The 71,038-nt window shown below is 39.5% G+C and overlaps 5 protein-coding genes, 1 non-coding gene and 2 pseudogenes across 11 annotated transcripts; 6 read left to right on the top strand and 2 right to left on the bottom strand.

Moving 5' to 3' along the window:
- Positions 1 to 2,031: 2,031 nt before the first annotated feature.
- Positions 2,032 to 3,925, top strand: LOC121810963 (protein DETOXIFICATION 49-like). The gene has a single exon (XM_042211710.1). It carries the CDS (start codon positions 2,233 to 2,235, stop codon positions 3,679 to 3,681), a length of 1,449 nt encoding a protein of 482 aa, XP_042067644.1. The 5' UTR covers positions 2,032 to 2,232; the 3' UTR covers positions 3,682 to 3,925.
- Positions 3,926 to 17,639: 13,714 nt separating this feature from the next.
- Positions 17,640 to 17,738, bottom strand: LOC121742787. The gene has a single exon (XR_006038124.1). It is a non-coding gene; the product is annotated as a U6 spliceosomal RNA (small nuclear RNA).
- Positions 17,739 to 34,919: 17,181 nt separating this feature from the next.
- Positions 34,920 to 36,804, bottom strand: LOC121811417 (BAG family molecular chaperone regulator 3-like). Its single transcript, XM_042212274.1, has 4 exons — positions 36,046 to 36,804; positions 35,712 to 35,968; positions 35,489 to 35,635; positions 34,920 to 35,398 (listed from the first exon to the last, which is right to left on the bottom strand). Exons 1-4 carry the CDS (start codon positions 36,260 to 36,262, stop codon positions 35,198 to 35,200), a joined length of 822 nt encoding a protein of 273 aa, XP_042068208.1. The 5' UTR covers positions 36,263 to 36,804; the 3' UTR covers positions 34,920 to 35,197.
- Positions 36,805 to 41,451: 4,647 nt separating this feature from the next.
- On the top strand, positions 41,452 to 44,861 carry LOC121810654 (probable transcriptional regulator SLK1). The gene is made up of 8 exons (XM_042211408.1): positions 41,452 to 41,580; positions 42,705 to 42,727; positions 42,861 to 43,662; positions 43,808 to 43,975; positions 44,083 to 44,131; positions 44,233 to 44,444; positions 44,556 to 44,624; positions 44,763 to 44,861. The coding sequence occupies exons 1-8, from the start codon at positions 41,452 to 41,454 to the stop codon at positions 44,859 to 44,861; spliced, it is 1,551 nt and encodes a 516-aa protein (XP_042067342.1).
- Positions 44,862 to 46,728: 1,867 nt separating this feature from the next.
- On the top strand, positions 46,729 to 50,059 carry LOC121810870. 4 transcript variants are annotated; one of them, XR_006052461.1, is made up of 6 exons: positions 46,729 to 47,995; positions 48,113 to 48,218; positions 48,465 to 48,558; positions 48,633 to 48,702; positions 48,899 to 49,187; positions 50,045 to 50,059. XR_006052461.1 is itself a non-coding variant. In XM_042211593.1 (3 exons), the coding sequence occupies exons 1-3, from the start codon at positions 46,900 to 46,902 to the stop codon at positions 48,245 to 48,247; spliced, it is 570 nt and encodes a 189-aa protein (XP_042067527.1). In that variant the 5' UTR covers positions 46,730 to 46,899; the 3' UTR covers positions 48,248 to 48,406. The 4 variants fall into 4 exon arrangements, 1 of the variants encoding a protein (XP_042067527.1); XR_006052460.1 differs by lacking the exon at positions 50,045 to 50,059 and having other exon boundaries at positions 46,730 to 47,995; positions 48,899 to 49,305; XM_042211593.1 differs by lacking the exons at positions 48,465 to 48,558; positions 48,633 to 48,702; positions 48,899 to 49,187; positions 50,045 to 50,059 and having other exon boundaries at positions 46,730 to 47,207; positions 47,869 to 47,995; positions 48,113 to 48,406.
- Positions 50,060 to 54,660: 4,601 nt separating this feature from the next.
- Positions 54,661 to 64,136, top strand: LOC121740907. Of its 3 annotated transcripts, none has more exons than XR_006037698.1 (3): positions 54,661 to 54,767; positions 55,059 to 55,131; positions 63,780 to 64,136. XR_006037698.1 is itself a non-coding variant. In XM_042133561.1 (2 exons), the coding sequence occupies exons 1-2, from the start codon at positions 60,493 to 60,495 to the stop codon at positions 62,669 to 62,671; spliced, it is 1,917 nt and encodes a 638-aa protein (XP_041989495.1). In that variant the 5' UTR covers positions 59,540 to 60,492; the 3' UTR covers positions 62,672 to 63,388. The 3 variants fall into 3 exon arrangements, 1 of the variants encoding a protein (XP_041989495.1); XR_006037697.1 differs by lacking the exon at positions 63,780 to 64,136 and adding an exon at positions 62,651 to 62,771; XM_042133561.1 differs by lacking the exons at positions 54,661 to 54,767; positions 55,059 to 55,131; positions 63,780 to 64,136 and adding exons at positions 59,540 to 62,388; positions 62,651 to 63,388.
- A 746-nt stretch (positions 64,137 to 64,882) lies between these two features.
- LOC121810653 lies at positions 64,883 to 65,823 on the top strand (annotated as a pseudogene).
- Positions 65,824 to 65,901: 78 nt separating this feature from the next.
- LOC121811641 lies at positions 65,902 to 67,554 on the top strand (annotated as a pseudogene).
- Positions 67,555 to 71,038: the final 3,484 nt, after the last annotated feature.

The following is a 71,038-nucleotide window of genomic DNA, read 5'->3' as shown; positions in this document are numbered from 1 at the left end:
GTATTTTATAATAATTAAATCATTTAAGGGCAGATGCTAAATATCAAATTAAATCTAAACTATTACACTTGATTAATTATATCGTATTACCAAAAATATTATTTTAATTATGAACTATTAGTTTTACCTAGGTTTTATTTTCAGACTCTTAATATTATCTCTAGTACTAATTTAGGCGTGTCATAACTAAAGATGAAACAACTTCATCTTCTTTGTTGCAGCATCACTGACAGAACGTGCTCCAACAAAGTGTACTGGATGCTATGAGTTATCCAGTGTGTGGAATTCATAGAGTGACTACCTTATTTATAGGGATTGTCGACTGCACGAGGAGCTTGATGGAGTGAATGGAGATTCAAATTTATCATCATGGCTAGTGTACAATGGTGAGTTACATATGTGAGGAGCTTGATGTAGTGAATGGAGATTCAAATTTATCATCATGGCTAGTGTACAATGGTGAGTTACATATGTGAGGAGATTGATGAAGTGAATTGGAGATTCAAATTTATCATCATGGCTAGTGTACAATGGTGAGTTACATATGTCTCTCGTTATCTCCTTCTCTTACAACTTATTGTTGAAAACATTACAGGTGCTTCCTTGATGACGCCGATTCTTTTGACGCCGACTGATAGAGTCGAGGAGAAACATTCCACATCAAATATATAATCACTCCACTTTATTTTCTTCTTACTTTACTTTCTCTTATCTTTCTTATTTTATTTTCTCTCTTATTTTATTTATTTCATTTATTTCATTTAACTAAATTAATATCTTTACATCTATTTATAACTTTTTGGTATCTTTACATCTATTTATAATATATTACTATTACTATTACTATTTGAAGTTACAGAAAGTGAATTTTCTTGTATGCAATTGTTTATTAAAATGTAAATTTAACCTGATAAAAGTAGTAATATGGTATACAGTCAAAAAACATGCACTCCACCATTGTATCTTCTCGAAGGTAAGATTTTAGCCAGTTTCAAATAAAAAAAATCTCCTTAACACACACACAGAGGGTGTGTGTGAGTGGTTATCCATAATTGTTATTTAACTGTCGACACGTAGTAATGAAGATTAAATATATTCAACAAAGCAGTTTCCATTCCTCACTTTAACTCTCGAATTAAATTAAGCCACATAAAACCTTTAACTTTCGGTCAAAATTGACATATTTAAGTCAAACATTCTTTATTAGAAATCAGCCTATTTACGCCGTCTACCATCCTCAAATTAATTAATATAGTATGATTTTATTCAGAAATGGAAAAAAAATAATATGCTAAAGAAAAGCCGACCCATTTGGCTACTTTATGCCACATGGTGGAAAAGTTTGTTCCACTTAGAATGTCAAAATCATTTCATCATTAATGGAACCGTCCATACCACTTTTTTCTTCTAAAAAACCAATCAAGATCGACATAAAAATCATATCTTCTGCATACACGATGAATTATTTGTTTTAGGTTATCCCACTATCATTCTTATAAAATTAATTACATATGTGGATCAAGTAACTTTCACAACTAAGAATATCAGTTGTCGGCATTATTAGAAACGTTTCGTGTAATATACTAATAGTTGAATGAAAATAATAAATTTCTAAGCCTCTAAAAACGTTTTTTACGCCTGCAAGAAATCTTAACAAAGAATTGCAGGCTAAATAGTGTGACGATTAGGGTCGGTCACAAGCCAACAAAATCATTAAACCATACTCTTCTTAAATATTACTCCACCAAATTAAGTTTTATTTGTTGTTACTTTTTCTTCATAGAAGAATATTAAATTTTTTAATATTTTCTTGATGATCCCATCTCCTAACTGTGTCGAGCTCGTGTTGAATTGATGATATATGATGTGCATGTTACAACTATTTTTTCCGTGTTGTAATCAAATCAAATTCACACTGAGTCAAAGAGTCAACCAAAAACTAAAGGCACTTACCAATATTTATTTATTTAAATTATAAAAGCCGTCCTCTGTTGCAAGTCTGCAACCAACAACTCCATTGGTTTTACTTATTTCCTCCAAAAAAAAGACAAACCATTTCCCATATATATAAGTAGACGAGGCTGTTACAATAACATCAAAAACACCCTCTCCAACTTTGCTTATCTCAACCTTCAACTCGAACATTACATTACATTACATTAACACATTCTCTATCAAATCCAAATCCAAATCCAAATCCAAATCCAACCCAAAAAGGAAAAAAGAAGAAAAATGGAAGAAGCAATGTTGAATCCATTGGTGTCCGAGAAACCAACAACATCCAATTCCCATCTCACACAAGCTCTGAATGAAGTAAAATCAATCTCAAAAATCTCCCTCCCCATGATCCTAACCGGCCTAATCCTCTACTCCCGGTCCATGATCTCGATGCTCTTTCTCGGGCGCCTCGGCGGCCTCTCCCTAGCAGGGGGAGCCCTGGCCGTGGGGTTCGCCAACATCACCGGCTACTCCATCCTCTCGGGCCTGGCCGTGGGCATGGAGCCCATCTGCGGCCAGGCTTACGGAGCCCAACGCTTCAAGCTCCTCGGCCTCACTCTCCAACGCACAATCCTCCTCCTCCTCCTCACCTCCCTCCCCATCTCCCTCCTCTGGCTCAACATCCACAAAATCCTCCTCCTCTGCGGCCAGGATCCCGACATCGCCGCCACCGCCAACACTTACATCCTCTTCTCCCTCCCAGACCTCATCGCTCAATCCTTTCTCCACCCTCTCCGTATATACTTAAGAAGCCAATCCATCACAATGCCGCTAACATACTGCGCCGCGCTCTCCATCTTCCTCCATGTCCCAATCAACTACCTTCTCGTAACCGTCCTCGGCCTCGGCCTCAAGGGCGTCGCCATCGCGGCCGTCTGGACGAACATCAACCTCGTCGGCTCGCTCCTCGCCTACGTGGCAATGTCGGGGGTTTACACAAAAACATGGGGCGGGATTTCGACGGATTGCTTCAGGGAATGGGGATCGCTTCTGAATCTCGCGATCCCGAGCTGCATCAGCGTGTGTTTGGAATGGTGGTGGTATGAAATCATGATTTTACTATGCGGGATACTTGTGAACCCACGCGCCACCGTGGCCTCGATGGGGATTCTCATCCAGACCACTTCCTTCATCTATATATTCCCCTCTTCTTTAAGCTTCGGCGTGTCGACGAGGGTCGGCAACGAGCTCGGCGCGGGGAGGCCGCGGAGGGCGAGGATGGCCGCCATCGTCGGCCTCTCCGCTAGCTTCGTTATCGGACTCTTCGCGGTGGCGTTCGCGGTCTCGGTGAGGAATGTGTGGGCGGGGTTGTTCACTCTCGATAAGGAGATTGCGGCGCTGACGGCGGCGGTGCTTCCGATCATCGGGCTGTGCGAGCTCGGGAACTGCCCGCAGACGACGGGGTGCGGCGTGCTGAGGGGCACGGCGCGGCCCAAGATGGGGGCGAATATTAATCTCGGGTGTTTTTACTTGGTGGGGATGCCGGTGGCGCTGCTGCTTAGCTTCTACCTTGGGTATGACTTCAAGGGGCTGTGGATGGGGCTTCTCGCGGCGCAGGCCTCCTGTGCCGCGGCGATGCTCTTTGTGCTGTTCAGAACGGACTGGGAGGTCCAAGCCTCCCGGGCCAAGGAGTTGACCGCCAAAACCGACACGTCGGATTATACCAAAATGGAGGATAATTAATTAATTAAGTCACATTAATTACGTTACTTCATAAATTCATTCTTTATTTTGGGGTAGTGTAAATGAAAGGATAGGAATAGAAGAATTGTTTTTTTTTTACCTATTTGTTTGTATGTTTGTGTTTTAGATGTAAAAGTCAAGGGAGAAACAAAGATTTTGTTGTTGGAATAGTGAGAGTGAGAGCGAGAGCTAGCAAATTGACTGACACAAGATCAAAATACATTCCCCCCATCTCATGCCTTTACTCACACTTTTGGGTTTAATTATGTATTCAACTGCATTGATCATGCAAATTAAGGGTGTCGTAGATGCTACGTTTGGTAACCTATGCTAGATACTCAATTTATTATCTATGTGCATTTACAATTGCGGCCCACTGCATGTGTGTGATTCTGTATTTATGGTATACATGACAGATACGCATCCACTGTATATGCATTAATTCTTTATTTTATTTTTGTAGGATATATAGGGCTATGTGGGATGAGTTGTTATGGAATCACCTCTATATCAACCCAGTCCGATAAGACTTAATCCAAACTCAACACGAAATCAATTGGGTTTGTATTGAGTTGATCCAACAAGGATCCAAATCCATTAAAGCTTAACCCAAATCCATCAACTTCATGCATGGTTGACTCCGTGTCTAAACTTATCATTCTTAATTAAATAGTATATCCTCGTATGGAACGTTTTCAAGTAATGCTCCCTCCGTTCCATAAAAATAAAAATAGGAATTTTGGGACGACACGGGGTTTAATGTGAAAATGATAGAGTAAGAGAGATGAAGAAAGAAAAATCTATTGAATTATTGTTGGTAGAGAATGAGACTCACCTTATAAAAGAGGGAAAAATTGCCCAAAATAGAAAGAGACTATTTTTGTAGGGCAGATAAAAATGGAAAAAGAGGACTATTTTTATATGATGGGAGAGTACATAATTGGAGAAAGTCAAAACAATTTCATTATCCACATCAAAACTAATAGTGATTAATCTGTCATAATTAATGATCATCCGTTTACATGGAGTATGATTAGCAGTATTTATCTTGAAAATATCTCATTGGCAAATAGTACCATATTTGGAATGTCTTGAATTGATGAATAAGTTCATTATCCGGATGACAAAGAATGTGGGATCGATGCAAAGAATAGAAAGAGAGTCAAAATGTTAATTCGGTTGGGACAAGCTACAGATTTTCAACTTTCCAAGTATGGGATTGGAAAAATTTAAAGAAAAAGTGATGGACCATTCAATCTTCTCAACTGCCGGCTTACGTAGACGAGTAAACAACCATAGCTTTTCACACACAACACACATAGAGTTTGTGTTTGAATGAGAATGTTAAAGCATTCGTCTAAAACTTCCTACGTATGTTGAACTCTTTTTTATTTTATTCCATTTGGGTATCTGATTTGGACTTCCCCACCCACCAACTTGTTAATAGTTTCCAATTGCAAGTAACAATAATCTTTGATCCCCTAAGGCTAACACCCTTCTTATACGTCACGTGTTTATTAATAAAATCCGCCATCCGCATGTGTCCAAAGCGCCTGTTCGAGACTTTCCACGTATCTTAATTACCTACGCACTTAGTTCTACAATCTACATGAATTTAGACGTTTTCACCCCACGACTTGTCAGTAACCGGCGACTTTTTAGGATTTTACATATACTAAAAATAGTAATATCGTGTATTTTTGGGCATTATTTTATACCTGTCATGCTAAAATAGGCTTGTCATTTCTGGGCGGAGCCAGAATGCATTGCGAAAAATGGAATTGTTGGGTAGAATTAACCTTGTGTATAGTGTTAAAGACATGTGATATATTCATAACAAATGCCTTTGATATCAAAGGCAGTTGACGTTGGAATCGTGCTTGCTCAATAGACTTTGACCTATAATAAATATGACTAAATGTTTAATTTTGTGAAATTAAATATCATAGTGTTAATCTATGTCCGGAGTAGAATAAATATAACAAAACGTTTAATTTTGTGAAATTAAATGTCATAGTGTTAATCTATGTTCGGAGTAGGTATATTCATTTTCTCAAAGCCGATTCCCATTGAGGGAGAAATAATGAATTAAAATTGACCACAATAAAGCCAAAGAATTAATTAACTAAGTGTTAATTATGTAATTAATCCCGCATTGGAGATGATAATCTTATTAAAGAGGTATTTAATTAAATGAATTATTATGTGTAAGAATTATCTTGAACTAAGATGGGCGGTAGAACCCACACGCGCACCCCGCCCTGCCGAGGCCACGAGCCGCGTGGCTCGTGTGCCTTGAACTTGGACTTGTGGCGTGATGGCAGACATTATGCTTGTGTTGATTGCAGCGCCGCTGATGCACTATTTATTAGCACTACAAATACCTGCAAGTTTACAGGGTAGATCTAGTATAGCTAAATGTCAGTACCGGGATATCGAACACAAGGAATAAGATTGCAACTTACTATCATATACTCCCTCCGTCCGCGAATAGGAGTCTCGTTTTTTCATTTTGATTCGTCCTCGAATAGGAGTCCCGGTTCATAAGTACCATAAATAGTAAAGAGGCTCCACATTCCTCCAACTCATTCCACTCACATATCATTTAAAACTAATATATACAAGTGAGACCCATATTCCACTAACTTTTTCCACCCACTTTTCTTAACATCTATTAAAACCCGTGCTAAAAATGAATGGGACTCGTATTCGCGGACGGAGGGAGTACTAAGCATCGTATACTATCTAGAGACACAGAGTTTTTTGGTTTTGGCTTTATAAACTAGACATAAATAAACAAGTAAAAAAAATAAAATAATACTCCTATAAAGCAGGCTAAAGAATGTAGAGTTTTTAGGATCCAACTACTACGGCCTAGTGATGATTAATCTCACAGAACCTTTACATTTATGTGTCTCTAGGAATATTAGGAAAGTCGCAATTCTAGGATAAGCCTTCTCTCGAGTGGGCTTATCCAGTAGATTAGACTCTAACTATCAAAGTCTCATTCCAATAGATTAGATTCTAACTCCTTAAGTTCTTAGGACTCAAGCCCTCACAAAGGGTCTCCTCTCTCGAGTGCAGATAAACCTATGTGTTGTACTCGTTCCTTTTACCATGTAAAACTAGCTATCTCTCGATTAATCTAGTTAAATGAACATAGTTCTAAAGTTGGTCTGACAAAAGAATAATAAAAGCACAGGAACAAGCAAAACAATCACAAGAGGTAGGAAAAAGTTCAATTCAATAAATCAAAACATGTTCATAATAGTTCAATTCAATTTAAGAGGTATTTATAGAGTGGAAAAAGGTTTAGCTTTGATACTTTTCGTGCCCTACAATAAATGGGAGAGATTTGGGCAACAATTTATTTTATTCCTTAAATTCCGTCTAAATTTTCGTCAGCTTTGACTGCATTGCGCAATGTTCGTAGAATGGTCATAATTTTCTCTACAGAACTCAGATTGAGACATTCAAGGATCCACGCGAAGCTCTTTCGAAGATGAAGAGAGTGGAATAAACTAATAATTAATTGGATTTCATAAGCCCTGGGAAAATCGTCTTGAATTGAGGCTGCTACACCTTGGCCCTTTTGCACCTTTTTCTATCTTTTTCAATCATTTATCAACAAACACATCAAAAATACCAAATGCATAACATATGCAATTTAAGAACATAATTTTCATGATTGACATTTAAAACGGGTCAAATCTAGCCTTTAAAAACATGCAAAATCTGTGTTTGTCAACTCCCCCAAACTTAATTACTCCCTTCGTTCGCCATTAGGAGTCCCATTTGAGTTCGGCACGGGTTTTAAGAAATATAAAGAAAAGTGGGTGAGAAAAGATATTGGAATGTGAGGCCCATGTTTATATATTAGTTTTATAGTAGAATGTGATTGGAATGAGTTAGTGGAAAGTGAGGTGTACCTACGATCTATAGTAAAAGTGAACCGGGACTCCTAATGGCGGATGGACTAAATGGTAAACCGGGACTCCTAATGGCGGACATAGCTCCTTTGTTTGTCCTCAAACAAAACAAGAGAAAAACTAATAAAGTAACACGGATGTTAAGAACTAGACTTCATAGTTGCCTCAAAAAATGTAATAAGAAATAAAGAGTTTGACAAGAATGCAAATCAAATCAAGCAAAACTTATTATTGCATTTTTATTACTAGCTCGTTGATCACCTTGAAGTAAATTGAAAACTCGAATAACGAGTTAGAGATTTGTTAATGTTCACGCAAATTTAGCACAAGAGAATAGCACAGACTGATCAATAGACGTTGATAAACTGATTAAGAGACGTTGATCAACCGATCAAGACAACCCTAGCCAATCTTACTGTCATTGGGTGCGCGAACAGAACGAAACTCGCCTTTTCAAGACCTTAACCCACAATACTATTAACTAGTAAAGACAAGTAAGGGTCGAATCCCACATGGATTTAGGTGTTTTGACTATATTTGAGACCTTTGGGGTTAGCTGCTGCCACGCTTCAAAGGGGTTAAGATTACTCTTCTAAACTGATCAACTTAAACTAAACTAGACTCAGACTTACGACTCCAATTCTAATACAAACTGATCAACTAAATTCGACATCTTAACAGTACACTGCATAAAGTAAATCGGGACCTCTGACTCAAGCGTCGCACTACAGTAAAGCTGAAAAGCATGAAAAGGTGACAGAGACTACGATTTTAACTAGCTACGGTCTTCTTCTTCTCCAAACAGCCAAAATCAGCTAGCTAAGTAACTACGGTAGATCTGAACAGAGCATCTAACATAAAACAGGAAACAAAGTAAATCTAAATTAGATCCATGCAAATTTAACGGAATTAAAGCAGATCAACAGTACCTATTCTAATTTCATGCAATGAACATACGTAAAACTCAGGTCGACGTAAATCTAACTAAGATCGACCAAATCTGGAACAACAAACAACGATCAGAACATTACGACACTAGATCTAAGCAATCAACGACCATCAAACACGACCGAACATGACCAGATCAAAATCCAACTCCGAAAATTCCAGATCCAAACCAACATTCACCAACAACTCCATTTCAACCAACAAAAACTCCAACAATTCAACTCAAACAACAATCAAACTTTAGATGCAAGAGAAAATGTAAACAAACTTAAAAATTACTATCGAATTGAAAGGAAACTCAAAAGTAGCATGGATTCATCAAAACATCTCGAAATAAATGGAAGAAAACAGAGTAAACAAATGCATTAACCCCTCGGGACTTAAACAAAACATAAACGAACAAGTCTCTTCTTAAACTAAGCTCATTTTTTTCAAGGACGAGGAAAAAGAGTGTGTTGCTGCGGTAGAACTCTAACTCCGGCTACTGCTAACCTACTTGTTCCATGCTAATATAAGGAGAGTAATGGTGTGTGATTCTCCGTAGGAGATGGTGAGGATGGATATTAAGTGATCATTTCTTCTTCTAATTATAGGACGGCTTAGGGCACCAATCCTTAGGGAAAGACCCTCATGATTTGGCATTAATGCCCTTGCGTAGGAAGTCACTCCTCTTTGTCTCTCTTCTGACTCATCCTTTGCTGCTTTCTGATATCGACTTCTCTTGATCAACTCGCACAGCTGTCAGATCCAGTCGCTCCGTCTGCCTTCTCCTGATCAGTTTGCTCTTATTCTGGGCAAGTTTTCTGCTTCTATCCCCACTTGATCATTTCGCACCAACACTTAGCCATTTTGTTGCTTATCAGCTCCTGCACACTTAAGCATCCACTTTTTCTAAACTGGAACAACCTCCCTATGTACAACTCAAAAATTCTAAAAATTTGGAGATATTCCTTGGCCATTTTGGCCTTATTTCTTAGGGTCAGGTTACACTTTTTCCTGCCCTACTTTTTCTTTTTTTCCTCTTTTTTAATTTTTTTTCGGGCCAGGTTACATTTTTCTCTTGCCCTGTACTTTTCTTGTCTTTTTTAAGGCCATTATTTGGTCCGTTTTGAGTGTCAAAGTTGCAATACATGACCATTATTTGCATATTTTATTCATTTTGGTACTTTGACGTGTTTTGCGAGAAATGTGCAAAATAGAGCTAAAAAAGGGCATAAAAACGTTAAAGTTCGGAAGCTGGAGCAGAAGGCAACCCAGAAGACGCCTGGCGCATGCCAGCGGTCACTGAAAAAAACTTGAAAACATTCTGACTCTCTCCAGCGCCCACTGGGCCCATGCCAGCGCCCGCTGGGCCGGTTTGTGCACGTCAGCCTCTATTTAAACTCATTTTTCCGGCGATTATTAAGTCCTATCAGGGAGTGCTACATACCATTATCTTCATATTCAAAAGAGCTTCGCGTTGATATCTTGATCATCTCAATCGGAGTTTTATGGAGAAAGTTATGGTCATTCTACCAAAATTGTGCAAAGCTGCCAAGTGCAGAATTTTAGGCGGAAATTCAAAGAAGGAAATACGACATTACCTTGTGAAGCTAAATCTTTTCTTTAACCTATAGGGCACGAAAATTCCATATTTACTATTACTTGGAGGAAACTTTTTACCAAGTTTAAATCCTTTTCAAGCCTATAAATCCTACATAACCTAATTCATAATATTCACCATTCATAGCCCCCAAAAGGGGAGCCTTCATTGCTCCTCCCTCCATTCTCCAATCCTAATTCCTTCATCCATCATGTCATCACTATTCTTAGATATTGGAGCAAAGCAAGAGAAGACTAAAGATTGCACAACAATTCACCTTTGGGTTTTGTTTGCTTTTTCTTTATGTTTTGTACTTTAATTTCTAGTTTTTGCTATTTGTCCATGAGTAGCTAAACTATAAAACTTCTTTGGATGTGTTAGTAACTTTTATTGGTTTATACTCCATCCGTATTTAAAAAATAGAAACATTTGAAACAACACGAGTTTTAATGCACAATTGGTAAAGTAAGTGAGAAGAATTGGTAAAGTAAGAGAGAGGAAAAGAAAAATGAGTAAAGTAAGAGAGAGGAAGAGAAAAAGTAGTGAAAGTAGAGTTAGTGGATAGTGGGGTCCATGTTCTAAAATAGAAAGATTCTAAAGTTTCTATTTTTAAGGAACGACCCAAAATGAAAATAGTTGCTATTTTTAAAAAACGGAGGGAGTATAATTCCAGTTTTGGTATCCGTTATGTTCTTACTTCGTTTCTTCCCTAAGTGTTGGATAATTGCTTCACGTTTGAGTGACACATTCTGTGATGATTTAATATAACTTGCTGCATAATCGTGAGAATAGGTTGGCGAGTTAGATCTACTTAGTAGACACTACAATTAGTTTCCCTAAAAACGACACTGTTGAGGACTTTTTAAAGGTCTTAGGAGCTTTAGGGAGTTACAGATCTAGGATTGACGCCCCTAGTGTTAGTAATCCACGTTTGTACCGTATGAGCAAAACTTAGGCGACTCGTTCTACTGAAGTATGAACTGTGCTAGGATATCATAACTGTATTTTGTGTAACCATAATTGTGAAACCACTATTCTTGGAATTCCACTCTTTGCCTAATTTACTTGCTTTAATTTATTTTATTTATTTATTTAAACCCAAAACTATTGTTTCTCTAGATAGTATATGACACTTAGTACATGATAGCCAGTTGCAATTATATTCCCCGTGTTTGATATACTGGTACTGACATTTAGCTATACTAGATCTACCCTGTATACTTGCAGGTATTTTTAGTGCTAATAAAAAGTGCATCATACATATGTATATTTTTTCTATTTTTTTAGCTATTTACTATCTATACTATCCCATCTACCCCAGTTGGTGAGTTGATCCATTCTTTTCCCTTATTCACATGGTGTGAAGGCTCATGGTTTCAGAAGAAGGGAACTTCAGTGTAATCTCAATTGGGTTACTATGGGTTGCCCTTACAACGAAGCTTGTTCAGATAGTTCGAATTAATTTGGCTCAACTTGTTATTCCTATTGGCTTTAGTCCTCACTAGCCTATGTCATTTCCCTCTTAGCATCAAGTGGCAGCCACTCTGAAAACTCGATTTCTTTCAACTGTTCTCTCTTCATCTTCTTAGTTTATCATTGTGGCTTACTCAAGTTAGATTGTCAAACTGATCCAGTCAGCATATATACGCCTGCTACCTGCAAAATGTTGGTGAGTGGATCCAGTGGAAACTCAGGCTGATAAACTCGACTTAGATTCCACTTGAGTGAGATAAGTAGAAAAACTAAAAGTGTGTTTTCAAAACCTTAACCCACAATACTATTAACTAGTATAGGAAAGTAAGGATCGATACCACAGAGATGAGGCGTTTGATATTTGTTTGCTGACACGACTTAGGGATGGCTGCTGCCACGCTTTATAGGGGGTGGGTTAAGTTAAATTACTTGACTTGAAAAACTAAACTAACTAAACTGAAAAACTTATGAAAGCTTGACTAATCTACTTGATCAACTTAACTAAACTTTCCATAAATGGTCAAACAACATAAACGGGGGACTGTCAGTCCCCTGAAAAGTTTACGATAAAGTGAAAAAAATTTAACAACTTCATCTTCTTCACCAAATCAACATGGAAAATAGAACAAAGAACAGATCTGAAAATCTACGGAAGATGAAACATCATAACAACACATAAAATTAAATCTACTCCTAAGATCTAAGCTACGACTACGTAAACAAGAAACTAACCCATGATCATGCAGAAATGAAACATAAACTATTAGATCTAAATATCCTAAGAACTCTCGAACATAAAACATCAGATTTGGCGAAATCAAAACAAAACAAGACATTTTTGAGCTAAGACATGCAACATAAAAAGGAAACCGAAAGCAAATCAGAAACATCATGCATGAAACAGAACACATTAGCTGGAAACGAAAACATAGCTTCAAATTGACTAAATCAAAAACATCAGAATGTTGATAATACCAAAAGCAAACTGAAAATAAACTACTTAAGCAGTAAATTGTTTCATCACCTCTTCTCTAAGTGGAATGACAGAACCGAAAGCTAAAAGTGTAGGAAACTACCACCAAACTACCAACTAAACTAAACTAGAACAAGACCAAGTGTGTGTGTGATGAAAACAGGAAGATGAAGCGTTGAGAACTCCCAATCCCAGCTCTAGAAGATAGCTGAAAACTAATGAGCGTCACCGTTGGAAGCTGCCTCCTTCCTCCTTCTCTATGTCCATTTATAGGAAGGCGTGAGGTCTGGATCCCTAGGGCATTTGATCTCTGAAAAGTTTGTTCTACCCTTTTCTCTTAGGGATTTTTCTTGTACAGCACATCAAGCTTCGAATTAGTGCTCCCGCTGCATGTAATTTGTTCCAACTTGATCCGTTCGCGCAACAATTTGGCTCCTTCTCCTAATCCACTCATCCGCCCAGTTGATCAACTCAGTTCTCTGAAAATGGCGGATTTCACACACACCTAGCTCAAAAATGGCTGTTAGTTTATAGAATTTGATATAGTTTTACCATAGAACAGATGCATGAAACGAGCCTCATCGAACTACTCACACTTAACCCATACTTGTCCTCAAGTATGAAATAAAAGAAAAAGAAAAGAGGTAAGTTTCAAAGCATGGTTCTTATTCAGAAACAATAAACAAACACACATATGTAAAAGACCCAGAAAGGAAAAACACATAAGTAAACTAAACACATTGACAAGTAAAGAGAAAAGACAGAAAATAAAGAATTGATTTATGTTGTTTGGCAATCGTCCCCACAAGCTTAAGGTCAATCCAATCGTCTACAGTCTCAGATTCTTTTCCCTCCCCTCTTCTACCTGATCATGCTTGTCTGTTTGTCAAGATAGCTTCTATCTTCCCAACTGTTGGATTCACTCGGCCACTTAATTCTCACCAGAATTGTTAGGACCATTCTCTCATTCATTTTGCCATACCATTGATGCTAGAGTTCTATTGACAGAAGCTAACTCCTAAAGTCTTTATTTAGGTTGTAATGGGGCAAGGGTTGTAATGTATAAAGGTGAGGGGCCTATGGGTTCTAAGTTCATAATGTACATAGAAGTGTGAAGGACATGTGAACTTAGGGACAAAAGTAGAACAACCTCCCTATGTATAATCTAAAACTTTGGAACTACCCTTGGCCATTTTGGCCTTATTTTTCTAACTCTTTCATAGGGTCAGGTTACATCATTTTCTGCCCTCTTTTTTTTTATTTTCTCTTTTTTTGTGGGTCAGGTTATACATTCTTCCTGCCAATTTTCTAATTTTCTTATCTCTTTTTTTCATTTTTCTCTCTTTTTTTTCTGGGTCAAGTTACAATGCTTCCTGCCATTTTTCTTTCTAACTCTATGTTTTTATACTCCCCTGTTTCACAACCTATTTCCTATCCCCAAACGGTGAGTTGCCCAAGCCCATCCCCTTGTTCACATGACATGAAGGTTTAGGGTTTCCAAAGAAAGGGTGATCTTAGTTAAGGCTCAAAGGTGTAACTAGGGGGTGCCCTTACAGTGAGGCAGGTTCAATTGGTTATTCCTATTGCCTTTAGTCCTCACTAGCTTGTGTCATTTCCCTCTAAGCATCAATGGCATCCTCTCTAATTTTTTTATTTTAGTAGAAAGTGTTCTACTTTGGCTTCTAACTCACATTTTAGAGGGCTTCATAGAGGGATTAGATTAAAGCTACTTTTATCTTCCTTACATCTTCCAAGCAGATTTTGGTTTATTAAAGAAGGGAAACTCACAAATCAACATACATCCTTTCTTCAATCACTCTTACTAAGGGAATCTTGCCTTTATTTTCTTAAACCAGTTCTTATTTGAAAACACAATAGGCAAAACACCTAACAACAGACTCCTAGCTAATCAAAACGCAACTTTGACACTAACTACACCAACTGTTTCCCCCATCCCACTTCATTACAGCTTGTCCTCAAGTGACTTGATGAAGTAGAAAACAAGGTGGTTGCTGTTAAAAGCAAAGAAAACAAACTTCTCACACTTAGACCAAGCAGGGGGCTAAGTGTGAGATGATAAGACATAAAATCGAAACTGCTAAAACATATTCTCATCAAAACTTCTCACACTTAGACCATACAATGGGCTAAGTAAGGGAAAGACACAGAACATTCACAAACATATTATTAAGGAAAACAGATAAACTTCTCACACTTAGACCAAACACTGGGCTAAGTGGGACAAGTACACATGTAAGCAGATAGCAACAGATGAACATGTGGGTAGAAGCATAGTCAACATATATATACCGGCATAAAGTATCATGCTCAAGCTGAAGAGAATTAAATAATAACCAGAAACTAAAGTTTACTTGGTTCTACAAGTTAGTTCTTTTTCTGGCTCCCTTGGGAGTCAGATTGCTCCTCCAACTTGGTCCTCTTGGCCATGGAAGAGGTCGGTAAGTCAGATGGTGGTTGGTTGCTGGTGGTGGTGGTGGTCTTCTTTCTTCTTAGTGTCCTGGTGGAGGTTGTCTCTGGAGTGGTTTCCTGGGGTTGGCTTCCTTTTGAGGTGGAGGTGGCGGATAAGAGTTGGAGAGTCAATTGATTGTTCTGCTCCGCCAGATTAGTCATCCTCTCAATCAGAGAGAGTGCTTGAGTCATATTCTCCTTTTGGAGCTCAAGAAACGCTTGTTTCTTTTCATTGGTCTTGCTAAATTCTTGCATCATGAACTCAATTATCCTCTGCCATTTCTTCTCCGTGCCTTCTGACTTCTCCTCGGTTGATTTTGGTTACATCTCTGGGGTTGATGGCTTTGCCTCGGTTGGAGATGGTTTCTCTAAAGGGGTCTTCACTTCTGCAGCTTCCTCGGGCTCATTTTCCTCTTCGCTTGCCTCCTCCTTACTTTCTCCCTCCGATTGCTCACGCTTACAATATACCACTGCATCCCCTTTCTTCTCGACAACTCCGATGTTGATGAGATAAGAAACATCAAACCACTCTGGATTCACGCACATCTTGATAGAGGATCTTGGGATTCTCAGCCATGGCATAACATTCCTTATCAAATACGCTCCCAGCAGGTGGCAAGCGTATAGATGGCGAACAGGGTGATGAGCTCTCTTGTGACATGAATGGGCTAGCCAGTACCCTAGATGTACCTTGACCTTCTTGATTATGCACCACATAAAATACAATTCTATCATTGTGACCGTGGTGTTGATATGGCCTAGAAGGTTGCTTGCCAGGAAGAAATGTGCCATCCTCGGAACAGGATCCGCAATCTCCTCCCCTGTCGACTCACTTGTCTTGAAAGTTCTTTCACCCTTGGCCCCAATTAGATTCCACGTTTCCTTAGCGTTGAACTCCTCCGTGCATTTCGGTTGGCCAATCTCTCGCCGAGACCAATCTCCCATTTTGTCCTCCTCAGGGCTCAGCAACTCAGTCGCAATGACCACTCCCTAAGGCTCATCACCATCTTTTGGTTAAATACTCTGAAATGGATGGATTCTTCGTCCAAGTTGGCGGTGTACTCAAAATTGAAGGATGTAAAGAATTCCTTCACCAGATTCACCGGCACCTCACAAGGTGCGTGTTCCAATAACCATCCGAAACATATTCCTCTAATATAGCCCACAAATTGATCCTTGATGCCGATCATCTGCAAGGAGGGATAGTGAATCTTTCTTCTGGATTGCGCTGGCCTTGACTCTAATACTCTCCCTGCACAATTCCTCCTCAACTTTGGGTCTTCGAACTGGATCATAGCCTCCAGCAACTTTTGATCCAGATTTATCTCCTCTCTTTCGGATGCCCCGATATGCTGATCCTCCTCCTGATGGTGGAGTGGTTTGGTGGGGTTGGCAGCAGCATCCCGGATCACTACTCCTAGCGATACCGGTCTTGATTTCCTATTCTGGCTTGAGGTTGCCACCAACCTCCCCTTTTTCTTCCTATCTAGTGCTTCTCTTTTCGCGGCCGCTAAGACTGCAACCTCTTCCCGCATGCTTCTTAATTCCTCTCTGTCCAGCCCCCGTTGTGTACGGAAACTCCTTCTTCTCGCCCTCTAGCTCAGGGTTTCTCTCTCATCGTCTGACTCAATTTCTTCCACATTCACCACTTCCAACACCCTTCCTGCTAATTCTTTCCCAACTGGTTTCCGAATCTCTCATTCCTTTCCTCCATCGGTTTCTCCTTTTTCTTGGCTATGTCCTTCCTCGCCGGACTCCACCCTTTCTTCAATCTCCGCCATCTGTTGAAGATTAATGGTGGTTCTGGTTGTTTCCGATTTGAGGGTTTGAGACCGAAAGGCAATCGACGGGCTGAGGGATTGTGCCGTGGGTTCTGTCGGAACCAGTTCTCTGATTGGGGTTCCGATGGGAATGAGAGTACCTCGACTTTCTTCCTCCTTAAATTTATCGGCCAAATTGGAGAAAACTTCACTTATTTTGTCACTCAGAACGAACTTCCCCATTACGTCCCCAAGAATTTTAAGGTACGTACTGCTCATGGACGTCTCCGTTGGCTGGGACGTACCTGAATTTGGGGACACCATTGATTGGGTGGGTGGTGGCATCATGATTTCCGGAACCGGAGTTGTCGAAATCAACCGCGCTCATCGCCATGCTGAGTGTTTCTGAGAATGACTAGTGGATGATTTGTCCATGGGTGGTGGTGTGGGATGCCTACGCTTGAAACTGAGAGATAAGAAGTTAGTAATTTTTGGAGGTTTGAGAAAGCTAAGGGTTTGCTGAAATGTGAAAAGGTTAGAGAGATGTGTAAGTTTTATAAATAGAGGTGGAAGGGGAAGAGAGAACAGTTCCTATGATGTCAGCGACCGTCCAACTTTCGTACCAGATTTTGAATTTCAAATTTTTCCAGCTTCCCCTTCTTTTTACCTTTTCCGGTTAAAAACAAAATTCTGCAGTAATTCTCTCTCTCTTACACATTCAGTCAAATCCTCATTTGAAAATAAAGCGCTAGGGATAAAATAAAAAATTCTCTGGAGTATTGGCAGGAGATTTCAAGATTTGAAAGAGTATTGCATTGAAACTCAAATCTCCTCCGAATACGTCCAATATGTGTGTCATCCTTGTGCAGGGGCCATGCTAATCTCTGTATCGTTCCAATTTTATCGGATGTCCCCGAAGGGACGTGTCTTCCACCTTCTTACCAAGCACATGCACTTTTCTTGACTGGAGATAAAATAGGGCATTGTCGACTTCCACACCACGTTTCATGATCCCATCTTCTTTCTCTTGAGGCTCATCATTTGCCTTATCTGAAATTTCATGTAGTGCTTTATCATTAGGAGGTGTGGTAATCGAATCCTCTTCGGTTAGTGTCTCTTTCTCAGCTAATTCTATCTCAACAGTTTCCACTTCTTCTCGCTTTTCCAGTGACGGCTCAGACTTGTTCTCAGCACTAGATTTTTCCATTTCCTCGGCTTCTCTTATACCTTCTTCCTCTCCCTTCTTCTTATTCACCTCAGACTTTGCTCTGTCCTCTTGTATGATTTTCATCATATCAGCTAGTAGAGCAACCTGTTTGATCATTTCATCCATGTTGGATTTCTGCCCTTTCATGAGTACACTGCATTTCCAGAATCAGCTCATCATTCGGTTTCAAACAGTGCTGCATGTTTTGTTGGGATACAATCAACCCCTCACTCGCCTCCCCTTTGGGATTTGCATACTGATTCTCGTCCAAGGGTGGTTCAAAACTCTGTTGAGGTTGAGGTTGGTCTTGATGTTGATCAGGACAAGTTTGGTCATGGGAACAATGGATATTTTGAGTTCGCCAATCCTCATTCCACCATGTAGGGAAGTGATCCCCTGCCTCGGGAGGGTAGATCTGATAAGGATGATATGGGAATTAAGGGTAATGGCTGGAGTAGTCAGGTTGGTACGTTGGTGGGCTGAACTCATGGCTTTGAAATTTAAGGTAAGGTTGGTAGTGTGGATGTCCCATTTGCCAAGAGGATGTTTGGGTAGATATCGGATAGGGTTCTGTATGGTATGAGAAAGGTGGGTGCTCTTCTGCCCAGCTCCATTCTCCACAGTGCGGGTATTCCTGTTGGCACACCTCTACTTGACCTCCAGGGTTCCAACTCGTATTTGAACTCCAGGCCTCCCCTGTATTCTGGTGAAGACTCACTTGATCAATCTGGAAGTGGGTTAAGATTGGAAGGACTTGAGGTTGGCTTGACTCAATCATTGACCGACTCTTCAGTAGATTGTCATTGTCCTCTGTGGGAGTACTCTTTACTTTCTCTTGCAACGGAGTCACTAATGTATCATCGTACTCCCTTTTTGCATTTAGGAGCTTTTCCAGGACAATCTTGGCCTTACTTAGCCTCAGCTTGTAGATACTCCCCCCGCTTGATGAGTTCACCAAGTCTTTGCTCCTTGCGTCCATTCTATCATAGAACTTCGAGTAGACCTCCACTTCCATTAGGTTATGGTTTGGGCATGCATCCAGTAGACCTTGGTATCTGTGCCAGTACTTACTTAAGCTCTCACCATACCCTTGGGTAACTTTTCTGATTTTCCTTCGGAGTGCATTTGTTTTTGCAGCTGGAAATGAACTGGTTCAGGAACTCCATTTTGAAATCTGACCACGTCTTGATGCTGTTGGGTTCCAATCCTCTAAACCAGGCATCTGCTTCGCCTTTCAAAGAGAGAAGAATAGTTCTTAGCTTGAGATCTTCCTCACTTGATCCCTTTGGCCTTTTCTGCACTCTGCAAATTTTGTCGAACTCACGAAGGAATTCAATCAGGCTCTCAGCAATAGTTCCCGAAAAGATAGGTAAGATGGCTAACACTTCTGGGTCCACGTACACAGCTTCCTGCCCCTGAGTGATGGATATGGAAGATGTTGGCTCATTCACCGAGTGGGCATAGAGTGAACCTATCTCTAGATCTTCTTCCTAGCCACAAACCATGGTGGTGTCCTCCTTGTCCGAGGTGGCTATTGACTCAAGCGCACTCACAATGGTGATGTCCTCACTTTCTTCACAGTTGGCACCCGAGTTGATTGGTGGAGTGGGAGGTGATTCGTCTTGAGCAGTCTGTGGATCCACTCTCTCTTCTTTCTCTGTTTGCCTCCTGGACTCGGTGCCTTCGAACTGGGGAAAACAGAAAACAACAAAAAGTTTATTTACAAAACTTAAACTAAAATTCTTAAATAAAACTTGAGAAGCTCCGCCCATCTATGTGTCCCCTTGCTCCAGTAGTCCCCTTAGTGCTAATAAAAAGTGCATCATACATGTGTATATTTTCCCTTTCTTTTTGGCTATTTACTATCTATTATATCCCATCTAACCCAGTTGGTGAGTTGTTCCATTCTATCCCATTATTCACATGGTATGAATGCTCATGGTTTCAGAAGAAGGGAACTTCAGTGTAAGCTCAATTGGGTTACTATGGGTTTCCCTTACAACGAGGCTAGTTCAGATAGTTCGAAATAATTTGGCTCAACTGGTTATTCCTATTGCCTTTAGTCCTCACTAGCCTATGCCATTTCCCTCTTCGCATCAAGTGGCAGCCACTCTGAAAACTCGATTTCTTTCAACTGTTCTCTCTTCATCTTCTTAGTTTATCGTTGTGGTTTACTCAAGTTGGATTGTCAAACTGATCCAGTTAGCCTAAATACGCATGCTACCTGCAAAATGCTGGTGAGTGGATCCAGTGGAAACTCAGGCTGATCAACTCGACTTGGAATCCACTTGAGTGAGATGAGTAAAAAAGCTAAACCCACAATACTATTAACTAGTGTAGGGAAGTAAGGATCGATCCCACAGAGATGAGGCGTTTGACATTTGTTTGCATGACACGACTTGGGGATGGCTGTTGCCACACTTTCTAGGGGGTGGGTTAAGTTAAACTACTTGACTTGAGAAACTAAACTAACTAAACTGATCAACTCATGAAAGCTTGACTAATCTACTTGATCAACTTAACTAAACTTTCCATAAATTGACAAACAACATAAACGGGGGACTGTCAGTCCCATGCAAAGTGTACAATAAAGTAAAAACTTTTTAACAACTTCATCTTCTTCACCAAATCAACACGGAAAATAGAACAAAGAACAGATCTGAAAATCTACGGAAGATGAAACATCATAACAACACATAAAGTTAAATCTACTCCTAATATCTAAGCTACGACTACGTAAATAAGAAACTAACCCATGATCATGCAGAAATGAGACATAAACTACTAGATCTAAACATCCTAAGAACTCTCAAACATGAAACGTCAGATCTGGCCAAATCAAAACAAAACAAAACAAGACATTTTGAGCTAAGACATGCAACATAAAAAGGAAACCGAAAGCAAATTAGAAACATCATGCATGAAACAGAACACATCAGTTGGAAACGAAAACATAGCTTCAAATTGACTAAATCAAAAACATCAGAATGTTGATAACACCAAAAGCAAACTGAAAATAAACTACGTAAGCAGTAAATTGTTTCATCACCCCTTCTCGGAGTGGAATGACAGAACAAAAAGCTAAAGTGTAGGAAACTACCACCAAACTACCAACTAAACTAAACTAGAACAAGACCAAGTGTGTGTGATGAAAACAGGAAGATGAAGCGTTGAGAACTCCCAATCCCAGCTCTAGAAGAGAGCTGAAAACTAATGAGCGTCACCGTTGGAAGCAGTCTCCTTCCTCCTTCTCTATGTCCATTTATAGGAAGGCGTGAGGTCTGGATCCCTAGGGCATTTGATCTCTGAAAAGTCAGTTATGCCCTTTTCTCTTGGGGATTTTTCTTGTACAACATATCAATCTTCGAATTAGTGCTCCCGCTGCATGTAATTTGTTCCAACTTGATCCGTTCACGAAACAATTTGGCTCCTTCTCCTAATCCACTCATCCGCCCAGTTGATCAACTCAGTTCTATGAAAATAGCGGATTTCACACACACCTGTCTCAAAAATGGTTGTTAGTTTACAGAATTTGATGTAGTTTTACCATAGAACACATGCATGAAACGAGTCTCATCATACTCTATTTCTCTGTATAGTAGAGAGTGTTCTACTCTGGCTTTTAATTCACATTTAGAGGGCTTCACAGTTGGTTTAAAGTGTGGGCTCTTCCATCGTTCTCACTTCATTCAGACTAACTTCAACATGCAATTTTCTCTTCATTCACTCTTGCTAAGGGTTTTATGCTTTTCATTTTTGCCAGTTCATTCATGCTTTCCTAAGACAACCTGAACAAACACAGTTGACTGACTTCACTATCATGCCAACTGATCAATTAATGATTCGACATGCTTCGTTCAATTTGATCTAGATGATTAACAAAAATGCGCACTCAATAGGTTCAGGTGGAAACATGCATAATGAAGTCAATGCTAACCTATTATCATGCTTATGTACATATACTCCACACTACTCCCCCCTTCTCACTTCATCTCGGCTTACCCTCAAGCTGCAGGATGAAGTGGAAAAGAGTAGTAAGTGTTGCACTCGCTAGCTTCCAAAACATATTGACAAATACTCCCTCCGTCCCGCTACAAGTGAGGGGCTTCAAATCGGACGTATTTTTGCAAAAATGATAATAAATAGTTAGAGTATAGATAAAATAATATAAATAAGATAAGAATGTATATATGAGTCTCTTCTATATTATCTTCTCTCTTACTTTATTTTCTCTCTACTTTAACTATTTATAATCATCTTCGCAAAACAACGGTTAAAAAGAAACGCCTCACTTGTAGTGGGACAGAGGGAGTACAAACTTCTCATACTTAGACCAAACATCGGGCTAAGTGGGAGAAGACACTAACACATACCAAAAAATTATATAAATAAAGAAAAACTTCTCACACTTAGACTGTGCACCAGGCTAAGTGTGATGAAGACAAAAAGACCTTGTCTATCAGAATGTACAGGCACACATATTGATAGAAATTAAAAATAGAAAACTAAAATACTTGGTCAGGGGTCGTGGTCACTTCTTTGGCTGACTCTTCCTAGAGTCAGTGATCCTGGGGTCCGCTTCATCTATTCCCTGCTGTCTTCTGCCGCCAATGCCTTGTGTCGTGGATGGGGGTGCACCTTGTCTCCGAGGTATTAGGTGCCTGGTTATCAGGACTGCCAGGATTGAGTTAATAGCAACCCGTATCTCCCCATGTTGGTTCATTTGCATCTCTATCTGGGCGGTCAATAACCTTGTCTTACCATCAGCATTTTGGACTAGTCTTTCTACCAGTCCTTCCATCATTGTTATCCATTCATTTACTTGCTCCATCGGTTCGGCATGCGTGGTAGGCGTGGCAGTTTCGGTCTAGACTTCTTTCTCCTTCCTCTCCTCAGCAATATTTTCCAACTGCAGCTTGGGCTTGGCTACTCTGTAGAAACACAGCTTCCCGTTTGTCCGCTTCAGGATTTGTACATTAATGAAGAATGTTGTATTGAATAGCTCTAGCTCCAAGCAGAAAATCAGGTTGGACATCCCTTTCTCTACTCTCACTTCAAAATAGTTTCTAATGAGGGCACCCAGGATGTGACAGATATTCAGGAAGCAGGAGGCGCGGAAGACGATAGCATGGCAAGTTCGAGCTATCCAATACCCAGATGCATTTTCCTCTGTTCCTTCATGCACCACATGAAGTATAGTTCTGCTTCTGTAACAGTGCTGGATGTGTTGGCCTGGCCCAATAGATTGTAACCTAAAAATACCTGGGCCAAGCGGAGGATGGAGTCCTGGATGCAGTCTGCCCTGGAAATTGTTGTTGAATATCTTAAGTGTGCTCTGGAACGAGTAACTTCCAGGCCGCCTGCTGGTCGAATCCTGGGTTATCCCTGGGTTGACCAATGTCTCTCCCAAAACCACTCACCTTCCTGATCTGCAATGTATAGGCCAAGCCTCACAGACCACTCTCGAATGCTCATCCTCATCTCCCTTGTGAACATTCTGAAGCTTATTGACTATTCCTCTAGATCGGTCATACCCTTAAAGAAGAATGAAGTGAAAAATTCCTTGGCCAATTCCACCGGCACGTGTGGCATATCCAATTCCAGAAGCTATTCAAACCCAATCTTCTTCATGTATTCCAAGAACAACGCTTCACCATTTATCTTTTTAGGGAGGGCTGGTGTAGTTTCTTTCCAGACCGTGCCATTTTTTTATTTCCAATCCTCGAGTCACACTCGTCATTCATCTTGGGGTCATCGAACTTAACCATCCTTCTTACCAATTGATTATCCAATCGGATGTGAATCTTCTTGAACAGCACTTGGGCCATCTCTGGTCTCCTCTCTGGCGCGCTTCTAACTTCTTCGTACCTCCTATGTGCTTCATTATCATCAGACTCATCCTCTACATCTCTCTGTCATCCCTCTCCAGGGTTTCGTTCTTGAATTACAATAGCCCGTGAGGGCAGCCTAAACTTCTTCACCGGGGCAGCAATGGCTTTCCCCTTACTTTTCCGTTCTATTTTCTCTCTCACTTTCATCTGCCTCAGCTGAAACATCTGGTTGTTTCTGACCGGTATGTTCTCTTAAAAGTTGGAAGAAAACATCCTCTTCATCTTCCGATTCTTCATCTATGAGGAGTCTTCTTCTGCCAGAAGGGACTCCAGTCACACTCCTAGCTGGGTTTTCACATTTCCCCCAGTTCTCTACTTTGGGGTCTCTCTTGGATGTTCCTCTTCAGACCTCTTCTCTAAGGCCTCTTCTCTGGCTGGCCGTCTTTGATAAGTGCGGACGACAACGACATCTGGTGCAGCAGTTTCACCACTAAGAGGCGTCTTCTCAGCCTCCTCCTCGCCATCGGTCAAGATCACTACCTCTTTCTCTGGCACGTTAGTACTTGTTTCAACACCCTCAGTAGGGCCTGTCTTCACCCTCTCAGTAGGGTTTCCCGAAATCTGGGTTCTCCTCCACTTCCATCGTAGTGCTCTTTTCGATTTCTTGTGCAGTATGTTCCACATCCATTTTCTCAACACCAGGTATGCTTGTAACCAAGTTTCCTTCAGCCTCCTCAGCGGTAGGCAACAGGTGCTCCCCTTCCATAACACTAGTTCCCTCAATCCCCTGTTTTGCAGGGCTCACATCAACTTTCTCAGCTTCTTCTTCTACGGGATTCACAATGGCCTCGAGTAGATCCTCTACTAGGTTCTCCTCAACCTCGCCAGGAGCTTGCAACTACTGTTCAACTTCTTCTCCCTTCTCCATCCTCTCGACTTCCTCTACATCCATGGTGTCCACACTATGTAGTTCCGGAACTTTAACACCTTCGGCCGGTAGTGGTGCAGGGTCGGTTTCAATTTGTTCTAGGATAAGAGTAGGGTCCGCGTCGGGCTTCAAAAACCTAATCTTCTTCTCCAATTCTGCCCTAGTAAACGTGACAGTAGAGGAGCGGCTACCTCCTGAGATATTAGGCACTGTAGTGGTCGGAATCACTCCCAACCTTTCACCTTCTCGTTGTACAGGCCTCGAAGCTATAGTGGACACATTTCCTGAAGCTATTTGTGATTTTCCTTAGCACCCTCTTCTAACTGTATGTGGTGCATGCAATAATCTGGACTAATCCCTACCACATCCGACAGCGTCCACCCTATGGCATTCTTGTTTCTTCCTAATACTTCCAGTAACTTTCTTTCTTGTTCCACAATCAATTTGTTGTTAATAATCACAGGGAAAGTTTCCTCTTCCCCTAAGTAAGCGTACTTCACCCTTGGGGGTAACATCCTCAACTCTTTCTTGGGTAGGCTTGCATCCAGAGGTAATGGGTTCTTTTCCATATCTTTTGCAATCACATCCCCCTGTTCTGGTAGCTTTTCTAAACTGGCCAGTTGGACAGTGCTACTTGATCCAGCTGATCCCGGTTTCTGGCAAAAATCTATTTGGCTTCATTGATCTCTTGATCAGTTAAACCTTGCTTTAATACGGCTTCACACCATCCCGGTTTATGGTCCGCTATACTCTCTCCCAGATTTCAGAGTAATCAGACTAATGTTTTCCTTGTCTGGCATTTTGACGGTAGCTGGGAGTTTCACATCGTTCCCACGCATCTCGTTCAGTGTGGTGGCTATCTGAGATAGTTGTTTGGCCAACTTGTCCATGGCAACCTTCTCTTCTATCTGAGCATCCTGCAATCGGTGTACCTCATCATTGTTAGATTACATGTTACCCTGGAGATGTTGTTGGGCGTTGAGCAGATCTCCTACTAGTTCATCAATGTGTTTAGGCTGCCTCTGAAATGGCTAACTCGAGCTTGACCCATGATTAGGGTGATAATTTCCTTGATTAAAATTGAAATTTTCCTATGTTCCCTGGTTGGGATTTTGGTGGTTTCCTGTTCCTTGATTTCCATGGTTCTGATTTTGTGTTCCGGGATTACCTTCTTGATATCCTCTGTGATGTGGGAACATATGAAACAGCCTAATTGTCCTGATTCTTGTTCTGCTAGTTCTGCTGGTTCCCCTGATTCCCTGGGTTCCGGTTGATATTCTAGTTATTATGTGCCCCTTGGTTTCTATTCTGCCACTGTGGATGCGTCTCTGGTTACTGCTGATAAGCTGGTGGCTATTGAGGTGATGGATTTGGGTTTGCATCAGACCACCGGAAATTTTGGTGATCTCTCCAAGGAGCATCCCTCTATTTCCCAGGATTCTAGCTTCCATTTTGATTCCAACTTCCGACTGCATTCACCTGTACCGGATATTCAGCCTCTCCAGTTGGGCTACAGTATGGGTATACCTCTTCTGACCCTGATGCCACTTTAGCTTTTTCAACAGGTGTGTGCTGGGTATTTTTCTCCATAGCCTGCAAAAGAACCTTTTCCAGTTTATCAATCCTGGCCTCCATCTTATCCTCACTTTGCTACTCATTGGCTGCATTGGTTGGTATCCGCCTAAGTAGTGTTGTGCATGGTATATCATAGGCTTTAAACTTACTCCAGTACTCACTTAGAGTCTCATCGCCCTCCTGATGGGCTCCGTGTATCTCCTTCTTCAGAGCATTCGTCTTCGTGGAGGGGAAAATAGGAATTGGGATCTCAAATCGGCCAACACCCTGATTGAATTGGGAGGCAGCCTCATGAACCAGGTATCCACTTCTCCCATGAGTGCGAAGGGTATGGCTCGTAAATGGTAGTCCTCCTCAGTTGACCCATTTGGTCGTTTCTGTATTCCGCAGAGCTTACAGAACTCATGCAGAAATTCATATGGGTTGTTTCCTCCCATAAAAATGAGGCATAACGGTTAACACATTATTTTTCACCTCAATATTAGATTGCCCTTGGATTACCACAATGGCCTGGGCTGGTTCAACACTCAGGTGAGCATTCAGAGATCCAATTTCAGGATCGTCGTCCAATATGGCAGCCATTATGACTGGCTTTTCCTCTGCAACAACTTTCTCCTTAGGTTCGGTAAACGGGAGTCTATCCTCCTTACCTTCTAAACTCGAATGGGATGGTTCGCCTGTGTTAAACCCTGATCTGGTGGTAACCCTCCTTCCCTGATCCTCCAATTAGACTCAGTGTCTCTCTGGTGAGCAGGGTTATTCCAGCGTCCAAACTTCAAGTCTCTATTCATAATCTGTAGAGAAAATAAAATAAAACTAAGTTGAAACTATATACACCAAAGATCTCAAACACATGCACATATAACGCCATTCATCCCCGGCAACGGCGCCATTTGAAAAGTCGAATAACGAGTTAGAGATTTGTTAATGTTCACGCAAATTTAGCACAAGAGAATAGCACTGACTGATCAAGATACGTTGATCAATTGTCGTTGGGTGCGCGAACAGAACGAAACTCGTCTTTTCAAGACCTTAACCCACAATACTATTAACTAGTAAAGGCAAGTAAGGGTCCAATCCCACAGGGATGAAGGTGTTTTGACTGTATTTGAGACATTTGGGGGTTGGCTCTGCCACGCTTCAAAGGGGTTAAGATTACTTTTCTAAACTGATCAAGTTAAACAAAACTAGACTCATGCTTACAACTCTAATTCTAATACAAACTGATTAACTAAATTCGACATCTTAACAGTACACTGCATAAAGTAAATCTGGACCACTGACTCAAGCGTCGCACTACAGTAAAGCTGAAAAGCATGAAAAGGAGACAGAGACAATGATTCTAACTAACTACGGTCTTCTTCTTCTCCAAACAGCTAAAATAAGCTAGCTAAGCAACTATGGTATATCTGAACAGTGCATCTAACACAAAATAGGAAACAAAGTAAATCTGAACTAGATCCATGCAAATTGAACGGAATTAAAGCAGATCAACAGTACCTATTCTAATTTCACGCAACGAACATATGTAAAACTCAGATCGACCTAAATCTAACTAAGAACGACCAAATCTGGAACAACAAACAACAATCAGAACATTACGACACTAGATCTAAGCAATCAACGACCATCAAACACAACCGAACATAACCAGATCAAAATCCAACTCTGAAAATTCTAGATCCAAACCAACATTAACCAACAACTCCATTTCAACCAACAAAAACTCCAACAATTCAACTCAAACAACAATCAAACTTTAGATGCAAGAGAAAATGTAAACAAACTTAAAAATTACGATCGAATTGAAAGGAAACTCAAAAGTAGCATGGATTCATCAAAACATCTCGAAATAAATGGAAGAAAACAGAGTAAACAAATGCATTAACCCCTCGGGACTTAAACAAAACATGAACGAACAAGTCTCTTCTTAAACTAAGCTCTCTTTTTCCAGGACGAGGAAAAAGAGTGTTGCTGCGGTAGAACTCTAACTCCGGCTACTGCTAACCTACTTGTTCCATGCTAATATAAGGAGAGTAATGGTGTGTGATTCTCCGTAGGAGATGGTGAGAATGGATAATAAGTGATCATTTCTTCCTCATTTCTTCTTCTAATTATAGGACGACTTAGGGCACCAATCCTTAGGGCAAGACCCTCATGATTTGGCATTAATGCCCTTGCGCAAGAAGGCACTCCTCTTTCTCTCTCTTCTGACTCATCCTTTGCTACTTTCTGATATCGACTTCTCTTGATCAACTCGCACAGTTGCCAGGTCTAGTCGCTCTGTCTGCCTTCGCCTGATCAGTTTGCTCTAATTCTGGGCAATTTTTCCGTTTCTATCCCCACTTCATCAATTCGCACCAACACTTAGCCATTTTGTTGCTTCTCAGCTCCTGCACACTTAAGCATCCACTTTTTCTAATATTAATGCCCCGATTAGTGTAACAACCACCATAAAACCATGCTTGGAACGAGCCCTATCATGCATGCGCTTACAAGTGTTTAGAAGTGTGTTTATCACTCACTCTCAAATTGTATATTCTAAATAATATATGCTCTCAGATCATGCAACATGCAAAGTTTACCATGGGCTTACTCAAAGTCTAATCACTCCTCTACTTTTTGTGATTAAAATAAAAAATCCAAAAGATCTTTATTTTAGGTTATAATGTAGGTTCTTTGATAAGGTGAGGAAATATTGCTAAAAAGTGGCTAAGCCCAAACATAGCAAAAGTGATCAATTTCTACTACATTAAACATAGCACTCCACCAACAATTCAAATCTCAGTAAATTCTAGACTTTGTCCAGATTTCTTCTCACTTCCTAAATTCCTTTGATTTTCCTTCCTTCTGTCTCTATTTATTTTTCTCGATTTATTTTATTTTATTTTCTTTTGTACATCCTCTTTTTTATGCACAGCCAAATTTATATTTCAAACCACAGATGTCTATGCAACTTTCACATTTAAACACACTACTTTCTTTCTACATTGTCTCTCCAACTCTTTTCATAAAATATAAACTAAACTTTCCCAAGAGTGTATGAATATTCCCCCTTTGTTTAGCTTCCAAAGAAAAAAGGCTTTAAAGGCTCAAAGTGGCTAATTAGGAAAATATTTTGAAATAAGGTCATTAAAAAGGATATATAAAGTAGCTAAGAAGGATGACCTAACGTCCTCTTTTATCATTTAAACACTATATAGACTTAGGCAGATTAGGAGCACATTCTAGAAACAAATACATGACTGCAGATAAATCACACAAGAAAGAAATTTATAGCTCAAGTCTCACAAGGTATAAGCATGATTCATGACAAACAAGCAATTCATTAATTGTGCACCTTTTCACAAAACTCTCAAATCAATGCATCAAGTCAACTCAACCAACACATAAACGAACTTTTCATCATAGGCAACTCGGTCTGATGTCCCTAAACATGAGTATTTCTAAGTTTTCTATGTTAAGCTCATGACAAAATTCACCTCGAGTTTATTAAAAATAAAAGTAAAAACTAACAAAAACAACTAAACTCACGGTCCACCACTTCATTCCCCCAAACTTATTCAAAACTACATTAAGAATAAATTTGAAAAGTCGGTAGGGACGTGAGTAAACTAAGAAAACAAATTAAACTAAAACAAAAATTAAATAAAAAAAATGATACCAATGTTGGGTTGTCTCCCAACAAGCACTTGGTTAACGTTTTTAGCTTGACGTTCTTTGAAGCTCATAAGTTATCCCCTATTCTCGGGAATTCCTTTGGGATGTCTTTTGTACCTACAATTTCACAATGTGATCACAGAATGAAGAAAATTATAGTAGAGTACAATGCAAAATATGTGTCTAACTCCCCCAAACTTTAATCATATCAAGGCATAAAATATGCAAATCAAATTATCTACCTTAACATGATCATTTTTCATCCCTATAATATTCTCTATCCCCCCCCCCCCCAAATTAATTGCAAAAAATTTCAATAATAGACCAAGATCAAGCAAAACAATTAAGCTCTAAATATACACAATTCATGCAAGATAAAATAGCCTCGCAATGCTATGAACATGAACTATGTGTATCAACAATCAAATCAAAGTGATATTCAATTTTTACCCACAAAGATAAAAAATACTCAAGCACCTCCGACAGTAATTAATTCCAAAAACACCAAAACATACAAATTCATCATTGCTCATCAAACTCCAATCCAAACTACCAATACATATCAACCACAATGTCATTCAATGAAAGAATTCAAGTTCAAAGAACAGAAATTATAAGAAGAATATATACCTTGTGTTGGTTGACAGTAGAGCACAATCCAAAGAATTTGATTAAGTAATGTGAATTTGAAGAGTATGTGTGAATTCTGAGGAGAAAATAAAATATACACAGGGGAAGGAGGTTCTTTTTTTTACAATTTTTTTGAAAAAGACTAAGAGAAAGAAAAAGAAAAAAAAGGATTTTTTTTTTTGTTTGTATAAAAACGGATTTCAGAAAAAACATTAAAACAAAGAGAAAAAAAAAAGAATTAAGCTTAAGCTCTACCGAGTAAAACTTCAGCTCTAAGGAGGGGGAAAAACTAAACTAAAAAAAACCAGAGAGCTATCACCATTGAACTTTATATCTCACCCACGCTCTACGGAGCATATTTGATTGTATCTTGCACCGAAGTGTAGAGTAATCCATTGTTGTGATTCATGCTCTCCTCAAATAGCAACCCTTGCAAAACAAATAAAAAAAGAATTAAATAACTATTCAAAAAATTATACTCTAAATTATTATTATCAACCGTTTTAAAATATCAGCTTAAAACAATAATATTTCTCGGCAACGTCGTCAAAAACTTGATGCACTCTTTATTAGCACTAAAAATACATGCAAATTTATAGGGTATATCTAGTATAACTAAAGGTCAGTATCGGGATATCGAACACAGTGAATAAGATTACAACTGGCTATCATATACTAATCATCGTATACTATCTAGAGACACAGAGTTTTTTGGTTTTGGTTTTATAAACCAGACATAAATAAACAAGTAACAAAATAAGATAAAACTCCTACACAGCAGGCTAAAGAATGTAGAGTTTTTAGGACCCAAGTACTACGGCCTAGTGATGATTAATCTCACAGAACCTTTACCTTTATGTGTCTCTAGGATTATTAGGAAAGTTGCGATTCTAGGATAAGCCCTCTCTCGAGTGGGCGTATCCAGCAGATTAGACTCTAACTATCAAAGTCTCCTTCCAATAGATTAGATTCTAACTCCTTAAGTTCTTAGGACTCAAGCTCTCACAAAAGGTCCCCTCTCTCGAGTGCAGATAAACCTATGTGTTATACTCGTTCCTTTTACCACGTAAAGCTAGCTATCTCTCGATTAATCTAGTTAAACGGACATAGTTCTAAAGTTGGCCAGACAAAAGAACAGTAAAAGCACAAGAACAAACAAAACAATCACAAGAGCTAGGAAAAGATTCAATTCAATAAATCAAAACATGTTCATAATAGTTTTTGCCAAAAAATCTACAAATGATATTTAACTACTCATAGACAAGTAGTAAAAATAAAAATAAAAGTACTAGATTGATAAAACCCAAGATTGAATCTTCAATCTTCAGTTTTCTCTTGCCTAGATCTGCAAATCTCCACTCGAATGGAAGATGGATGAATTATGTGTGAAAGATGGAATGGAAGAATGTATAAAGGGGGAAGGATTGGAGGCTCTGAGATAAAGATTATGAATTATCCTAAGAGGTATTTATAGGGTGGATAAAGGTTTAGTTTTGATCATTTTCGTGCCCTACAATAAATGGGAGAGATTTGGGCAACAATTTATTTTATTCCTTGAATTTCCACCTAAATTTTTGTTAGCTTTGACTGCACTGCGCAATGTACGTAGAATGGTCATAACTTTCTCTACAGAACTCCAATTGAGACGTTCAAGGTGTCCACGCGAAGCTCTTTTGAAGATGAAGAGAATGGTATGAACTAATAACTGATTGGACTTCAACAGTGCTGGGAAAATTAGCTTGAACTGAGGCTACTGCACGTTACCCCTTTTGCACATTTTTCTGTTTTTTTCTATCATTTATCAACAAACACATCAAAAATACCAAATATATAACATATGCAATTTAAGAACTTAATTTGCATGATTGACATTTAAAACGAGTCAAATCTAGCCCTTAAAAACATGCAAAATCTGTGCTTGTCAACCCCCTGCAGTGGACTCTGCCTATAAATAGGCATGCATCTCATGCATTGCATCACAAACAATATCAAGCATCTTGCATGACACAAGCTCTCTCCCTCTCTGCATTGTCTTTCTATCGAAGTTCTACCCTCGCTATCTTCTAGTTCACCGGTGCTTGTTCTGTGTGCGGTGCTACGACAAACAAGACGTTAGCCGTTTTATCTTTGGTGAAGACACGCCAAAATTAGAGCACTACCGGAGCATATCTCATCTTGCAAAAAGAGGACTCCTCGACTCAGCTTCCACTTCTTCCAGTTTTATAGTTCCATACTGTTCATCCTGGCTATGTGGCCGGTTAAAGTGCAAGATATTACTACTATATTATACTATACTCCTATGTCGATATGCATGAAGCAAATGTATGCTGAATACAAAATGAAAATGCTGTGGCCTTTCGGCTAAACAGACACATTAAAAATTCATGTATAGGGTCACGCGGTGAAGAAATAAAGAACAACCAACTATAACTTGTGGGCTTAAAAGTCAAACAAACATTTATATTAGACTAAAGTCCTAAAATGGTCCTTAACATATTGCATTTTTTTATTTTGGTCCAAAACATTATCTTTTGAATTATTCGGTCCCTCACATTTGAAATCGGATCACATTTGGTCCATTTTGGACGGTTCCGTCAAATTTTTGACGGTTTTAATTACCGGGTCACAAATCCGTCACTAATACGTCACTAATACGTCACAAATCTGTCACAAAATCCGTCACTAATCTGTCACTACGCCGCCCTCAACGCCTCCTCCACCGGCCGCATGTCCGCCGACGAGCTGAACACCGTCGCCACCATGCTCTGCCGCTGCGCCGCCTCCTGCAACCTGTCACAAATCCGTCACTAATACGTCACTAATACGTCACAAATCTGTCACAAAATCCGTCACTAATCTGTCACTACGCCGCCCTCAACGCCTCCTCCACCGGCCGCATGTCCGCCGACGAGCTGAACACCGTCGCCACCATGCTCTGCCGCTGCGCCGCCTCCTGCAACCTCCTCGTCTTCGGGCTTAGCCACGAAACCCTACTGTGGGATTCCCTCAACCACAACGGCCGCACCGTGTTCTCGCGCGTATTAGTGACGGATTTGTGACGGTTTTTGTGACGGATCAGTGACGGATTAGTGACGGATCAGTTTCTCCCAATTAGTGACGGTTTATTACGGATTAGTGAACCGGTAATTAAAATCGTCAAAAATTTGACGGAACGGTCCAAAATGAATCAAACGTGATCCGATTTCAAATGTGAGGGACCGAAATTCAAAATATAATGTTTTGGACCAAAATAAAAAAATGTAATATGTTAAGGACCATTTTGAGACTTTAATCTTTATATTAAAAATAAAATAATTATCTATGGTAGCTTAGTTAAGTATTGCAAAAAGATGATTGAATTATGGTTGGTGCAGCACCAACCAAAAATAGAACAATTCTGGTGCAGGAGATTAGGTAATGATTATGCTTTTCATCAATTACACCAAAATCCTAAATTATTCCCCCACTGCTCAAATAAAAGATTTAAGTACTACTCCCTATTATATAGTCTAGTGTTCTTTAGGGTCACGGATCAAACAGACTTTTGGCTAAATGATTCATTGTTAATAAATGAAGGCATGGTTCATTTAATAAAGGAGTAGAGTTTGGTTGCTTATTTAAAAATTATCATTAATTTTTTTTATTGGATTATTTTTTTCTACAGTCTTTACATGTGACAATGTATCTCGATCCGTCTCTATAATGTCAAGATTAGATTGTATCTTGTAATTAACCATCTCAGGTTCACTTCTATGACTAATTGAACCCTAGACAAATTCTATTGTAACTCGATATTATTTTATCTAACGAACCAAACGCCATGATAGTGTATATGTGCATCGCTTGATCTAATATACGATTGAGTAGGAGGATGTTAGGTTCAGATTCATATTTTGATCTCTCATTCTTAGAATCCATTCAGAATAAGAATTGGTCACCTATCTACAATAAAAATTAATCCAATAAACATGCAAGTTTTCTTTCTCTCGAGGGGAGATACCAAGACAAGTAGCTTACTGTTTAATTTTACTTCAAAATTCTCTATGTTATCAACTGTTTAACACATATATAGATTGGACATTTGGGCTGAATCCAGTGCCCCTTGTTTGTAAGATTACCGACTTTGGTCTTTGAATTTTTTGGGCCTTGGCTCCCCCTCAGATGAGGGACTTCTAAATTACAAACTACTTGTAAATTATATTTTCAAATGAAGGTGAGTAAATCAAAAGTAGATAACATAGACTATTCATACATGTTTAATAGCAATTCTTGATGAGAACATTAAATAAGAAAGCCCTTCAACCTCCACTTTTACACCAATTTTTATATACAAATTAGAAGAAGATACTCACTTCACACAACCACCAAAATCTGAGTTCAGAAAAGAATTTGAAAACAGTCATATTTCCCAAGACCATCCACCCATATATATAAATATTTTCAAGATAAAACAAGCAAGCATATGTGCATGATGCCATTAAAAATCAAATAATATGGATTTTTATTTTTCAGCACAGCAACTTTCTTGAACTGGAACCTGCTTTGGATCCATCAAAATGTCTCCCATTTTGTTGTAACTACCACTTGACCATAATTGAAATTCCCATTAATCTTCTTCATTTCTTGCTGTTTTTGGAAAGTTTTCGACATCGATCCCTTATAAATCTGCTGGTGTTGCTGCAATTTTTCTAGGCTAGAATTCCTCACCTTCAGCATATCAAGAGTTTCTATGTACTTCTGCACCCTTTTTACCTTCATTAATTCATTCAGTTCATTAAATCAACTCTCAGGAATTAAATTAATATTAGTAGTACTACTTTTTATCAGTAAAATAATTTGTACCTGCATTCTTCTCTGGAGCTTTACATCTCCATCAGCATCAATTGCATCCAACTTTATGAGCTGTGTCATTAACAATTCAATCAAGCTCAAAAAAACTGTCTCCACAACTTTCTTGCCTCCATTAATTTCCAATTCAATTGCTGCCACCTACCAAATTAACAACCAATCACAAATCATGAACAAAAACTATTATCCAACCAAACAAAATAGCTATGGTGAATACCTTTTTTGAGAGGGTATCAACCTCAAATCTGATATCTGCAATTTCCTTTGATGCCTTGTCCAGTTTAGCATGATTGTGAGATTCAAGGCGCCGTCTCTCTCGGCTAACTTCATCTTCAACCAACACAATCTTTGATCCATCTCTCACACCAGCACTATCAAGAAACCATCTTGAATCCCTCTCTTTTTCCTTGTAAATCAGCTTCTGATCTTGTGTGTGCACCCCTGTCACACCTGCCACTAACTTTTTCAGTTCACCTGCATCAAAATAAACAAAATTAAATAAATATACAATCAAGAATCAATCAAAATCATCATAAAAATTCAGTCTTTACCAAAACTGGCTTGAGAGCTGATCACAACTTCATGGTAAATTGAGCCATATTTCACTCTAACTTTAATGTTTGGAACAATGTGATTACAGTCTGAGTTTCTCTTCTGCACAAGCATCCCTCCTGGCCGGACTTCCCACCCTCCAACAACCTCGGCATTGGCGGCGGTGGGAGAGGAGCCTTTGTTGGACTTCATTCTCAAAATGGAGTCTTTGTTCATGGTGGTGAATGTGTTACACCTTATTTATATGGTACTACTCAAATGTGTGAAGAAAGATTGGGGGAAAAAGGTATTTGTTGTGTAACAAGAAATTTGGAAGTGCTTGTCTGCTAAGCTAAGAACATACCTATGTAGGAAGAATAGAACCAAATTCTGACCCACAAAATGTCAGAGCACCAACAACATGGTGTCTTAAGTTATGCATACATACAAATTCCCCAAGGCCTAATGAAAATCCAACCAAAAATATTTAATACATCTGTGTTTCTAGCTAGAATAGAGGGAGGTTTTCGTGGAAATTTCAGGAAGAGTATGTTAATGATGCTTGGTAGGATTTATTTCACATATATATAAATATAAAGGAAGGGGTGGGGTGGTTAGGGAAAGGAGAATATGTCTTGGTGGGATTGTTGTTGGGTTTTTTTTTTGTTATTGGTTTTTGTTTACTTTTCCTTCTTTTTATTTCTTTTGTTATTTTGTGTTTTTGTTTGGTAGGATTTATTGTTAATTTGATTGAAAGGATGCATGTCATTAGTGTCATTAGTGTGTGCACATTATAAACGTTGCATTAACATTATATCATTAATTGGGATAGCGAAAAGTGTAAAGGAAAAAAGGTTGGAGCTTTCATATTTACTAAGGAGAATTTATGGCTTTTGTCACTATTGGATTCTTTGCTTGTATATGTTCTTTATCCTTATTAAGCATAAAAAATGCCTAAAGTTATAGGAGTGGTGGAGGTACATAGAAAAATGTAGTTGAACTATTAATAAATTATAATATAACTAAATGTATTAATGATGTTTTCATTTTTTTTTTTCAAAATTTGACGTCATATTTGAACATGCTAAAAATATCATATTCTAAAGTTTGATTTACTGCTGATCATTTTTTAAATTAAAAACTTTCACCAACATTTTAGGACAGCACGATCACTTGTGACATCTAATTTTACGATGTTGGTAAACATTTTAAAGTTTGAATTTACAGTCATTTTTTTATTCAATGTAAGTGAATCATCTAGCACATAACAAAAGATTAAAAAATGACTATAAATTTTCATGCACCTGGTCTTGCGAACATCTGTGTTGTCTTGATTAATGATGTTGAGCCACTTTCTTTCTTACTCCATAATGATACAGAATGCAAAAGAAATTTATAGGCTAAGCGAATAGTAGAGTAATCTGTTTCTTGAAGCAACTGTTTTCAAATTTGATTGGCGACTAAAATTATTTAATGTCGAATGATTCATCCCTAGACAATTTTTGTTTCAATTATCATGCCATTTATTAATTTAAATAAATATACTACACAAGACATAATCTCAATTTTCTTACTATTAGCCATCTTGACTTTCCATTTTCTGGATTAGTATACTTCAAGATGAAACAGAAAAGGAAATTTTCACATGCACGCATAACACTAAAAGGGTCTAAAGCATCCGTTAATTTATGATAATATTTTAGGATATGTTATACTTCATCCGTCTCACTCAAGACGTCCATCTTTTATTTTTAGTTTGTTTTATTCTAGATGTTCACTTTCTATATTTAAAAATAAATTCATCTCTCTTCTCTCATTAAAATATTCAATCACATTTTCCACTCTACTTTATCACAAAATCCTGTTATCAAAACCTCAACCCGCTTCTACTGGCTAATATAGTGGTGTAAGGGTCGAATCCCACAGAGATGGATATATGCGTGATACGCTTGTCGACATTCTGGAAGGGTTGATTTGCTACCACGCTTTTGGGTTGAGTTTACCTAGACATAAATTAAAGAGGAGAACCTATACTATCCTGACGAGTAAGTATCTGTTACTTCGGCATGTGGCTGTGTACATGAATATGTATGACTAGACTGCTCTGGTGCATGTGAAAAGCAAGAAATTTCTATAAATGGCGAGACAAGGTAACAGAGGATATCAGAGGGTACTGGTCGACCAACTGTCAGATCTGCGAAAAAACTGGAAAAGTGAAAGGACAAAAGGTAAAAGGTGGCTAAAAGCATAAAGTGGTCCCAAGATCAGATAGAGATGTTGTCTTTATCACCAAGATATGCAAAAATGCAGATAATCGAAAACTCCATTGACAAACTTAAGTTTATCTTGCAACAAATTCAGATCTGGAAGTAAATTGAAAAATCGCGACAGCTAACATGCAACCCTACAAATTACGTAAACTGACTAACATGCATTGCAGCAGAAAATGAATCAACTTCTAAATCTAGACATTTTTCTTGAATTAAAACAGATCAGAAACTTGAAATACTTACACAAGAGCCCGATCTAATCTAATAAAGGGAATCCAAGCATGTAAATAACAAGATCAATGCTAAAATACTAGATCTAACTAATCTAAGCAAAAGGACAAACATTCATAGCTGAAATACAAGAAAGAAACAAACATCGACTTCATTTAACTAGATCCAAACACGCAACGTTTAAAACAAGGGAAACAACTTCGATTCACTACTAGACTTCGAATAACATGAGTTAACTACAGAAACTTCAAAGCAAAACAGTAAAGATTGTTTGGCTCCTCAGAGCGATGAAACAGTCGATTTCGGTACTGGATGACACTATCATTTGATTTCAGTATGAAAAAAGTATAGATTCGCATGTACCACAGCATACGGAACATGTGGTATCATATCGGTGTCAATATCCGAACGCATATATACTGCGTATATGGTATATATAGATCATATATTTAGCTATTATGAATATATTAATTAAAGAATACATGACTTATATATATTAATTATAATTTTTTCGGTATGAACAGAGGTATTACGGTATGTCGTACCGTATTTCGGTATACTGAAACACCGTATGGTATACTGTAGTAATGATACAATAACATTATCAAAAATTTATTATACCAGAATTTTAGTGTAGTGAATTCAGTGTTACCAAAAAATTCGAAAAGATATAGGTATTTATTTTCTCATAAAACAATTTTCAATATGACATTTTCGGTGAAATACACCGAATCGTCCCACCCCTAATCATACTTCAGTTTAAACTTAAACTGATAAAGCGAAAGAATGGTGTAAAAAATTTTGTAGCACTACCGAAAAAATGTTGGTTGTAGTATTAAGTAGGCGTATAACACATTCTGAAATTTTTTATAAAAAATAATAGAAAACAACAAATTATAATCGTCCGTCCCTAATAATTTGTCACATTTCACTTTTATCATTTTTGGTAGTGGGTCTAATATTTCACTAACTCATTCACACGCACATTTAATTACAAAATAAATATATAAAATTATTATTCAGATGTTACTAACTTTTTCCAACTCATATTTTATTAAATTTATTATAGCATCCGCAATGGGCGCGGACGATAGGCCGCCCGATGCCTCGGGCGCGCCATCGTCCGCATCGTCCGCGCCCTATAGATTGTCCGCGGACGATACGCGGACGATAAGGCATCGTCCGCGCCATTGTCCGCGGACGATACGCGGACGATAAGGCATCGTCCGCGCCATCGTCCGCCCACTGTGGGCGACGCGGACGATGCAACGCTTTTTTATTTTTTTTATTTTTTAAATTCAAAAATTATTTTCATATAAATACCCCCTACCCCACATTCACATTTTTAACATTTCCATTCACATTTCCACTCTCAAATTACACTATAAAATGGATTCCGGTGAATACCCAAGTCCGAATAGTCCGATGTTTGGGGGTGGTGCACGTTGGCCGGGTACAAACCCTGACGAATATCGGCCCTTCGACTCCAACACGCAATACGATCCCGAATTCAGTACGGATTCGTACAGTCTGTCCGACATGGAGCCGTCTCCAACCCGCCCCGTCGGGCGTACAAGTTGCCACCTCCGAAAATGAATGAAGAGTACTCCCCCGGGAGGACGAACTACCAACTGGATGAAACCTTCGTCTTGGCGAGGTGTTGGGTGGATATTTCGGAGGACCCGGTATTTGCGAACAACCAAAAGCAAGTTGCGTACTATGAGCGCATCGCCGAGCGCTACAATGAGGTGAAGCCGTCGAGCTCGTACAAGCGCCATAGGGAGTAGCTTCGCAAGCACTGGGATCAGGACGAGGACCACCGAAGCCGGTGCATACACGAGCAGCGAAAGCGGCGCATATCCGGTGGACCTCAACCGGACGATGTATGAGGAGGAAGATAGTTCCGGCACACCGGTGTCCTCCAGGCGTCCCGTTGGCGTCAAGGCTGCGAAGAACAAGGGGAAGGCGAAGGAGACATCCTCCTCACAAGCCGCGGCCGCCCCCCATCGCTGATCCCGACCCCCACCCCGACTTCACTTGCCTATACTGAGTTGGCAGCGGCCGTCAACCGGAGGACGTTGTTGGACACGCACAACGCCCTCATGCAGTGTCAGGACCCGGCCAAAGCCGAATACCTCCAGGGGATAATCGATGAGCTGCGCCGCAAGTTGGGACTTTTGTAAAGTAGTCAACTTTTTTTTCATTTCTAACTCGTGTAACGTTTTTTTAATCAATGTAGGATTTGTTATTTTTAATTAATCGTGGTGTTTTTTAATTATTTTGCATTGACATATTTGAAAACATTTAAATTAATTAACAAAACAATAGTGAAACCTATAGGGCGGTCTTTAGGGCGACTTATAGGGCGCCCCATTGCAGGTGGAAGAGTAGGAGGATAAAACGATGACGTGGCGGTGCATAGGGCGCCCCATTGCTAAGAGAAATTTCGGAATATGGGTTTAAATTAGCTGACCTTTCGAGATAAGAGATTCAATTCACTTACCTTTCGAAATATGGGTCCGAGACATGCGGATTTTTCGGAATAAGGGTTTTACACCTTTTATATTTATTCTCTTCATTTTTCTTATTATTTCCCTTCCAATAATTATATATTTACTAAACTATCCTTTAACTCATCTCTCAAAAATTTCATCCAAACTAGATTAATGTCAGATCATGTTAGTACTCTAAGATCAGGGACTCGTCAGTTATTGAAGGTTCTCAGTTACCACTTAAGTGGTCTGTTTGCATTACCACTTAAGTTTGCATTCTGTTGTATCATTACCACTTAAGTTTTATGGTAAATGATGAGGATGATTGAGCTCTATTGTTCCTTTATTTTTTTCGGACTGTTGATATTGCTAAAGTTTGAATTAAAGAAATTTTGTGCTATCTGCTTTGTTAAATATTTCAACTCCGTGACAGATGGAAAAAGGAAATGTATCAAGCAGTTTGACTTCTGCTGCAGCTTTTGTGGAAGGGGGAATTCAGGAAGCATGCGATGATGCTTGCAGTATATGTCTTGAAGCATTTTGTGATAGTGACCCTTCTACGGTTTGTACAAACTACTGTCTATTAACGGCTGAGGATTGAAACTGACCTATACTTAATTGATTATTTTTCTCTGCTTCAGCTGACTACTTGCAAGCACGAGTTTCATCTTCAGTGCATTCTTGAGTAGATCTTGAGCTCTACTGTATCATAATGGAGTGGTCTGTTTGCATTCTCGGTTCTTGTCACATGGATTAAGGAACTGAGATTAAAGGATAGTTTAGTAAATATATAATTATTGGAAGGGAAATAATAAGAAAAATGAAGAGAATAAATATAAAAAAGGTGTAAAACCCTTATTCCGAAAAATTCGCATGTCTCGGACCCATATTTCGAAAGGTAAGCGAATTGAATCTCTTATCTCGAAAGATCAGCGAATTTAAACCCATATTCTGAAATTTCTCCATTGTTAATGCCCTTATAAAAGTGTCGGATTAAATTGTGTCAAATTATTAGGAATGTGAGGAGTATTACAAATTTATAAAGAGCCTTATGTCACGAAAAAAAACGGGGAGTAAGCAGATTTTGTGGGCCAGATGTGACGCGTGTCCTTTAATCTTTACAACCGGTTATCACACACCATCTACCGGCACTAACCAGTCATCCACATTCTTCCCGCGAACTCACTACAAAACTTCCATTACTCGACTTGGCAATGGGGTTTCTGGACTCTATTTTCTGAGGTATGGTTTTCAAATCTCCACATCTCACTTCGAGGCTCTTCAATTATGATTTTTAAGCTTGATTTCTGCCTTGTGTCTATACATTTCTACTTTCTTCGGTAAACTGAAAAAGGAAACTAAAAAAAGGAAAGATGAAACTTGTAATGGAAATGAGCAGAATAAGAGTTAGAATTTCTAAAAATGAGTGTGAAGGGTATGCTTAATTTATTGATTGAATCAATGTGTGAACTTGTTTCTAGATTTATTTATTTTCTTCTCTGTTTTAATCATCTTTTGCTAGTTTTCAAAAAAATTATGCCTATTAGCTATAAAAGATTTGAATTTTCATTATATTCATTGTGCATTTTCTTTGGAGTGAAATTTGAATGAATTTCCATACAAGTTCAGATTTTATGTGAGCTCTTTAATCTTTTTTGTCACTGTGACTATTTCTTGTCAATTCAGATATATATTTACCTTCCTGCAGTGTAATTCTTGTATATGGTCCATCCTTATGTAACAATTTCAATCAACTTGTTAAGTGGTATACTTTGAAGCCCCAATGGCTAGGATGACTTGACTAGTGTAGCCTTTATGTGTGCTTTATCTGTATATTTGTAGGATGGCTTTGGATGCATTTCTGGATTCCAACGGCCTGCCTATGACATTGCCTGTTAAGGGGGCTGAAGGGATTCGGGAGGTGCTTATCTCGAACGCCTTACTCAAAGATGAAGAGCATTTCGACTCCATTCTTAGTCTGTCCCAACTAAACCAAAATATGGATTCACATGTTCTGAATTCAACAATTCTAGGGAGATCTTCAGCTCCAGAACTTTTTATAGGCCATGATGCTGCCGTTGCAGTCGCAAACCAAACTCTTCTAGCTGGTACTTATTTGCAGAGGCATAGCAACACTACTCTGGAGCCTTACATCAACCACCCCATGTCATTTCCAAGTGACGATGGTTTTGTCAATGTTTCTTATAATGGTGATGTATTTTATCAGTTATGTCAAGCCAGAGAAGAAGAGAGTAATAAGCAGAAACTAGAAGGTGCTGTAGGTTCTACCAATTTATGCAAGACTAAATCTCTGGTTAGAATGCAACCGGAGCACATTCTAGCTCGAATTCTAAAGAAACCAAGAGGGAACATCCACCACCACCAGCAGGAGATCATTCAGGAATTACTGTTTAAGGAATTACAAGATGGCAATCCGCAGCTTAAGGCAATAATGCAGCAATCGATTTCGCATTCAGCTCCCTACCATAGGAGATGCCACCTACTGATGCCAAAACAGCTTCCGAAACAAAAGGCGAGAATTCTGCTACCCGAACAGTGTAATCAGCAAGACACTATTGCTCCATTACTTGACGGTGGCATTTGTTCTCGGAGATTGAAGCAGTATCTGTACCATATGGAAATGGCAAACATGTTAGTTTCCTTTTCTTGGATTTATAATATTCTCGTTTCCCTACTAGGACTTCCTTAGCATCGTCTCATGAACAAGATGAAGCTCGATTGTTTGTTTTCGAGAATCTTGATCTAACATGCTGTGTTTTCTTATGCAGGACAATGGCATTTCCTATTGGAAAAAGTTTGTAGCTGAATATTATGCTCCAGGTTCAAAGAAAAGATGGTGTTTCTCTAAATATGAAAATATTGAGCTGCATTCCTTTGGTGTTTTCTGCCCTAAATCCATGGTGTGGCCCGATGAAACCTTGCGTTTCAATCGGACAGTAAATTTTACGTGTTTTTGCATGTGTGTATCATTAGACTTTGAAACAAGCCATCAACTTCACCATTCACAATTCTTGTTTAAAGTAGAACTGGTTGTTTATTTCAGGGGACAAATTGCTGTGAAATATGTGGTCTGAAATTAGGGAAGGGATTCGGTATGCAGAAACATGTTTCTATACTATTGTATTGATCATTAGCTGAAATTATTGACAGACGGTATATAACAACGTTATTTATTTTTCACGTGCTTTGTTAGAGGCAACCTCCGAAATGTTTCCTAGGCTGTTCAAGATGAAGTTTGAGAGTGGCATGCTCGATGAGATCCTGTACATCGATTCTCCACGAGCACATAAAGTTCCTGACGGACTAGTGCTGGAGCTCAGGAAAGCTGTTCAAACGAGTGTGTATAAAACATTCCGTGTTGTTCATAATGGTAAACTTCGTGTTGTGTTCAGGCATGACTTGAAGGTATTAAGTTATCCATTCAAAACCAATCCATTATTACAATAATTGTTTTAGATAATAGCAATAAGGCCGAAGCATTATGATTGGACTTGTTTGTTGCATGACATATCACAGATATTATCCTGGGAATTTTGCATAGAGAATCACGAGGAGTGTCAGGTCCAATCATCGTTTAGACCTCAGGTATCAATTCTCCTCGTGGCTTGTGTTAAGCAAACGGAAAGCTTTGTTGCTTCTGTTTGAGTTTGTGTTCTATTTATTTTTGGAAATGGGTTTTGGTGATATTATGAAAATAGTTGATGAAGTTTCTTGTTCTTGTAGGCCAAGCAATTAGTTCAGGCAGTTAATAAATATCATGATATCCCAAATTGTGTCTCCGGAGCATCGTTTCTGGATCTGCAAAGAGTTTGTGATATGTAAGTTTATTTTTTCTTGTGATATATTTGAATTGATCAGTATTCATTTATGTGGATTAATTAGAAATGATATTAGGACAGAACACATAAAAAAAATCCCCCAATTTATTGAGTAATCTTGAGATACAACGTTAGATAAAATAATAATGAGATACAATATGGGATAAGCTACAATGAGGTTTGTCTAGGATTAAATTAATCATTGGGATGGAAGTGAGATTTATCATGAGATACAAAACGTAATCTATTGTGTAGATAGGCCAAGACACATTGTCACGAGCCGAGCTTTTGACAAAAAAGGCAACCAAACAAGAGAGAAAATTATACATGACCTTTAGTCACAAGTAAACATGGGAACCAAACAACCCTTAGTGTACTGAGTTAGTTCACCTGAGCGCCCTCTAACTTATACGAGAACTTGGATATCGTTGATAAGTTTTGTCACGACCACAACTTCCTAGTCAAAGAAAGCGCAGCTATTTCGCGACTAACAATACTAAACTGTCTCAACACATCATCATAATTACTGAAATTAAGGAAATACTGTCTAAAAGTCATCAAGATAGCAAGTTATTACATCAGAGTGAAATGTGGGACATTGTCTTTACTGAGACAAAGCTAGGTCTATGCAGCGGAAGAGTTCCAAGACAAGTATAACATGTATGGAGACATACTACACTAGCTACCCTTCTTTTATTTTATCTTCAGTCCCAACACCTCCTCGGCTTCGACAACAATCAACCTGCACATTAAGGAAAACAATATGCAGGGCTGAGTACTTGATGCACTCAGTGGGCTCATGCCGAAAACTGTTTTTCTTTTAGTTGTCTGCCAAGCTGAGTGAACGCGGGGGTTTTTTTCTGAAAACAAGTCCCGGTCACTAAAATCTGTTATTTCTTTCTGAAATAGACTGCAGTCTTTTAACTTTCTGATGATATACGATGTCAAGCTGTGTGAATCGGGAATGTGGCCACATTCCACGATCACTGGGTCGGCCAACCTGGCGCTAGCTCACGACCCCTAGACCGGCCAACCTTGCGCTAGCTCACGGTCCGTAAGTGTACACTAGTCCGAGTAGGATTTACTGACCTACTGGGACCCGAATTCGTCTTAACCATGAATGGCAATCACAAAATAAAACATGGCATGACAACTCATTCAAAAGTTCACACGTATTCTCATAGAGTTCTGTAAATAAAAAGGAAAGAAGCCCACACATAATGTAGGATAGAAAAGCCCACCTCGTTTGCTTAACCCTTTCAAACGGGTACTGTCTGACTTGAGATTTACTCGTCGAGCGACGACATCCCTTTTCAAAAATAATGTACTTAAATTAGGCTTTGAGAAACTATTTATCTTGCATGTATGCATGCCTAAGCGTGTGTTTATTATTTTACTTCTTGCTAAATCTTTCATTAAATCAGCGATTTAATTTATTCTGAGTCTGGCCGATCTGTCCGGGTATAATAAATTCCTGACTTATTTTCTTTAAGTATCTTGAAATACCTTCTGCGACAAAAGGAGTTCTCATCTATTTGTATACTGGGCACTGCTTCCACACGGCTTGCTAATTTCTTTTGTTCCTTGGCTAATTCCATTATACTTTTGAATTCATCCAAGATAATGGCTTCAACCAAATAAATGGTCCAAGTTAATAAATTCCCAGGCCCAGTTAGGAATTAATTATTCCGACCCAGAATATTTATTCTTAAGCATTTTCTGCCCAGCCTTCCTTCTCCCTTTTTTTTTTATTTACTGATGAGGCCCAACTTAAAAAAAATAACTATGGCCCAAAATTAAGTGAAGGGTTCAAATTCCTTGATTAAATTTTCTGGCCCAATTGGTAAGGCCCAAATATACTCCCTTCACCGTCACTTTCCTTTCTCCCATCTTGATTTCCCCCAAACATGCATCTCAAATCCCTAATTGAAACGGCGCCTTCTTTCCATCTCTCACCTTCTCCGGCGACTTCATGCCTGGAGTGACTCCGACCTCTCTTCGTTCCCGGCGAGGACGCCGTTTCGAATGGGTCGCCGAATCTCATGTTTCACAATGACGGCGCACTTGGTGTCTCCGTCTGCCCTTTCACGATGGCTTCGGTGTTGCCGTCGGAGCCTCGCTGGTGTGCTCTTCGCGAGGGAGTCACTCCGACGCCGATGACCCGCTTCAGCTCCCTCCGTCCGTGTTCGCAAATGCCGTTGCTGTTCCATTCGTCTATCTCTCTCTCTCGACGAAGGCGTCGGTCTGAAATCGCCCGTCGACGTCCGCTGTTGCTCTGCAGTGTTCGTGGGGCTGCCCTCGATGCCCCGTCGTCGTTCGGTCAGAGCCGATCAACGCTTCTCCAAGCTAAGTTCTATCATTTTCTTTATTTCGTTGATTTGTGTCTGAAAACTTAATCGTTCATCTACTGAAAAGAGCTTGATAGTTGGCCAAAAATGTTGTTCTTTTAATTACAGAGGCTTGCTGTTGTTGTGGGGCTTTTATCATCATGCCTCTAAGTTCCGACCTAGTTAGGCTGCCTAAAGCTTACTAGTGCTCTATCGGTGTTATGCTCATGCTTAGCTATGAGATGATGGTGTTATGAGCATGCTAGTTTCACCTATGAATTTGTGAACTATATGCTGTAAAACTGAGCTATTGGAGGATTACCTGTGTGAGTTGTTATGGCTGTTGTCTCTAGCTCGGCTCCTCCCTTCTCCTTAGCTTGTAGTGTGCTATTGATTGTGGTAATGAAGGAGGAAGGACTGAGGGGCTATTTATAATGGTTTGCCTAACTGAAAGCCTGAGGAAGGCTGGTGTACTTGGCTGAAAAGGGAAATCTCAGGCTGAGCAGCTGGCTACTCTGTCTGCAGCTCTGCAGAGTTCGTCCCTTCTCCCTTGGCCTCTTTCTAACTGATTTTGGTGGCATATGGGGGGTCTACTCGTGAGTTTATGGTGGTTGCCACAGAGCTCCAGTCTCTGGCGGTTCTCTATGTTGCGATCCAACTGATTTCTCTGATGTGGTCTTGCAGGTACGAACTGGGCAAGGTTGTTTGGCTGGGTGGAGTGCACCTGCCGTTGCGCAGTGAACTGGCTGGACAACCTGCTGGAAGGGCAGGCCATTTCTGGTGGTGGCAGCCTTCATCCTTGCCTATTTTGGTGAGTTTTTGGTCCCCACATCAAATAGTATTGTCTCTCATTCTCATTTTGTTTGGCTTATCTAATTGCCTTGTTTTGCTAATGCATTTTCTTGGTGGTTCGATTGGTGCTCGGCAGAGAAAAAGGGCTGCTAAGCATGGCTCTCGCCCTGGGTGTACCAATTCGTCGGGCCGTTTGAGCTGGGCCGAGACCAGGCCTGAGATACATCTTGTGACTCGTAATTGTAAAAGCCTAGTTCAACTTAAATTTTAGTTCTTCATGTAGACGAGTCTCTGTAATCGTTAATGTGTATTCGGTTTCCTTTGTTTTCACTGTCAACATTTGTAATACACGATTTAAATTGGAAGTTCTAAATATCATGTTTTGTTTACTCAAGAATATAAATAAATACTCTTTCGTTCTTTATTTAAATTCTGGTCTAAAATCTGAGAATTCGTACCGCGGCTATTACAAGTTTCTTCTGCGTTAGGTGTGTATCTGCTGGCATTCAAATTGCAAGGAATATGGAAATCCCACTTGTGAATGATTTGGGGTACCACAAGCAATTTATCGGGTGCTTGCAGGTAAGAGTTTTCATACTGTGTTAGTTAGCATCAGTAAGGTCTCGTTTTTTAATTTGCAAACGAGCCTTCTGCAGATCTCTGAAGTCGTTGATGGTATGAAAGATATCATGGCATTTAGTCAGATCACAAAAATGGGAGCAATTGGTATGTCCAACTGACTTACTTCAACTCACAACAGCTTCCATATCTACCTTTCTCTACACCATGTTTACGCCCATTTGTTTTTTCACACGTCTTTAAAATCGAAGATAAACAAACATAACTACTTTTGCAACTTCGCCATGATTTCAAAATTTTGCCAATTCGCTTCATAATTATAGTCATCATAATCTTGTCGCAGAGTGCTTGAACAAGTATTCGCGAGGAAGGAACCTCCATCACCAAGGACTGCTACTACCTGTAGACGTCACGACAACCAGAATTCATCACGGCTAGAAAGCTTAGGGTTGGCTTTCCTCGCCTCAACTGGCTTGGCTTCCCCAAGCTTGCTCAGGTCCCAATCTTCTGAACGCAGTCGTCAATCCGTAGTCGACAAGATGTTTCTCGCAGGGGAAAGAGCGTCCACCAAAAAATTTGCAATGAGCAAGAAACTGTGTTGCAGTGAGAGCTCTAAAGCCGCTACTGCACAGGTAATTTTTCTGTAATGCTTCGGCTGGTAGACCGTGTTTTACTTATTTACAGCAAAAACTGTGACTGCTTGTTATCTTTTGAGATAGTTGGAAAATAGATATAGTAGTTAAGGAGCCTTATCCTCGCCAATCTTACATATTGACGAATTTCACTCGATATAGTATCTACAACAATCCTTTTCGAACCAGTTCTACTTACGGAAACACTGTAATCTCTCCCCCCACTTTTCTTAAATTTCTGCAAAAACTCGTGCCACCAAGAAATGAGACTCCTAATAGCGGAAGTGGGAGTACAAAACAACTGCTGAACTAAACTGAACTAAACTGAACTAAACTAAACTAAACTGGGATCACGAAAGCACACAAGGAAATACTGAGCAAAGGATTGCAGATATGCAGGAGATAGAGAATTTAGATAATTACTGTAGAATCTTAACTGGATTTATGTGATTTATACTATCATCTTCATACCAAAATCTATCAATCTTCATCATTTTCAAATAAAGGGTTACAAAGATTTAAAAGCCCGTATTAGGAATTTATAAATAGTAGTAATATATTATGCTGATAAATGTGTCATCCACATATACGAGAACTGTCTTAATTTTATCCGATTTTAAAATTATTACTTCTAGTTTGCATATATTTAGGTATTTTAATGTGTTTGTTGAGAAATTACAGACATATATATTATGCATAAATGTAGCCACCTTTCCTGTTTTGTTTGTCCCAATTAAAATGACCACTTTCTGATTTTAGAAATAACATCCTCTCTACTCATTAAAATATTCAACTACATTTTTCCTCTCTATTTTATTTCACCTAACAACTCTTCCTAAAATTTTATGTCACTCAAGAATGTGGCCATCTTGAGTGGGACAGAGGGAGTACAAAATTGCTAAAACTGAAGGTTGGACCCAACGAGATGTGCAGCAATCTTAGTTTGAGCCAACTTCGGTAGCAATGTTGAAGTCCAATCAGTTTTTGATGCATACCATTCTCTTCCCCTATGAAAGAGCTTCGTGTGTGTATCTTACACATTTCAATCGCAACTCTGTAGAGAAATTTATGACCATTCTACGAACATTGCGCAAAGCAGTCAAAAGATAACGGAAATTAGGTGGGAATTCAAGGAAAGAAAGAAACTACTATTATCTTGTGAAGCCAAATCTCTTCAATTCCTAGTAGGATTCAATTTTTACAATGTCTAAACTTTTTTCAAGCCTATATATACCTCATAAACCTAATTCATAATATTAATCTCAGAGCCTCCAATCTTTCTTCATAATTATACAAATATTTTTTCATCTCATATTCTACACATAATTCCTCCATTTTCCCTTGGAGCTGAACTTTGCAGATCCAGGCAAGAGAAGACTGAAGACTGCTTACAATTCATCCTTAGAGTTTGTTTATTTTATGTCTTGTCTAATATTGTATAGTACCTAATCACCTTGTTATAAAATTTATGGCGAAGATACACTAATTTCATACTCCCTCCGTTCCATAAAATATGTTACACTTGTGGGATGACACGGGATTTTATGAGGTTTTATTTTGTGTGTAAAGTGTAGAGAGAAAATATAATATTTATATTAATGTGAGAGAGAAATTTTTTTCCAAAAATGGAAATGTGAAATCTTTAATTGGACAAATTAAAAAGGAAAGTGAGACATCTTTTATGGGACGACTGGAATAATTTTTTATTTTGATTAATTCTTCCTTACTTTGTTATTGCAATTCATCCCACCTCCATTGATTTGTATTTTTTAAAATGTCCCAAGACACATTTTCTTTTTTGAAAAAACCAACATTTCCTTCTCTATTTTCTCTATCTACTTTCTGTATTTCCTAAAAAATCGTGCATAATAGAAGCGCCTTACTTAAGGCAGGACCGGGGTAGTATAACATATACTCCCTCCGACTCATTTCAAGTGATTGACAGCTTTACGGCACATATTTGAGGAAAATGATAATAAATAGTTAAAGCTGAGATAAAATCAAGCAAGTAAGAGAATAATGTACATACGACTTTCTTTTATATTATTCTCTCGTACTTTACTTTATTTCAGCTTTAGCTATTTATTATCATCTTTCGCAAAACAACGGCAAAAAAAGAAATCTGCATCTTGAGTTGGGACGGATGGAGTAATAAAGTTACTCCATCCGATCCCCATTAAATGTCTTATATTTGATCGGTACGAGTTTTAAGAAATTATTTGACTGTATGAAGGAAAGTGGGTGGAAAAAGTTATTGGAATTTGGTGGATAAGTAGAATGAGTAGATGGAATGTGGGTCCATTTACTAAAAATAGTAAAAGTTAAATGGTACATTTATTGAGAATCATCCAAATAAGAAAATATGGAACATTTAATAGGGACCGGAGGCGGTAATCTATAATCTATAAATATATAAAAGCACAGTACATGGCAAGAAAATTTTCCCGCCCACTTTCATGAAATATTGATAACTATATTATAAAATTGTACTAGCATATAATATAAATTATTAATATATGATTGATTTGATAAGAGAATAAATAGATGTTAATTAGTCAAATCACACTTCTTTTGACCATTGGGTAAAAATAAAATTGGTCTCTCACTCAATTTATTTTATTGACCAATGTGTTAGGGCATCCACAATGGGGCGCCCTAAGGCGCGCCACGTCATCAGTTTTATCCTCCTACCCCCACCTCCAATTGGGCGCCCTAAGGCGCGCCCTATGTATTTTCTTTTATTTGAATATTTAAATAACTAAAAAATTGGGAAAAAACTTCATTTCATATATAATAATTAATACATTACAATACGAATTAAAAAAAATACACAAACTCAGCGACGGCGGTTACGGGCCCACACTTCTTCAATCATGTTGTTCATGAGTTGAGCATGGTCTTGTTGGTTGCGCATTGAGGCCTGTCTAGATAGAACCTCATTGAAGCCCGACGATAATCCTCTAGCGGGGGCTCGGTCGCCATGCTGGACGAGCTAGATGCACCGTCATCATCGTTCCACTCGGTGATGCTCACACCTTCATGCTCGACTATCATGTTGTGCATGATTATGCACGCATACATGACATCGGCGATGACTTCCTTGAACCAGAGACTAGACCGCCCTTTCACAATTGCCCACCGTGATCGGAGCACACCAAATGCCCGTTCGACATCCTTCTGCGCCGACTCCTGCTTTTGCGCAAATAAAACCCTCTTCTCACCCATTGGGCAGCTGATCGTTTTCAGAAAAACAGGCCACCGTGGGTATATGCCATCGGCCAAGTAGCACCCCATGTGGTATCGGCGCCTGTTGGCAGTGAACTCGATGGTCGGGCCGTTGTCGTTGCATTGCTCGGCAAAGTGGGTGGATGAGTTGACGACGTTGATGACTTTGTTGGACCCGGCTACGCCGAAGTATGCATGCCAGATCCAGAGCTGATGGTCAGCAACGGCTTCGAGGATCAAAGTCGGGTGGCTGCCCTTGTATCCACTAGTGAATTGGCCTCTCTACGCCATCGGACAATTCTTCCACTCCCAGTGCATACAGTCGATGCTCCCTAGCATCCCAGGAAAGCCGTGCACCGTCTCGTGCATCTTCATCAGGCCCAGGCAATCAGTTGCAGTCGGCTTGAGCAAATATGTGTCGTCGTAGGCCTCTACAACTCCCCTACAAAATCTCTTTAGGCACTCCCGGCCTGTTGTATCCCCGACGTGGAGGTACTCGTCAAAAATGTCCGTCGTGGTGCCGTAGGCCAACTGGCGGAGTGCAGCCGTGCACTTTTGCAACGGTGTAAGGTCGGGTCTGCCGACGCCGTCTTCCCGATACGTGAAGTATTCATCACGTGACGACAACGTCCGGACAATACTGAGAAATAGGTAACGCGACATTCTAAACCGGCGGCGGAAAATAGTCGGTCCCCACCGTGGTTGATCGGCAAAATAGTCTTCAACCAGACGTTGGTGAGCTGCCGCGTGGTTGCGTCGGACAGACGTCCGACGTCGAATAGGCCTGTGGATATGCTCTGCCGCCGCCGCCGCCTCCTCGCGCTGCATTTCGACTAACCATTCCACCATGGCCTCTTCAACGGCTGCATCTAAGGCTTCCGAGGTCGAACTACCCGACTCCGAGGAGCTAGAACTCGTGGTGTCATCGTTGTGGTTCATTTTGGTATGTGAGAGAGGTAGAAATGTGAGAGATGAGCGAAATGAGAAAGGCGAGATGTTCGTATGAACAAGTGAATGAGAAACGAGTTTTAAATAGACAAAAATAAAAAATAAAAAAACGCGTGCCATCGTCCGCGACCATCGTCCGCCGATCCCACAATGGGGCGCCCGATGGCGCGGACGATAGGCCATCGTCCGCGTCCATCGTCCGCCGATCCCACAATGGGGCGCCCGATGGCGCGGACGATAGGCCATCGTCCGCGCCCATCGTCCGCCGAGCCCACAATGGGGCGGACGATAGGCAATCGTCCGCGCTTCTTCCGCGGACGATGCATCAGGCGTGGGCGTAGGGCGCGGACGATGGTGGGCACCCACAATGAATGCATCGTCCGGGCCCGAGGACGATGGCCGCCATCGGGCGCCCCATTGTGGGTGCCCTTACAATCTCATTGGTCAATAAATATTTTATTTATTATTCAAATATCTTTAATATATTAAATTAAATATATATATAAATCATATTAAAATTCATATTTTTTCATCCTCTACTACAAATTAAGATCACATTTGCTATAGTTCTATTTAAAAAAAGATCTCTATTTTTCTCTACATATAATCTTTCTTCTATATTATAATTTCTCTTTTTTTAAAGAATTTATTCACAATGAATGATGAGAATGAAATGTTTTCTAATTCCCAAAATTTAAATTATTCCATGATTATTTGTATTTTATATTGCAACTTCTGACTTTTATTATTTGTTTTAATTTATTTTCATTTTTTTTATAATAATTCCCTAAATTGAGTAAGGTAACATTGTCCACTGAACATGCACATAAAAAAACGTGATACTGTGACTGATATAAGTGATTGACATGTGTCCCATTTAAAAGTGATGCACCCACATTTAAAACTGATGGTTTATTGATTGATATGGATTAAAAAATGCACCCACATTTCATATAAATACTACTCCCTCCGTCCCTTAATAGGAGTCGCTCTTTGACCGGGCACGAGTTTTAAGAAATGTAGAGAAAAGTTGGTTGAAAAAGTTAGTGCAATGTGGGACCTACATTTTATGTGGGTTTTATAATAAAATGTGAGTGGAATGAGTTAATAGCATGTGGGGCCTACTACCATTTATGGTAAAAATAAAGAGTGACTCTTAATGGGGGACGATCAAAAATGGAAATTAGCGACTCTTATTCGGGGACGGAGGTAGTATTTTCGAAGATTTAACTCGGTTTGATAGTTCTATTCTTCAAGACCTCAGTTCTTCATCCAGGTACCAATTATCTTCTTGCATTTGTCATGTTTTAATCTTGTTGTTTAGAGTTCACAATTTTGTAGAGTCATTCTCTAATCTTCTCTTTCTCTCTCTACTCTTTCACTCCGCTTTGTTCATCAAATGCGACGGTAAGAATTTCCACACTGTTCCTCACAACCACCGTATTGCTAGATTCCTCGCGAGATTTACTTCCGTTTGCTCTCCTGCATTTGCAATTTTTCAGTTAAAGGTTTTTCTCCATTAATCTAGAGAATTGTGGGATAAAGCTTGGTTGGAGATTTGAAATTTGTAGTATATTTGTTGACTTACTTGGTGGGTTATTGGATTTGCATTGTGAGAAGAATTGCATTGCTATTTCGATTACAAATGGAATTGCAAAGTGCAAATGATAATTAAAGCTTTTCCTTTTTTTGCATCAGAGTTCAATGGAGACTTTCTTGCCATCAAAGTGAGTTGAATGTGTGCCTACAAAATTATTGCATCAGAAAACAAGTGAGTTTAATACTCCTTCCGTCCTGGGCTACTCGCCCCTTTCATTTTCGGCACGGAGATTAAGGAATGAGTGTATAGGAAAGTCAAACATGACGGCTGTAGGTGAAATTTTTTACTAAAAATGGAAAGAGTGCAAGTAACTTGGGACGCCCAAAAAGGAAATAAGTGCGAGTAGCTTGGGACGGAGGGAGTATGTGAATACAACCTCTCCAGAGTTCGATGGTAAACGGACAACCTCTCGGCCTAAGCTAAGTTCTTTTACTCACTTTCATTACTTAGCATTCTTCAGAGTTCTTAGGATGTGGCTATGTGCTATTAGAGCATCCACTGCGCGTCCCGCGCGCGGCTCGCGTTCCGTCCCGGAAGGACGGTTCTGCCGCGGGACGCGTTGCAACGTTCGTCCCGTAGCCCGTATCCGCGAGACAAGGGACACGCCGGCCCGTCACGCGCCCGGGCGACGTGTCGCGCCCCCGATGCATGCGTGACGCCCACTCGCTGGCCCGCGAGTGGGCGTCGTCACGGATGACGCAATAATTCATTTTTTTAAAAAAAAATCGAATTTTAATAAAAAAAAATAATTTTCAAACGGTAATATTACCGTTAATTTTTTATTTTCCTTTTTTTAAAATTTTTTTTATTCTATAAATAATCATATTTCATACTCATTTCAAACACAAACACACATCTAATCCTCTCAAATCCTCTCTATCACTCTAATTTCCATCTTAAATCAACTCAAACAAATGGATCATTTTGAGCAAATGCGTCAATTAATGGAACAATCACTTGAAGAAGATCGACGACGAGAGGCGGAGGAAGCCGCGCCACCCCCACGACGCTCCCAGAAGTACATCAATCGGAACCGGAAGGAAGCCGCCGCACGGTTAGTACGCGACTACTTCTGCGATAACCCGATTTAGGGAGATACCTACTTCCGTCGCCGTTTCCGCATGAGTAAACCGCTATTTCTCCACATAGCGAATACTTTGGCGGCCCGGGAAGAGTTCTTCCGAGAAGGGTTCGACGCGGTCGGCCGTCCCAGCCACACGACGCTGCAGAAATGTACTGCAGCCATCCGTCAGCTTGCGACTGGATAAACGGCCGACATATTCGACGAATACCTCCACATCGGAGACACCACTGGGCGCATGTGCTTGCTCTACTTCTGTAGAGGCGTTCGGGCAGCCTTCAGTGACGAATTTCTCCGGAGGCCAAGCACGGACGATTGTCAGGTCCTCCTCAACCTGCACGAAGAAGTGCACGGATTCCTCGGGATGCTTGGCAGTGTCGATTGCATGCACTGGCAATGGAAGAATTGCCCGGTGGCTTGGAGGGGGTCCTACACGATGGGCCACAAAGGCACCCACCCAACCGTTGTACTCGAGGCCGTTGCCGACTACCGGCTTTGGATCTGGCACGCGTACTTCGGGGTCCCTGGCTCGAACAACGACGTAAACGTGTTCCACCAATCCGACCTCTTTACCGAAGTTTTGGATGGTAAAACGCCGGCCATCAACTTCATCGCCAACAACCGGCTGTATAAAATGGGGTACTATCTCGCCGACGGCATCTACCTGAAGTGGCCGACCTTCGTGAAGACGTGCAGCAGGCCTGCGAACCCAAAGCAGACTCTTTTTGCGCAGAAGTAAGAGGCTGCGCGCAAGGATGTGGAGAGGGCGTTCAGGGTTATCCGAGCACGCTTCAACATCATTAAAGCATTGGCTCGTTTGTGGTTCATGGAGAGCATGGTCGACATCATGTATACGTGCATAATCTTACACAACATGATTGTCCGAGACGAAGGACCCGATGCGGGAAATTGGTTCGACCCCGAATCCCCCGGAAGCTCAACCGCAAGTAGTCCGCCGCGAAGTGGAGCGCATCCGTCTATACAAGAACGGTTGGCTATTCGGGCAAGGACACGCGACTCTAGCGCCCACACCCAACTCCAAGAGGATCTAATTGAGCACATTTGGGAAAACTTTGGCGGAGAAGATTAAATTATGCCATTTTTATTTTTTTAGAATTTTAATTATGTCTTTTTTTCTTTTTTTTTAAAAGTTTAAGTTGTAATGTTGTTTTAATTTTAATGAATTGTGTTTGTTTAAATTGAATTGGGTTGGAAAAAAATAAAAAATGAAATTGAATGAATAGTAATTAAGGGACGGAATAAGGGACGGTTAAGGGACGGAGCGTTGCAGGTTCCGTCCCTTAGTTAAGGTATGGAGGAAAAAAGGACAGTGGGGCCCTCAAATAGTGGTCAAATAGTAGTTAAGGGACGGTATAGAGACAGCGTAGTGGATGACCTTAGGATCCTTGAATGATGGGTGATCAAAACTGAAAATGGCTTGTCTATTGTTTTTGTGTTGGGATTTTTGTGGTTTTGCTACTGAATTTGAGCATAAAGGCAGCTTATTGTGCTCTTGTTCCATTTATGTGCTAAAGCTCTAAGAATTGCTACTTTCATGGGGTTTCTATAGCAATGATTCTATGTTCTTTGAGTCTAGCATGATGTCTAAACAAAAGCAGAGGGTGTGCTAGTGTTTTACCTTTGCTTGGGTGATTCTCTTGGCTGCCGGACTGCCCTCTCGGTCCTCGCCACTCCTTCCTCCCTTGCTGCACTTCTTGTGTGTATTGTGAATATAGACATGTGTGAGGAAGGAGGTGGTGGTGGGCTGGTATTTATAGCCTAGCTCCTTGGCATTTTGTGGCTAATTTGGGATCAAGATTCCTTCTCTTTTGAAAATAAGTTAAAAGCTTCTATACCTAAATTGATGTAAGGCATCGGAGAGCTCCAATTTTTATTTTGAGCTAACAACTCATCTCTCTTTTTGAGTTGAGCTAAAAAGCGTTTTTGCCAGATTTGAAAAATTCTTGGATGACGTAAAGTTGGTTGATCTCATGTGATATATGTTCCAGAGTCCTCTTTTGGGCTTGAGGAATTCTTGGATGACATAAAGTTGGTTGATCTCATGTGATATATGTTCCTACAGAGAGTCCTCTTTTGGGCTTGAGGATGAGCTCACCCTCTTGCTCATTTTCTTTGAGAAGATATGGAAATCACCAAGCATCATTCCTTTATTTGATGCATTTATTGTACCTTGTGAATTTTGGTTGGGCAAAAATCTCACTATTTTTGTGTCTGATACGACCACAAGTTCCGAGCCTCAAGAGTCACTCGTACTCCATGAGCCTTGGGTAGATTGGGGTCCAAGAACGATGAAAAGACCATGACAAGGAGCTAAGATGTAGCTGGGGTCTGATTCAAGCAGTGATCTGACAAATCAAATGACGTCCAAATTCTCTTCCAAGGCAACCGATGTCTTCGTCTTCGAAAGAGGGTCGCGTGAGTATGTTTCACGCCTCGAACGGAGTTCAGATGAGAGAGATATGGCCATTTGAAGAAAGCCGCGCAATGCAGAACAAAACGCGCGGGCGGGCGTTTTCCCTTATGCAAAACGCCCGGTCGGGCGTTTGTGTCCGATTTTAAGAATTTAGGCAGAAAATTCGCCCGGTCGGGCGATTTGCCGTTTTCTAAACGCCTGGTCGGGCGTCGGCACTGTTTTTGCCAATTTTTCACTTATTTTGGGCCATTTTCTTATGTTTCCAACCCTAGCTATAAATACCATATGTGAGACATTTATTTGGAGACTTTGATGAATGTTATTATGAAGACTCCTTTGAGAGCATCTCCCATGTGAGATTTCTATCCAAATTCCTACATTGTAGGTTGCTTGTTTTATGTTCATTTGGCTAAATCAAGTATAGGTATGCATTTATGGTTGTGTAGTCATGAATGTGGAGATAATGGAGTATTTGCTTTGGGTGAAAGTAGCCCACATCTTTTTGTGGGAGGTCATAGGTCCTCAAAGAGGATTCCTCCTTCTTTACACTTTCTTCTCACCTTCTTTCTCTCCATCCAAAACCATTTTGAGTTTAGTTTTTGGAGGCTAGGCTCTTTATCTTTATTTTATCTTTGAAAACACAAAAAAATTGAAATCAAACACCGCTTTGGGTATTTCGTGGGCACATGGAAGGTTTCCCTCACAAGGAACCTTATCATTTGGTATCTAGAGCCTAGGTGCCTACCAAGTGTTTGATTTTAAACCTCTATGAAATTTCCTTTTCCTTATTTTTCCTTATTTCTTTTGTTTTAGTCTTTGCTTGTTTATTGGTCAATTGTTGTAGGATTGAGCTGATTTTTGGTGTGCATGAAACTTGATATATGAACTATTTTCCTGAAAAATCTCAGCCAAAAATTCTATCATTTGATAGGTCAAATTAATGTGTGAAGTTGCTGCCCTGTTTTGTGCCCTAGTTTGACAGATTTGGGAAAAACGTAAAATCGAGGGTCTTCTCGAAAACCTGCTATATTGGGGATATTTTTCCCTCATTCTAAACCCTTTAATCTTGTTATCTACCAAGTTTCATCAATTTTGGAGTTGGGTAGCCATATCAAAAAAATTCCTAAAGATCAGCCAAGTGTTACATAAATTTTCAGCTCAACTAAGTTTGTTTGTTAGCTTCCTTAGGCATTGAACCTTACTTTCACATGCTTGATTGGCTTTACTTGCTTGGTTTTATTGCCTATGTGTATACCTTGATTGATTTGTCTTAGCACTTGCATTTAGGAAGTTGGATATTGAGAGTGAGTGAACCTAGCCCTCACTATATTCTAAGCCTTGTTCCGAGTGACATTGGTGAGTGAATTGGGGGTGGGATTATCATTTGGGAAGTGAGCTCTTACTAAAATCTCCTCTTGTTGTGTGGGTGAGTTGTGTTTTTGCTAACCACACTTGGACTAGCTCCTAGTGTATTGTTTGTTATTTGTGTAGGTACACCTTTATGGATGTTTACACTAAGGTCCGTGATTGGCAACTTAACTCATTGAGGAGTGAAAGGAGGATAGCTTGTGATAATAGGGGTCGAGGAGAGCAAGAGTTGGAATATCAAGAAAGACCTCATCAAGATTATAAGTGCTATGGATGATATAGTCGAGAGAGGCATGGTAGAGGTGATTATGTGTCAAGGGGGCATGATAATGTAATTGATAGAGGGATTAGAAGGGAACGAGTCTCAAGGCTTTATGAAGAGCCTCCTCATAGAAGCAAAAAGGGAGAGTTTTGTAGAATTCCGGGGCTTGAGAGGGAAATTGAAAGAGAAGTTCCATGTAGTGTACGGATTGATCCTTTTGATCGACGTGGTGGTGGGGACATAAACCAAACATTCACCTCATTAAGTTGTAAGGGCACATCCTCTTCTTTCCATACCCCAAAGGTGCCTCATGGTTTGTGTCCGGATGCCTCATCTTCATCGATTTTAATCCAAAGTGATAGAAGAGAGAACCGAGAGAGAGAAAAAATGCTTGAGAGTGAAAGTGAGTCTAAAAAGCCAAGAGAGCGTGATAAAAGACAAGAGTGTGAGGTGCAAAAGTCAAGAGAGAGTGGTTGGGGTGAGAGAAAAGAAAAATATCAAATGAGAGAAAAACCACAAGCACAAGTGAGTAAAGGGTGTTTGTTAGATTCTAAGGCCAACCTTGGGTGGGCACCAAGTGAACCTTTGCCTCTTGCCCTTGGTGAGGAAAATAAGTTTTTACCCACTAACACTACTTGTATGTCTTCTTGTGTTGATGACTTTGTAGTGAGTAAAGTTGAAGACATGGAAGTGAAGTATCAAGTTGCACATAGCTTGGAAACTATGTCCCCGGAAAAGGATCAAGAGGAACGAGGGCAAGTGGATAAACTCCTTGCCCAAGGTTCAAGTGCACTATCTTTATCTACTTGTGATGATTCATTGAGTGTGATTACATTAGAAAAGTCCCTTTGTGTTGATAGATTTGTTAATGATGATTTATGTAAAAAGTGGGCTCATGAGCTTGAATCTTTGGATGTTAAATCTATTTTTGCCTCACATGTTGATTCTTTTGGGTTAAATACTAGCATTGATAGACACGACTACTCACTTGTGAAATCTACCTTGGATGTTGGAGTGACTTCCTTTCGTGCCAAGATGCCTAAGCTTTCATTTGTTGGTAACTTTGAGCTTCATGAGTATGTAGATGAGAATAGTAGGACGAAGGGAAGTGACATGGGTAGTGACTTTAGAACTCGGTGTTGGCTATGTTTTCAATGCAAGGTGGTTAAACCCTTCAATGGGATTGGAGTGTTCTATGGCCGTTTTGTGAAGGATTTTTCCACTCATATGTCTCTTGTAGATTGTGTTGTGTTTAATGGCGTAAGGATACATTTTTTCTATAGTTGGGGCCTAAAGTTGTTGGAGCAATTGTGTAGAGCCTATTTTGATAAGTTTCATATGCATGGTGTTGTGTCTTGTCTCCATGTTGTGCATAGTGGTTTATGGACACGTTACTCCCTCATTTTTGATAATCTCTTGAAATTGTTGGGACAATGGAATGAAATCCATTTTGATGAACTTGGTTTGTTGGTTGATACACTTTTTTGCAAACTTGATGTGAGTTGTGATGAACCTACTTTATATGTTGGACAAGAGTTTGTCAATTTGTGGAAGAGTATTCCTTATTTGAGCAAGAATGATGTGTTAATGATTATTGATGGTCTTCCCTTGTATGATCTTGAGGTTAGAGATTTTGTGCTTAGACTTTTCTTGGTGATATTCAACTATGCACAATATGAAGACCATTTCTTGTGTCCCTTTAGCCCTAATGGGAATGCCAAATCTTTTGTAAAGATATTCAAGAATTTGGGCATAGATAGTGTAGGGATGATTGAGCCAAATAGAAACAAAGTGCTTGGGGCATGTGTGTTTTGGCATGTTAGTTGCTTTTATTGCATGTCAATTAAGCCTTTCAACGTAATTGGGATGTTTTATGGTTCTTTTATTAAAGACTTTGTTTCTAATGGTCTTGTTTGGGATTCCATTGTAAAAGAATGTATAGGCTTATGTGCACCCACATCTAGTGCCGATATTTTGAAATTATTTGAGTATTGGCATGAAGGATATCTTGATGAGCTTGATGTATTTTGTTATGGTGATCGCTATTTGAAGTGTTCTAATATCCTTGGTCACATGTTAGCTATTGAGAATGTCTATTTGCATGAAAACCTACATTTGTCGATTGGTAAGAGGAATAGATGTTTTGTATTCTTGAATGAGATTGGCTCATTTGACCATATTGATATGCATGTTAGAATCATCCACGACAAGGGACTTGAGAATGTGATGAATTGGCTTATGCTTGGTTTCTATTATGCATCAATTAACCCAATCAATGGAGTGGTAATAATTTATGGAAACCTTGCTAAAGACTTTTCTTCATATGGTTGTGCTTTTGACATGAAAGAATTCATGAATTTATGTTCTCATACTTCTTGTTACATGGTCTTGAATTTGATGAAGCATGAATATGTTAGTTTGTCGTTTGGTTTTGTGCATGATTATACCCACCTTATTGGTGTGATACCATATTTTGGATGTTGTGGTGGTCTTAATCACTTTTATCGTACCATGATACTTGATTGGTTCATGTTCACTCTTGTAGGTACGCGCGGGCGGGATTTGAGGACAAATCCTTTTCAAGGAGAGGAGGATGATATGACCACGTATGCCGGGCATCAAGAGTCACTCCGAAGACGTGAGCCGTGGGTTGATTGGGGTCCAATGATGGCCTCCCAAGGATGATAGGAAAGAAGAACGCTCGGATTTTAGGAAAAATCCTTCCAAAGAAGGATAGGATGATACGACCACAAGTTCCGAGCCTCAAGAGTCACTCGTACTCCATGAGCCTTGGGTAGATTGGGGTCCAAGAACGATGAAAAGGCCATGACAAGGAGCTAAGATGTAGTTGGGGTCTGATTCAAGCAGTGATCTGACAAATCAAATGACGTCCAAATTCTCTTCCAAGGCAACCGATGTCTTCGTCTTCGAAAGAGGGTCGCGTGAGTATGTTTCACGCCTCGAACGGAGTTCAGATGAGAGAGATATGGCCGTTTGAAGAAAGCCGCGCAATGCAGAACAAAACGCGCGGGCGGGCGTTTTCCCTTATGCAAAACGCCCGGTCGGGCGTTTGTGTCCGATTTTAAGAATTTAGGCAGAAAATTTGCCCGGTCGGGCGATTTGCCGTTTTCTAAACGCCCGGTCGGGCGTCGGCACTGTTTTTGCCAATATTTCACTTATTTTGGGCCATTTTCTTATGTTTCCAACCCTAGCTATAAATACCATTTGTGAGACATTTATTTGGAGACTTTGATGAATGTTATTATGAAGACTCCTTTGAGAGCATCTCTCATGTGAGATTTCTATCCAAATTCCTACATTGTAGATTGCTTGTTTTATGTTCATTTGGCTAAATCAAGTATATGTATGCATTTATGGTTGTGTAGTCATGAATGTGGAGCCAATGGAGTATTTGCTTTGGGTGAAAGTAGCCCACATCTTTTTGTGGGAGGTCATAGGTCCTCAAAGAGGATTCCTCCTTCTTTACACTTTCTTTTCACCTTCTTTCTCTCCATCCAAAACCATTTTGAGTTTAGTTTTTGGAGGCTAGGCTCTTTATCTTTATTTTATCTTTGAAAACACAAAAAATTTGAAATCAAACACTGCTTTGGGTATTTCTTGGGCACATGGAAGGTTTCCCTCACAAGGAACCTTATCAGTGTCTCATTTGATAGGTTGGAGAAGATCCTTGGCTTGTTGTGGGGGTGTAGGAACCGAGAATGACATATAATAGATCTCCTTGAAGATTCAACCTCCTTCACCATTTGTATTTTTCTTAAATTATCTTCCTCCTATGTAGACTAGACTTTGTAAAGTAGGAATGGACTTTTCCTCCGTTGCACCACACAGGTACCAAAGCATTTCAATTACGCAAGGTGTAGTCCATTCCTAACAACAAGGAAAGTGGCTTCCATTATTCCCACTTATATGAAATTCTTGGCATTTCCTTAGTTGCACCACACATGTACCAAAGCATTTCAATTACACAAGGTGTAGTCCATTCCTAACAACAAGGAAAGTGGCTTCCATTATTCCCTCTTAGATGAAATTCTTGGCATTTCCTTCTTACAACGATTGTAGTTCTTAAATTTGAATTCCTTGTATTTTAATTCCATGAGGAAAAGAACCACACATAACTTAGTGCATTCACTTAAGATTAAATCCAACTTCACAAAATAAATCCAATCACCTCTTCGTCCAATTCTTTTTTTTTGCCCAAAATATGTGCACGAAAACTCGGAGTGTTATAGCCGTGCATCGCACGGGTGTAATACTAGTATATATAAAAGTGAAGTTCACATTCCACTAATTTTTTTCACTCACTTTCCTTCATAAATGCACTTAAAACTCCTATCGATCAAATATGAGACATTTAATGGACTCGAAGGGCATAGTAAATTGAAGGGGTGGAGTGGCTCGCGAGTCTCTTACCGACAAAAAGATGTTGGAAAGATTTGTAAATAATGTTTGAGGTTGGTGTATAATTACACGCATTCGTCTTATTTTCATCATACCAAACACGACCCAGTTCAAGTTTTGTTTCCATATTTTTGTAAATATACCAAACGATCGACAGGTTAAATTTTCTGATACCTTATAAAAAATATAGGTTGACAATGACATTTTCTGATACCTTATAAATTTTTGTAAACACACACTGAATTAGTAGAGGAGTATTTAAGATAGTGAGAGAAGTGAGAAATATTAATCTACAATCGCAATTAAACATGGTCATGGCTGAATATTTCTTGAATTTAGAAGGCAATGGAATTAATCTTTTGATAATCACCTATTGATCGCCATCCCTCTCTTCTTCTTATTCAAAAAATCTGAAGCTCCACCACTCCCACCAGGCCCAAATCCATGGCCAATCATAGGCACTATCAATCATCTCCTCACCCACAAACCTTTTCACATCTCCTTAGCAAATCTCGCTCAAACCCACGGCCCTCTCATGCACATCAAGCTCGGAACACAGCACCTCATCGTCGGATCTTCCCCAGCCGCCGCCGAGATCCTCAAGGCCAACGACCGATACCTCTCGGGGCGGTTCGTCCCCCACGCCGTGCCAAAAACGCCGGCCCAGATCGACACCATGTCGTTCTGGGCCGACTCCACCAGCCCCTACCGGAAGAGCCTCCGCGCACTCTGCCGGCCGCGGCGCTGGAGCGGAGCGCCCCCGCGAGGGAGGAGAAGGTGGCTGAGCTGGTGGCGTGGCTGAGGCTGAAACGAGGTGTGGTGAGTGTGGGAGAGATGGTTTTGGCGACAGTGGTTAATATGTTTAGGCCATCCGCAATGGGCGGACGATGGCACGCCCGATGGCGCGCATCGTCCGCGCCATTTATCGTCCGCCCCCACTGTGGGTGTGAGGCATAGGCCGCGGACGATAGTCGCGGCCTATGCTTCGGGCGCGACTTAAACCGCGGACGATGGCCATCGTCCGCCCCATTGTGAAGGCCGCGGACGATGGAACGCTGTTTCGTCCACCGCGTTTGCGTCGTTAGCTACAGCGTCGATGGCAAGGACGATGTTGCAGACGCACAAGGCCCTCAAGAAGTGCACCGACCTCGAACAAGCCGAGTATCTCCGTGCATTTTGGGAATTGGCCCGACTTAGTTTTTTTTTTTTTAGTTGAATGGTGTAATTTTTTTTTATTAAAACTTCGCCGCTTGTTATTTAGTCGTTTTTTTTACTCGTTACGTGTTATTTGAAAACAGTTAAATTAATTAAACAAAACAACAAAAATGATGATGTGGCGCGTCATAGGGCGCGCCTTAGGGCGCCCCACTGCAGGTGGAGAAGGAGGAGGATAAAAATGCTGACGTGGCGTGCCATAGGGCGCGCCTTAGGCCTCCCCACTGCTGATGGTCTTAGCAATATTTATTTTTCGAGAGATTTTGTGGTTGGATTTGGAGAGAATCGCATGGCGGGTATTTTGAAAGGGATCGGTGAAGCGTTCGATGCTAAGGATTTGTCGGATTTGTACCCGTTTTTGAGGGTGTTAGATCCTCAGGGTTTGCGGAGGAAGTACATGGAATGTTCGAAGAGGATGTGGGGAGCCTACTGTTAAGGGGAGGAGAGTCTCGGAATTGAAGCACTTACATTTTTTGGACACACTTATTTCCAGAGGTTTTGGTGATGATCAAATTAATCACTTGTTAGAGGTATGGTATCACCCCTTTTCAAACTATGCACTAAATATCGATTTTATTTTGTAGAGAAATATGTTATGCATGACTCGTATTTCTTTTGAACTATCCAACTATAAGTGACACATTTCCTTTTATAGCAAAAAAATAATACTTTATCTCTCTCTTATTCTCTCTCCTACTTTTTCTCTCTACTGTTTTCTCATTCATACTTTATTCTCTATTTATTTAACCACAGAACAGCACTACAAAAAAATTGTGCACAAAATAAATGTGTCACATGTAATGGAACAATGAGACGGAGGAAGTACTACATATTTTGTACTTATGTGAGCGTCAATTATGAGTAGGTCTTTTATTTAGTACGCATATTTGTTGCCTTATATTCCCTTCCGTTCAATAAGAGTATGCACTTTTGATTAGACACGGGATTACTACATAATTGTAAAATAAAAAAGATATACTAGAAAGCAAAAGTAATTAAATTATCGTTGGTGGAGAATGAGTCTCACCTCATTAGAGAGAAAAAAGTTTTCAAAATTGGAAAGTGCATACTTTTGTAGGACGAACTAAAAAGGAAATAGTGCATACTCTTGTGGGATGGAGGGATTATGTATTTAGCTTGACTCTAATATAGCTCATTATAGGGAATTCAGAGATTAAAAACAATGACTTCATCTGATGTAATTTAAAATTTCAGAGTTCATTATAAGTTTGTTATTAGTTCATATAATGAACTCGGATTTATCTTATTAGGATGTTGTTCAACACAGTCTTGATGTTAGTAAATGACTGTATAGCATAACTCACACACATACATAATCTATGCCACCACCACCAAAGGCTGCATCCTCCGGCCCCGTTGATGCTCACGCACCGCGCCTGCGTGGCCTGTCTCGTCATGAACTACACCGTCCCACGAGGCGCCCAGGTTCTCATCAATGTGTGAGCAATTGGGCGATCCGACACTGTGGGACGACCCTCTGCACTACCGACCGGAGAGATTTCTTGGCTCGTCCATCGACTTTAAAGGGAACAATTTCGAGTTTCTTCCGTTCGGAGCAGGGAGGAGAATTTTCCCCGGAATTAGCATGGCTACCAAGATTGTTGCACTAGTGGTGGCGACGTTAGTTTATTTTTTCGATTGGTCAGCTCCGGTGACTAATGGAACGTTACTTATCGCTCCTAGAGCAAGAAAGTGAAGTTTCACCAATTGCTAGATAAAATTGTGTATGTATGTATAATGACAATAGTTGTCACAACTCATAACTCAATATCATGATACTATGTTTTACTAGTATATTTATAGTATTATTAATAAAAAAAGACATGTTGCTTGTTCGTTTATTATTTAGATTTATATATCGATAATGTCACAGTTCACAAAATCATGAAACTGTATGCAAACGCGCCACAATATCATGTTATGATTGTACTTTAACTTTGTTATCTTAGTTGTGGCGTGTAAGTGTGTACACTGCAATGTTGGTATATCCCATGTTGGAGAAATCAACAAGAACAAGAACAAGAAACAAATTTATGGAACAGTAGGGAACTTGATTTGAGAAAACCAAAGAAAAAACTCTTATTGATGATTGTGTGCTGAGCTACACACACGTGACAGAAAACAAACGGCTCTATTCCTAACCGTTTTAACAGATTTTGAGTAGCCTCCAACGGCATTAGTTTTATCATTTTTTGTTGTCCCCCAAAATTAGACTTAGTCTAAATATGGAAAGTTTTTAACCAATACACACCACTAATAATGCAGATCTCACAATCCAATAACACTACTTCCACTACCTTTTCTCATATATATCTTGTCTTACTTTAACAATTACTACACATTAAAACCCGTGTCATTATAAGTTTGTCTGTTTCTGTTTTTGGAGTATTTATTTTCCTAAATCATAGTGTTAAGTGAAGAGTGGCTCGGTCACTAACCCTGCTTCTGAGCAGAGGATTACTCGGGGTGGACAGTTCGAAGGAATGAGTCAATTACCGAGTACATTGTATCACTCGGTAATGTATTGCCCCGAGTTGGTGTAGGCTTGGACAAATAGCGAGATGTCTATTAATGTGTTCGACCTGTGCTCGGTAAAAGTGCGAAACCGATAGAGTTATTTTCTTAAGTACCGTCAAATAAGGTCACATTTTTGTAACAATAAAATCATGGCTCGTATATAAAAATGTACTCCAAAGCCCAATTATATTACGGTGAAATTAGATAAAATCATGCTTCGTATAAAAAATGATACACCAAAGCCCAATTATATTGGGGGCAAATTATTAGTACCATGATAATAGTCCACATCTCACATACATTGCTTCAAATGTGTAGGTCCATAACAATTTTGACTCTTTTTTTACGAAGGTTTAACTTATATTTGAAATCACTTTATTGTTGGTAATGTTAACATTAAATACAACAATAAAATGAGGTTCATGCTCCTAGCTAGGCTCAAGTTTATGAATGAATAACTGTCATTGGTGACCGAAGCATTACAAACCTTGTTTTCTATAGTTTATATTTCTGTCCCAAACGTGCAGCCCCATTTCTGTCCAAATATTATACTATTAAGAATCGTGTAATTACATTTTCTAATTCGTTTAATCATTAATTAACACGTTCGATTTCAATCGAGCATTGTCTTTGTTTTAACATATTGCGTCATATTACATCATCATTATCCAGCAAACATCTACAGTATATTACATTATTTTTAGAGCAGCAAGTAATATACTATTTCTTCAACTTTTTTCATTTTTTTAAAGTTATATATACAAGAATTATATTATATGTTAGCGGTTTATTTTATAGTGCCGGTTGACTAAAGAAAGAGCAGCTGTTGGAATATTTAGTTTGTTGTTATTGCCAACTAATGTTGATTTATTAATCCAAATAAATTGTATAGATTGTGACCTCTTATATATTCATCACTTTTTAAATTGGTGGTAGTTCCGTTGACTTTTCTACACTCATTTTGTAAAAATGATAATAAATAATTAAAGTGGAAAAATGATAAAGTAAGAGAGAATAAAGAGTCTTATCGATCTCTCTCTTACTTTATCATTTATCCACTTTAACTATTTATTATCTTTTTTACAAAATGAGTGTAGAAAAGTCAATAGGACTGCTAAAATAGGCCGGAGAGATTAAAATTTAATAAAATTTAGTACAAGTCAAGATCATAACTATCCATTATTGTTAGTTTATTTCTATTAGATGAAGTTCAGATCCTATGACAAATTAGAATATCTAATCTAACTTTTATTTACATGGTACAAAAGAAATGAATTCGGTTCCATTCTAAGTTACTACAATGCGTTTATAATTGTATTATGGAGTAGTACTCCGTTAAACTTATTATTTCTTGATAGAAGAAAATTTTGAGTGGCTGAAAATGTGTAAACGTGGCAGCAATTTCCATTACAACTTAAGGCAATATTTAAAAAAACTACTTGACATATTTCCTACTTATTTTTAATCTTTGCATTTAGTATATTTTTCAAGTGCCAATGAAGTTTTATAGTAATCATTAGCCACGAGAAACGTGGTTAGCAGTAAAATAGTCAACCCTAATACTGACATAGGAGCATATTTCTTATAGTAATATATTGTATTTATGGGCATTCACAAAATTAATTAAATCAAATTAAGCTGACATTGAGCAAGAATAATCAAGGAGTTAATCTAATAGTCAAGTATACTTCGAAAAGTGAGATAATATAATAAAATAGTTGCAAAGTTTAGCAGTAGGCTAAGCATAATACTTCCAAATTAATGGGATTAAGAATTAAGATGGTTAATATTTTGCTGTAATACAAATTCATTTTAATAATTGTTGAAACAAGGCAACATTAATTTAATAGTGAATGTTCTTGGCAAGAATTTGGTATTTGATTAGGTAGCTTCATTCATTCTTAACTCAGGTTAATTATTATAACAACGATTTATATTTTATTCGTTGAAAATTAAACGTTTCAATTACAGATTACGTGTCTATGAAATAAGACAAGTAAAATCCTAAGTTGAAGTATTGGCACATAAAATAATTTGAAATGGAAATAACAACATGAAAGTATTTTCATTAAATATTTTAGATTAGATTCTTTTCTATCCTTTTTGTTGACATTCAGATAATTACAGTTAATAAGGTTGTCACGCAACTCAAAGTAAATCTAAAACGAAGAATTATAGAGCGCAGAGTTAAGTCTGCCACCATGATTGGCGAGAAACGATCGACGTTACAATTGTTACGAGCGTCATTCTTGGACGTGGGCTGATCGTGATGTATCTAGACATGTCTCACGTTATTGTTTGTTCGAGGGACGAACCTAAACGACTCGTTGTGCATGGTTGAATCTTTACGTGTCAGGTCACATATACGAGTTTGCTATGTGTCGTGCTATGTGTCCGAGCAGAATCTGTCATTCAATTAAGCCGGGCACAAATAAAACCAAATGACCAGGACCAAAAAAAAATTGCCAGGATCCAAATACATTGACCAATGCCCACAGTCCCATGCATCAATTGGCAAGATCTAAGCCCCAAGGCCACCCTGCTCGTGGAATGCGGCCGCGACCTCCGCCTTAGCGACGACGCTCACTTGTGTGCTTTACAACCATCCTTTGTGCACTTTACATGTACTCTGTTAAGGATAAGTTCCCTTAACAAGATTCCGGCGTCGCGATTGCGATCGTCGGAGGGATAAAAGGTAGTCGCGGGAGCTTTGCCCGTCGATTAAACCAAGAACAATACAAAATTGAAATAAAAGCGTGAA

Source organism: Salvia splendens, chromosome 7 (genome assembly GCF_004379255.2).
Source record: "Salvia splendens isolate huo1 chromosome 7, SspV2, whole genome shotgun sequence".
NCBI classification, from domain to species: domain Eukaryota; kingdom Viridiplantae; phylum Streptophyta; class Magnoliopsida; order Lamiales; family Lamiaceae; genus Salvia; species Salvia splendens.
The sequence above is the reverse complement of the archived record's forward strand: the minus strand, read 5'-3'. Positions and strand labels throughout refer to the sequence as shown.

Excerpts from the sequence above, each read along its gene's own strand:
- LOC121810654 (XM_042211408.1), top strand. The coding sequence starts at position 41,452 with ATGGAAAAAGGAAATGTATCAAGCAGTTTGACTTCTGCTGCAGCTTTT. Across the intron at positions 41,581-42,704 it reads GTGATAGTGACCCTTCTACG|ATATATATTTACCTTCCTGC; the intron begins GTTTGTACAAAC and ends TTGTCAATTCAG. Across the intron at positions 44,132-44,232 it reads GAAATTAGGGAAGGGATTCG|AGGCAACCTCCGAAATGTTT; the intron begins GTATGCAGAAAC and ends GTGCTTTGTTAG.
- LOC121740907 (XM_042133561.1), top strand. The coding sequence starts at position 60,493 with ATGCTTGAGAGTGAAAGTGAGTCTAAAAAGCCAAGAGAGCGTGATAAA. Across the intron at positions 62,389-62,650 it reads TTAACCCAATCAATGGAGTG|GTACGCGCGGGCGGGATTTG; the intron begins GTAATAATTTAT and ends TCACTCTTGTAG.
- LOC121810963 (XM_042211710.1), top strand. The coding sequence starts at position 2,233 with ATGGAAGAAGCAATGTTGAATCCATTGGTGTCCGAGAAACCAACAACA.
- LOC121811417 (XM_042212274.1), bottom strand. The coding sequence starts at position 36,262 with ATGAACAAAGACTCCATTTTGAGAATGAAGTCCAACAAAGGCTCCTCT. Across the intron at positions 35,969-36,045 it reads CAGCTCTCAAGCCAGTTTTG|GTGAACTGAAAAAGTTAGTG; the intron begins GTAAAGACTGAA and ends ATTTTGATGCAG. Across the intron at positions 35,399-35,488 it reads AGCTCCAGAGAAGAATGCAG|GTAAAAAGGGTGCAGAAGTA; the intron begins GTACAAATTATT and ends GAATTAATGAAG.
- LOC121810870 (XM_042211593.1), top strand. The coding sequence starts at position 46,900 with ATGTTTCACAATGACGGCGCACTTGGTGTCTCCGTCTGCCCTTTCACG. Across the intron at positions 47,208-47,868 it reads TCAACGCTTCTCCAAGCTAA|GTACGAACTGGGCAAGGTTG; the intron begins GTTCTATCATTT and ends GTGGTCTTGCAG. Across the intron at positions 47,996-48,112 it reads CTTCATCCTTGCCTATTTTG|AGAAAAAGGGCTGCTAAGCA; the intron begins GTGAGTTTTTGG and ends GGTGCTCGGCAG.